Source organism: Lepidochelys kempii, chromosome 1 (assembly GCF_965140265.1).
Source record: "Lepidochelys kempii isolate rLepKem1 chromosome 1, rLepKem1.hap2, whole genome shotgun sequence".
In the NCBI taxonomy this organism is placed as follows: domain Eukaryota; kingdom Metazoa; phylum Chordata; order Testudines; family Cheloniidae; genus Lepidochelys; species Lepidochelys kempii.
The window spans coordinates 3,146,044-3,217,772 of record NC_133256.1 but is presented as its reverse complement, the minus strand read 5'-3'; the positions used below and the strand labels follow the sequence as shown (position 1 = coordinate 3,217,772).

At 46.0% G+C, this 71,729-nt stretch overlaps 3 protein-coding genes and 1 pseudogene across 3 annotated transcripts; 1 reads left to right on the top strand and 3 right to left on the bottom strand.

Moving 5' to 3' along the window:
* Positions 1 to 14,489: 14,489 nt before the first annotated feature.
* Positions 14,490 to 15,425, bottom strand: LOC140916964 (olfactory receptor 51G2-like). Its single transcript, XM_073358892.1, has one exon. It carries the CDS (start codon positions 15,423 to 15,425, stop codon positions 14,490 to 14,492), a length of 936 nt encoding a protein of 311 aa, XP_073214993.1.
* Positions 15,426 to 31,441: 16,016 nt separating this feature from the next.
* Positions 31,442 to 38,566, top strand: LOC140916869 (olfactory receptor 52N2-like). Its single transcript, XM_073358789.1, has 2 exons — positions 31,442 to 31,488; positions 37,584 to 38,566. The coding sequence occupies exon 2, from the start codon at positions 37,628 to 37,630 to the stop codon at positions 38,564 to 38,566; it is 939 nt and encodes a 312-aa protein (XP_073214890.1). The 5' UTR covers positions 31,442 to 31,488; positions 37,584 to 37,627.
* Positions 38,567 to 50,369: 11,803 nt separating this feature from the next.
* LOC140905571 (olfactory receptor 52P1-like) lies at positions 50,370 to 55,771 on the bottom strand (annotated as a pseudogene).
* Positions 55,772 to 59,854: 4,083 nt separating this feature from the next.
* Positions 59,855 to 61,347, bottom strand: LOC140916794 (olfactory receptor 52P1-like). Its single transcript, XM_073358697.1, has 2 exons — positions 61,295 to 61,347; positions 59,855 to 60,839 (listed from the first exon to the last, which is right to left on the bottom strand). Exon 2 carries the CDS (start codon positions 60,791 to 60,793, stop codon positions 59,855 to 59,857), a length of 939 nt encoding a protein of 312 aa, XP_073214798.1. The 5' UTR covers positions 60,794 to 60,839; positions 61,295 to 61,347.
* Positions 61,348 to 71,729: the final 10,382 nt, after the last annotated feature.

The following is a 71,729-nucleotide window of genomic DNA, read 5'->3' as shown; positions in this document are numbered from 1 at the left end:
AGGCTGACTGTGTCACCAGCAAAACAGTGTAAGATTGGCCCACCCAACTGGAGGGTTAACGGGCAGAGCGGTTCCCACAGCTCCCAGACTGCCCCCTGGGGGTGACAACCTGTCACAGCGATCTGTGCTTCTCAGCTTCCTGGTTTCATCAGTAATCTCCTTGGAATGCAGCAAGATTCCTGAAGAAGATGAGTAGCACAAATTGCCTCCTCAGCTACCCTGGAAGCTGCATGGCACATAATAATAAAAAGTTCCCTATGTGAACCCTGCAACTGCTGGGCAGTGGCCACCGCTGGAACAGGGGAGGCTTAGCCTGTCTTGGCCTATTACATTCACAAGCTGTAGTTCCCAACACTTTTGATAATGTTTTTCCAATGTGCAATATTTTGCATTTATAAACATTGAATTTCATCTGCTATTTTGATGCCCAAGCTCCAAGTTTTGTGAAATCCCTTTGTAACTCTTCATATGCTGCTTTGCACTTAAATATATTGAATAATTTTAACTCATCTGCAATTTTTTCCACCTCATTGCTTACCCTATTTTCCAGTTCATTTATGAATATGTGGAACAGCACTGGTCCCACTCCAGACCCCAAGACGATCCCATGATTTACCTTTCTCCATTCTGAAAACTGACCATTTACTCCTACCCTTTGTTTCCTATCTTTTAATTAGTTACTTATCCAGGAGAGACCCTTCCTTCTTTTCCCATGACTGCTTACTTTTCTGAAGAGCCTTTGGTGAGGGATCTTGTTGAAGTTTTTCTGACAGTCCAGATACACTGTATCATCTGTATCACCCTTGCCCACATGTATGTTGACCCACTTAAAAAATTCTTATAGATTGGTGATGCATGATTTCCTGTTGCAAAAGACATGTTGACTGTTCCACAGCAAATAATGTTCATGTGGGTGTCTGATAAATCTGTTCTTTACTATAGTTTAAGTCAATTTGCCTGGTACTAAAATTAGAATATCAGGCCTATAATTGCTAGGATCACCTCTGGAGCCTTTTTTTTTCTTAAAATCAGCATGTTATGAGCTATTTGCCAGTCACCTGATACAAAGCCTGATATAAGAGATGGGTTACCTACCACAGTTTTTTGTTCTGAAATTTGATATTTGAGTTCCTTCAGAACTATTGGGTGAATGTTATATGGGCCTGGTAACATTTAATGTGTAATTTATCAGTTTGTTCTCAAACCTCTGTGATTGGTTGTTCCCCCATCTGGATGACGGTGGAAGCACTGAACCTCCTATCCATTCAGCTCGGCTGGCCTCTCTGCAATGCTCTTCTGGTGACACAACCATCCTCTCCAAGCTCTGTTATCATCCAACATGACAGCAGTTGGCGTCGCACAACCAACTGAGCTACCTGAGTGCTTTACCTAAGCCACTCAAGGACAAACAGGAGAAAACAGCCAATTTCCCATATCACCAGCCTTGCACCCTTGCTGAAGTATGAACCCAGAATTATGCCATCTTGTACTGCAAAGGGATCTGCACAATGTGTGCTCATTAATATACGTCACTTTCCCCTCATGTGGGAAAGATATGGAAGAAACTTTATTTACAGAGCTGAGATTTTCCAAGACACTTCACTCAAAACACACTGGTTATGATAAAACATAATGTTTATTCACTAGAGAAAGAGAGATTTTTAGTGATTATAAGTGATAGCAAGAAGATCCATGTAGATTACTTAGAAAATAAACAAAAATGCAAACTAAGCCTAACATACTAGATAGACTCAATGGCTCGCAAACACAGATCCAGTGACTGTGCTGAAACCGCCAGCATAACTGGGACACTCCAAAACTCCCCTCAGAAATCCACTACCTACCCCTCACTTTCACTCCTGAGCACCCGCACATCTGCCACAGACACCAAGGTGCTGAGGTCTCAGGGCTTCCCAGAAGCCAGCTGTCACTGGAGGCTGTCAAAAGAGGCCTCTTTTAGACAAATGTCAGAGGTGTTGCTCTGTGGAACCCTGACACAGCCCTGACCTTAGGGTCTCAGATTATCTGAGCACCTTGAATGTCTCTATCCTCCCACCACCGTTGTGGGGCAGGGCAGGGCTTTATCCACTTGCGCAGAGGTTCAGAGACAGATTACGGCTTTCCCACAGTCACACACAGCAAGGGAATCAGACCCAGTTGTCTTGAGTCGCAGAGCAGTGCCAGACCACAGGGCCAACCTTCCAGCCATGTGAGCAGTGACAGGCCTGGCTCAGTTCTCTGCTGTACCAGCAGAGCACCCCTGCGCTGCAGACAGTGGGGATTGCCAGGAGCCTGTTATCAGGGCCCTCCTTAGGGATACACAGGATATGCAGCTGCATAGGGCTCCCAAAAATTTGGGGCATCCCTGGGTCTTAGTGTCCACCCTCCCCGCTTCGCCCTCTTCTTCCTATCTCTGTTCTGACCCTTCCTGCAGGTTTCCACAGCTAGCTGCTGCAGCCTGGTGACTCTTACTTTGGAGGGGATCTAGTAACTTAAAAGTGAAAAGTTTCAGAGTAGCAGCCGTGTTAGTCTGTATTCGCAAAAAGAAAAGGAGGACTTGTGGCACCTTAGAGACTAACACATTTATTTGAGCATAAGCTTTCGTGAGCTACAGCTCACTTTGTTGGATGCAAGTGCATCCGGTGAAGTGAGCTGTAGCTCACGAAAGCTTATGCTCAAATAAATTTGTTAGTCTTTAAGGTGCCACAAGTACTCCTTTTCTTTTTAAAAGTGAATGTAACCCTTCTGCCCGTCAGAGTTGGCAGCAACAAGGGCCGGGTTCAATATCTAGGGGTTCCATTCCAATAACACAATGCAAACCGGCTCGAGCCCCCACCCAGTGACCTGGGACAAATATATACCACCCCCGCTGGGCGCCTCCAAGAGGCAATACTTCCCCTCTCGCAAGCACATAGTCTGAGTGTAGCAAAAGTCTTTTAATAACAGAGAGAAACAATGTGGCATTATGTTGGGGAAACACCACCAACAGGATTCATAACACAACCCATGAGCAAAAACAACCCCACCCCAGGCAAATTGGGGCATGCCCTTTTCCCTTTGGTTCTTGAGTCCAGCAACCCCAAATCACCCAAAGTCCCAAAAGTCCAATGCCCCAAAAGTCTCTGTCCCTGGTCAGGGCAGCCCCAGAGTTCGAAAGTTTATCTGCGGAGCTTTACCTCCCAACGTGGGTGGAAATGGGACAGAGGTAAGAGGCACCTTACGTGATCTGAAGCTGACCGCCCCATAGCTCCATAGTGGCGCTCCACTCCGCCAGCCGCCCCACAAACTCCTTCGCTCAGCTGCGCTCCGCTCCGCCAGCCGCCCCACGAACTCCTTCGCTCAGCTGCGCTCCGCCAGCCGCCCCACGAACTCCTTCATTCAGCTCCACGGCCCACAAGCAGCTCCTGCCATCCACACACTGCGCCGCATCGAACTGCTCCACAATATATCTTCAGGCTCCCCCACTACTTAACACAACACTCAGTGATTTCAGCTCTTAGGTGAATTCAGCTTATAATAGGGGAGCCCCAGTGCTGGTGCACTGTCAGCCCAAAGTGAGCTCAGCAGCCTATAACTAGACTTCTAATGAAATCAAAATTAGCTCTGATATTCCACAGTGGAGAGAGGAGGAAGTGCAATTAGCATGTAAGGCCCTCACCAAGGGGCCCATGCCACCAAGTATTAATACTTGTCCCCAGCCTCTCTCCATTCACACAGTTTTGGAACCCATGACCCTTGCCTAGCGAGTGCTACTTAGTTGATGGTGAATCCCTCCATCATAACAAAAGGCCACGTGCAGTTCCAAGCACAGTTCCCATAATCAGGGTAATAACAATTTATTCTTCCTGCCCCAATAACAGAGACACTGGGGATCCCACAGCAGCCAAAGTGACCATTTGGGCAGCTATGGTCTCATTCTAGGTGTGGTGGGTGTGCCTATGCAAATGAGATCGGCCCCTGAAGTTCTTTTCCACAACTTGCCACACCTCACCACCAGATGTCAGGGTGGAGCTCATCCTGACACTGCTTACATTAGTCTTTAAGGTGCCACAAGTACTCCTTTTCTTTTTAAAAGTGAAAAGGTCTTCCAGTGTGCTGGACCTATTAGCACAACATTGAAAGGGTTAAAGAGCCATTCAAGTGGTAATGAAGCCATTTAACAGTCATTTGCCAACCCCTAGGTACATACTGTCAGTTTCTGAATTTACTGAAAAGAACAGTTGTGCATTACTGTAATATTTACCCAGAACATGTTAGTCTACAGGACCTTCATTTAAAATTTGCTTTAAAAATACTTCATTAGAAGATTGCTGAAGATTCTAAAGTCACATCTCTAAAAAAACCTTGCATAGATTTTTAGATCCACAATCTGGGTATTCATCTTTAACCTTAAATGCTTGGATCTTCAGACGTATCGTTTTTTAAATAAATCCTTCAAAAGACCACTCTTATCTAAAATACACATTTAAATTTTAATTACTATAGTACAAAAAACTTGCTTCCAAAGTCTTCCTGTCCTTTCTGTCCATCCCTTCCTCCCTTCACCCCACTGTTGAAAAGAGGCTAGCCCTTAAAGGGACAACACCCCTTTCCTTCCAGATAGCTGGACAAATGAGTTTCCCTTTCTTTACTTCTGACTCTGTGATTAACTAGTGTTAGGATATAGATATTCAGGCCTGTCTTTAAAGGCCTATACTCTAAGAATTTAGGTGTATTCATAGAATCATAGAATATCAGGGTTGGATGGGACCCCAGAAGGTCATCTAGTCCAACCCCCTGCTCGAAGCAGGACCAATCCCCAACTAAATCATCCCAGCCAGGGCTTTGTCAAGCCTGACCTTAAAAACCTCTAAGGAAGGAGATTCCACCACCTCCCTAGGTAACACATTCCAGAGCTTCACTACCCTCTTAGTGAAACAGATTTTCCTAATATCCAATCTAAACCTCCCCCACTGCAACTTGAGACCATTACTCCTCGTTCTGTCAACTGCTACCATTGAGAACAGTCTAGAGCCATCCTCTTTGGAACCCCCTTTCAGGTAGTTGAAAGCAGCTATCAAATCCCCCCTCATTCTTCTCTTGTGCAGGCTAAACAATCCCAGCTCCCTCAGCCTCTCCTCATAACTCATGTGTTCCAGTCCCCTAATCATTTTTGTTGCCCTTCGCTGGACTCTCTCCAATTTATCCACATCCTTCTTGAAGTGTGGGGCCCAAAACTGGACACAGTACTCCAGATGAGGCCTCACCAATGTCGAATAGAGGGGAACGATCACGTCCCTCGATCTGCTCGCTATGCCCCTACTTATCCATCCCAAAATGCCATTGGCCTTCTTGGCAACAAGGGCACACTGCTGACTCATATCCAGCTTCTCGTCCACTGTCACCCCTAGGTCCTTTTCCGCAGAACTGCTGCCTAGCCATTCGGTCCCTAGTCTGTAGCTGTGCATTGGGTTCTTCCATCCTAAGTGCAGGACCCTGCACTTATCCTTATTGAACCTCATCAGATTTCTTTTGGCCCAATCCTCCAATTTGTCTAGGTCCTTCTGTATCCTATCCCTCCCCTCCAGCGTATCTACCACTCCTCCCAGTTTAGTATCATCCGCAAATTTGCTGAGAGTGCAATCCACACCATCCTCCAGATCATTTATGAAGATATTGAACAAAACCGGCCCCAGGACCGACCCTTGGGGTACGCCACTTGATACCGGCTGCCAACTAGACATGGAGCCATTGATCACTACCCGTTGAGCCCGACAATCTAGCCAGCTTTCTACCCACCTTATAGTGCATTCATCCAGCCCATACTTCCTTAACTTGCTGACAAGAATACTGTGGGAGACCGTGTCAAAAGCTTTGCTAAAGTCAAGAAACAATACATCCACTGCTTTCCCTTCATCCACAGAACCAGTAATCTCATCAGAGAAGGCGATTAGATTAGTCAGGCATGACCTTCCCTTGGTGAATCCAAGCTGGCTGTTCCTGATCACTTTCCTCTCATGCAAGTGCTTCAGGATTGATTCTTTGAGGACCTGCTCCATGATTTTTCCAGGGACTGAGGTGAGGCTGATTTGCCTGTAGTTCCCAGGATCCTCCTTCTTCCCTTTTTTAAAGATTGGCACTACATTAGCCTTTTTCCAGTCATTCGGGACTTCCCCCATTCGCCACGAGTTTTCAAAGATAATGGCCAATGGCTCTGCAATCACAGCCGCCAATTCCTTCAGCACTCTCGGATGCAACTCGTCCAGCCCCATGGACTTGTGCACGTCCAGCTTTTCTAAATAGTCCCTAACCACCTCTATCTCCACAGAGGGCTGGCCATCTCTTCCCCATTTTGTGATGCCCAGCGCAGCAGTCTGGGAGCTGACCTTGTTAGTGAAAACAGAGGCAAAAAAAGCATTGAGTACATTAGCTTTTTCCACATCCTCTGTCACTAGGTTGCCTCCCTCATTCATTACTATTCTTTCTACTCATTGGGATGGTTTGTCCCTGTAACCTCAACAGGGATTCCTTGAAATACAGCCAGCTCTCCTGGACTCCTTTACCCTTCAAGTTAGTCCCCCAGGGGATCCTGGCCATCCGTTCCCTGAGGGAGTCGAAGTCTGCTTTCCTGAAGCCCAGGGTCCGTATCCTGCTGCTTACCTTTCTTCCCTGCGTCAGGATCCTGACCTCAACCAACTCATGGTCACTGCCTCCCAGATTCCCATCCACTTTTGCTTCCCCCACTAATTCTACCCGGTTTGTGAGCAGCAGGTCACGAAAAGCGACCCCCCTAGTTGGCTCCTCTAGCACTTGCACCAGGAAATTGTCCCCTACGCTTTCCAAAAACTTCCTGGATTGTCTATGCACCGCTGTATTGCTCTCCCAGCAGATATCAGGAAAATTAAAGTCACCCATGAGAACCAGGGCATGCGATCTAGTAGCTTCCGTGAGCTGCCGGAAGAAAGCCTCATCTACCTCATCCCCGTGGTCCAGTGGTCTATAGCAGACTCCCACCACTACATCACTCTTGTTGCACACACTTCTAAACTTAATCCAGAGACACTCAGGTTTTTCTGCAGTTTCATACCGGAGCTCTGAGCAGTGATACCGCTCCCTTACATACAGTGCTACTCCCCCACCTTTTCTGCCCTGCCTGTCCTTCCTGAACAGTTTATAACCATCCATGACAGTACTCCAGTCATGTGAGTTATCCCACCAAGTCTCTGTTATTCCGATCACGTCATAGTTCCTTGACATCACCAGGACCTCCAGTTCTCCCTGCTTGTTTCCAAGGCTTTGTGCATTCGTATATAAGCACTTGAGATAACCTGCTGATCGCCCCTCATTCTCAGTATGAGGCAGGAGCCCTCCCCTCACAGACATTCCTGCCTGTGCTTCCTCCCGGTATCCCGCTTTCCCACTTACCTCAGGGCTTTGATCTCCTTCCCCCGGTGAACCTAGTTTAAAGCCCTCCTCACTAGGTTAGCCAGCCTGCTGGCAAAGATACTCTTCCCTCTCTTCGTAAGATGGAGCCCGTCTCTGCCCAGCACTCCTCCTTCATGGAACACCATCCCATGGTCAAAGAAACCAAAGCCTTCTCTCCGACACCACCTGCGTAGCCATTCGTTGACTTCCACGATCCGACGCTCCCTACCTAGGCCTTTTCCTTCCACGGGGAGGATGGAGGAGAACACCACTTGCGCCTCCAACTCCTTTATCCTTCTTCCTAGAGCCACATAGTCCGCAGTGATCCGCTCAAGGTCATTCTTGGCAGTATCATTGGTGCCCACGTGGAGAAGCAGGAAGGGGTAGCGATCCGAGGGCTTGATGAGTCTCGGCAGTCTCTCCGTCACATCGCGAATCTTAGCCCCTGGCAAGCAGCAGACTTCTCGGTTTTCCCGGTCAGGGCGGCAGATAGATGACTCAGTCCCCTAGAGGAGAGAGTCCCCGACCACCACCACCTGCCTTCTCCTCTTGGGAGTGGTGGTTGTGGAACTCCCAACCTCAGGACATCGCATTTCATGCCTTCCAACCAGCGGAGTCTCCTTCTGCTTCCTCGCCCCAGACATATCATCTGGTCCACTCTCCGCAACGGTACCTGTGGAGAGAACATGAAAGCGGTTAGTTACCTGTGTCTGTGTTACTGGAACCCGGACATTCCGCTTACCTCTTCTGGAGGTCACATGTTGCCAAGCTTCTTCACTGGCCTCTTGGCTCCTCTGTGCAACCTGCTCTATATCTGTAGAGCTTTGTGCCCCTAGAAGCCTATCCTGAGTTTTGTCCAGATAATCCTCAGTTTCTCGTATGCAACGCAGGGTCGTTATCTGTTGTTCCAGACCTTCAATCTTCTCTTCCAATATGGAGACCAGCTTGCACTTTGTACAGACAAAGTTGCTTCTGTCCTGTGGAAGAAGACAAACATGGCACATCCAGTGCAGGTCACAACAGCTGAACCCCCCCCTTCCATATCACCTTCCTACTACGAGCTTCCTCAGAGCAGTTTGCAAGACGTAAGCCTCACTGGGCTCACTCCAGGCGAACTCCCAGGCAAACTCCTGCTGTGAGCTGATCTTCTGTCCCCGCTGCTCAGCCGCCGCTCAGCTGGTTCGCGAAGCTCTGGCTATTTTTAAACAGCCAGGCTTCCCTGTCGCAAACAAACAGACACTCTACTGCCCGTCCCCTGCAGGCTAGCAGCCAATCAGACACTCACTCAGGCTCTCACACTGCCCCCCCCAGCAAACACACGCTCGGATACTTCCTCAGCAAGCAAACAAACACACACTCGGATACTTACCAGTCCCAGGCAAACTCCTGCTGTGAGCTGCTCTGCTGTCCCCGCTGCTCAGCTGGTTCTCCGCCGCTCGAGATTTTCTTATCACTTGGCTAGTGATAGAGGTATAAAAGAAAGAATCAAAATCACTGTCTGCTGGTGTAAGGGCCTTCTCTTACTGTGACAGTCTGAGGCCCTGTTCTTAGGCTAAGGCCTTTGGCTAAGCAGCAGAGGCAGCCATAAGCTGGGAAGCAAACAGTCACATCCTCACATTCCAAACTAGTCACACTGAAATAAGGTGCTATTCGGCTGTTAGGAATACAATTCTGTCCTGAAAAAAGAAAAAGGAGTACTTGTGGCACCTTAGAGACTAACCAATTTATTTGAGCATGAGCTTTCGTGAGCTACAGCTCACTTCATCGGATGCATACCGTGGAAACTGCAGCAGACTTTATATATATACAGATAATATGAAACAATACCTCCTCCCACCCCACTGTCCTGCTGGTAATAGCTTATCTAAAGTGATCATCACTTTAGATAAGCTATTACCAGCAGGACAGTGGGGTGGGAGGAGGTATTGTTTCATATTCTCTGTATATATATAAAGTCTGCTGCAGTTTCCACGGTATGCATCCGATGAAGTGAGCTGTAGCTCACGAAAGCTCATGCTCAAATAAATTGGTTAGTCTCTAAGGTGCCACAAGTACTCCTTTTCTTTTTGCGAATACAGACTAACACGGCTGTTACTCTGAATCCTGTCCTGATAGTTCCTATCACCTCCAGAGAAAGGGAGGTGCCTAGAAGATGTAAAAGGAAACTTTGATAGCATCCTGTCTGGCAAGAACTCACTTATCAATAGCTGGGATGTGAAATCCTAAATTCTGTGTTGTCTTGTCATTGTAGTTCCCACTTTGCTATTGTTTGTCTGTATAATCTCTGTCTGGTTCTGTGATTGTTCCTGTCTGCTGTATAATTAATTTTGCTGGGTGTAAACTAATTAAGGTGGTGGGATATAATTGGTTACATAATCATGTTAAAATATGTTAGGATTGGTTAGTTACATTTCAGGAAAATGATTGGTTAAGGTATAGCTAAGCAGAACTCAAGTTTTACTATATAATCTGTAGTCAATGAGGAAGTGACTGGGTGTGGGTGGGGGTGTGGTTGGGGGTGGGGGTGGGCGTGGGCATGTGGGTGTGGAAAATGGGAACAGGGAATGGGGGTAAGAAAATTGGAATCATGTTTTGCTAAAGGGGGAAACGGGAACAGGGAATGGGAGTAAGGAAGTTGGAATCATGTTTGGCTCAGGGTAGTTATGGGAACAGGGACACAGGTGTAAGGCTCTGTGGTGTCAGAGCTGGGAAGGAGGATACTAAGGAAGGAAACTGGAATCATGCTTGCTGGAAGTTCACCCCAATAAACATCAAATTGTTTGCACCTTTGGACTTCGGGTATTGTTGCTCTCTGTTCATGCGAGAAGGACCAGGGAAGTAAGTGGGTGAAGGAATAACCCCCCTAACAACTAGTTTTAAGAGAACCCTCCAGCAAAATCAGTAACTTAGTAACATATAAAATCCTTTGTTATGCCTAAGATCTTTGGAAACATATTTTTTTAAAGTTGGTGAAATTTCATAAACATGTCTGTTGTTATGGAGATCACACAAAGTAAATGAGTGTTCCCTTTTTCTAAAAGCAATGAACATTGTTATAAACACACTAAACCTCTGTGACTGATTAATTTAAAAGAATGTCTTTGTTTCAAGGAGTTAAATATGTAGTAATCTGGAATGATTACTTTATGAAGGCTTAAGAGTACATTTAAAATATAAAATCAGCTCAGAAATACTGATTAAGGAAATGTAAAACAGAGAAGAGCTACATCATGTATTCCGTAATATTTAATGTTGTATTCAGCAGGACAGCGGACTTGCCCTTACTACAAAGTTTTGCCAAATAAATCTCTGACATACTTCAGGGTATATCAAAATACCTGTGACTGACACTTTTTATCCCTACATTTAGTGCTTTTAATTCGGTACCTTCTGCATATCCAGTCTTCACCTTCTGGCATGCAGTGGAAAACATGCTCCATTTTCTTTTGAGAAAAACCCACTCTTCTGCAATTTCTTTCTAATGTCATTTGCTTCATTTGGGTTCAGGGATTTGGCTGGAAGAGGGTGATTAGGGAGGGGAAAGGAAGAGAGGAAGGAGACACTGGGGAGGGGTGGGGCCTGGGCAGAGTGGGGGCGGGGCCACAGGCAGACGAGGTGGGCTGGGGAGCGAGCCTCCCCACGCGGCAGCTTCACCCACTGCCCATGACAGCAGGTAAGAGCGGGTCGGCTCCCACATACCCAGCGCGCGCTGCAGTCTTCTCAGGCCGGGCCGTATTCACAGCGCTGAATTCTGCATGAAGGAGAGGGTACGGGGGTCTCTGTGGGGAACTGTGACTCTTTGCTGCCATGTCCCTGCCCACCCCCACCCCCCCCGGTCTGTGAACCCAGGCTGCCATCAGGCATAGGGGAACCAGTTTAATAATACTGCATAGGGCTCCGTAAATCCTAAGGACAACTGTGCCTGTTACAGGAGTTTGATTCACTGGCCTGTTCTCCCTCTGCCTCAGCAGACTTTAGAGCAGCCTGGGGGCTGGGCTGATCTATGCCCGGTGGCAATGGCTTGCAAGAGCATAGCCCACTCCGACCAAGACCTTCTGGGCAGGGGCCGCCCCAGAGTGCCCCTTGGGGTCTGAGGTAGCATAGCAGGCCCCCTGTCCTTCCCTCTAAGGCCCTTGCAATGACTTACTCTCAGACTGGGATACTTAAAACAAGAGCCCCCTTTGTGGGGTCACATTAATTCAGTCGTCTCCAAAACAAAGGCTCTCCTACCCTCCGACCCCATCCTACTCGTTTACTCAGGAACATCCCCACCTCCTTGTTAGGATATAGATATTCAGGCCTGTCTGTAAAGGCCTAGACTATAAGAATTTAGGTTATTCTTATCACTTGACTAGTTCTAGAGGTATAAAAGAAAGAATCAAAATCACTTTCTGCTGGTGTAAGGGCTTTCTCTCCCTGTGACAGTCTGAGGCCCTGTGCTTAGGCTAAGATCTCTGGCTAAGCAGCAGAGGCAGCCATAAGCTAGGAAGCGACCGGTCACCTCCTCACATTCCAAACCAGTCACATTGAAAGAAGGTGCTATTGGGCTGTTAGGATACAATCCTGTCCTGATAGTGCCTATCGCCTCCAGAGAAAGGGAAGTGCCTAGAAGATGTAAAAGGAAACTTAGTTTGATAGCATCCTGTCTGGCAAGAATTCACTTATCAATAGCTGGGATGTGAAATCCTCACTTCTGTATTGTTTTGTCATTATAGTTCCCACTTTTCTATTGTTTGTCTGTATAATCTCTGTCTGGTTCTGTGATTGTTCCTGTCTGCTGTATAATTAATTTTGCTGGGTGTAAACTAATTAAGGTGGTGGGATATAATTAGTTACATAATAATGTTACAATATGTTCGGATTGGTTAGTTAAATTTCAGGAAAATGATTGATTAAGGTATAGCTAAGCAGAACTCAAGTTTTACTATATAGTCTTCAGTCAATCAGGAAGTGAGTGGGGGTGTGCGGGGTGTGGGAAATGGGAACAGGAAATGCGCGTGGGGAAATTGGAATCATGTCTTGCTAAGGGGGGGAAATGGGAACAGGGACACAGGTGTAAGGCTCTGTGGTATCAGAGCTGGGAAGGGGGACACGAAGGAAGGAAACTGGAATCATGCTTGCTGGAAGTTCACCCCAATAAACATTGAATTGTTTGCACCTTTGGACTTCGGGTATTGTTGCTTTCTGTTCATGAGACAATGACCAGGGAAGTAAGTGGGTGAAGGAATAAGCCCCCTAACAGTCTTGCTTACTGGGGTCCCTGTTTCGCATGGAGTGAAGGGAGCCATGCCCTGCCCTTCAAGGCCCTTGTCCCAGGCCCTTAAAAAGCAATGGCCTGGGATTTCCCAAAGCACTAACTATTCCCGGGGACCATCTTCCTGTCTCCTACCAGCTGGCTCTACAAAGCTTCTCTCAGCTCTGAAAGTCACAGGAATCTTAAAGGGCCACACCCTGGATATTAGGAAAAAACGTTTTCACTAGGAGGGCGATGAAACACTAGAATGGGCTCCCTAGGGAGGTGGTGGAATCTCCTTCCTTAGAGGTTTTTAAGGTCAGGCTTGACAAAGCCCTGGCTGGGATGATTTAGTTGGGGATTGGTCCTCCTTTGAACAGGGGGCTGGACTAGATGACCTCCTGAGGTCCCTTCCGACCCTGATATTCTATGATTCTAGGGGTTCACTGACCCCCCCCAATCTCTCCAGCAACAAAAAGTGGACACTCCCCAACACATCACCTCTAATGGCCACTGAACTGGGAGGCATAGTCCTAAAATGCAGAATTCAAGTCCCAGTGTGGGCTGAAAGACGCCGGTATAGCATTTGTCTCGAATTCCCTCCGTTGCCGATCCACACTGCTCATGGGCAGAGCAACCCTTTTCACTGTTGGGGGGCTGATGTCCTTAGCCCCTAATCGCTATGAGGCCCAACCCTGCTCCTCTTTCCCCCAAGGCCACATCCCCTGAACAGGGCAGGAGGAGGGTCTGGGGTTCCCCAGAGTGGCACTTGCTCCCGGGCTTCTTTAACCCTGGCCTTGCTCTGACATCCAGCCTGGTCAGTGGGCCGGGCTTGGGGAAGAGAAGGAGCAGGAGGTGGGAGTTCAGGGGGAGGAAGTGGGCCGGGGTGAAGCCATGGAGGGGGCAGGGCTCCTGCATGTGTCTTGCTTTTTCCTTTTGAAAAGGTGCTCACCCGACACTGAATGGGCTGGCCTGGGACAGGAGATCACTGTGACTCTTTTGGGGAGCTGAGGACCTTTTCTACCCCTTTGGTTTGCTGGTGCAGGAGAAACAGAAGGGAGGGGAATATGGGCTTGAGTGTCTTGCCAGGACTCCTGTGCGTCAGACCCTCACTCACACACACAGCTCTGCTCTGCTTCCATGTGGAGTGGGCTCAGCAGGTGTGCGGCGTGCAGAGCCACCAACGGTGCTGATGGGAGCGGGGGCTGCCTGAATGGCTTCTCTTGCGGCTCCTGCATTAATGATGTCTCTGGCATGACTCAGTCAGAAGCACCTGGCTGAGGGCGTGGGGAAAGGGTCGGTGTCCGTGCCCCTGGAATAGCCCCGTCCACAGCTGGTGCCGCCCCCATGGATCACAGAGCATCCACAGCGCTCAGGAAGGGCCAGGACTGCGACTGCAGAACAGCCCTGCAGCTTTCTTCATGGCCCAAGGATGTTTAACCAGAGACGGGACAGTGACAGGCCAGGTGTAATGGGAAACAAAATCCACATCCCTTCTCTTTATTGAGAGTATTGACAGGATTTCTGAGGTTGGAGCAGCTACCGTTATGGCTCTTTCTGCACCAACATCCTACCGGTCCCCTGGCTCTCCACGAACACAGTCACTCTGCAAATGCTGCTGCCTGCCCTGGTGTCCTTCCCCCAGTGCCCTGTCCTCTCTGACCAGTGGGTGGACACAACCGCTATACCATTGCTTCAGGCCTTAGACCCCATCTGACCCTGTCTGTGCAGAGTGGAGATCAGTAGCTCATGTCATCACAGATATAAGGGTCCAGGATGGAATAAGTTGCCGTGTCCTGTGTTTCTTGTATCCTATGCCACCAGCGCTGGGGACGGGTCATAAACTGACCTTTCACTTCACGGACACCCTGATTATCCTCGAACGAAGGTGTTTGCTTTTCACGCAGTACACAATTGGGTTAATCAGAGGAGGAACCAGGAGGTTGATGTAGCCAAGGACAATCTGAAACAAGGGAGAAGAGCCCTTCCCAAATCTGTGTATCAAAGTCAGGCTGAACTCTGGTGTGTAGAAGAGCAGAACGGCGCAGAAGTGGGAGACGCAGGTGTTCAGGGCCCTGAGGAACTCCTTGTGGGACGCGATGCTCAGCACTGTTTTGAGGATCATCACATAAGACAGAAAGATGAACAGCGAGTCCAACCCCACCGTTAAGACTGTAATAATCAAGCCATAGATATTGTTGACTCTAATATCTGAACAAGCCATCTTCATTACCTCCTGGTGCATACAGTAAGAATGGGAGAGGACATTCACTCGACAATATCGGAACCATTTCAGGAGAACGGGGAGTGGGAGCATCATGGTCATCCCTCTTAGAATACACACCAGTCCCATCTTGGCTATTCTCGGCAGACTTAAGATGGAGGCATATCTGAGCGGGTTACTGATTGCGACGAAACGGTCAAAGGCCATCAACAAGAGCACGGAGGATTCAGTGAATGTAAATGAGTGGATGAAGAACAGCTGGGCAAGACAGGTATTGAGGCTGATCTCCCTTGAGTTAAACAAAAATACACGCAGTATAGTGGGTATGCTGGCTATCAATAAGCCTAGGTCTGTGACAGCCAACATGGAAAGGAACATGTACATTGGCTCATGAAGGCTTAGATCTGTTTTTATGATGAACAGAATGAGTGAATTTCCTATTATCGAAATAGCATACATTAAGCAGAAGACGACAGAGATCCAGAGATGGACATCTCCCTGCCCAGGTATCCCAGTGAGAAGGAACACTTCATAGTTGAATTTGGTGTCATTCACAGCTGACATAATGTACTGGGCAGGTCTGAGGAGTTTTGAGCTTTTCTTCCTGAAAGAAAAAAGAATAGGAGATTAGATGACTAGATGATATTTAACAAGATATCATTCTGCTCTCAGACTCCTAGGAGGTCAAGAAAGATGAGCAAAAGCATACTCTTGAATTTACACCACTGATAGGAGGATAGGCATTGCCAGACTGGATCAGACCTAGCCCAGTATCCAGTGGCCAGGTCCAAATGCTTCAGAGAAAAATGGAAGAAGCCCTACAATAGGCAGATAAGAGATAACCTGCTCCCAGAGAAAGGTTCCCCTGACACTGACTAGTTAGACGTATTTTGCAATGTAAATCAGGAACATTTATAGTGCTTCCAAGATTTTTTTTTAAATCCTCACTACCGTAGTGGACTTTTCTGGTCATCCATATAAACTTCCAGTCCCTCTTTCAATCGTGCTAAGTGCTTGGCCCCATTGCTATCTTGTGGCTGGGAGTTCCACAGCCTACTTGAGCACTGTGTGATTTTACAGTTGTGACCTTCCCACAGACACCCTTTCTCGCCCCCCACTTCTGGGTGTGGCCCATTGTATCATGACAGGTGTATAGACACATGGCAAGCATATGGTGAAAACCATCATTGTATTTATCTGTCCTACATTGAAGCTATTTATAAACTTATTTCATTGCCTCATGATAGATAGATAGATAGATAGATAGATAGATAGATAGATAGATAGATAGATAGAAACAGACTTGTTGAAAGTCTCTGGATGAGGATAAAAGGGGTAAAAAACAAGGGTGATGTCATGGTTGGGGTCGACTGCAGACCAGCTAACCAGGAAGAAGAGGTGGATGAGGCTTTTTTTAAACAACTAACAAAATCATGCAAAGCACGGAACTTGGTGGTGATGGGGGACTTCAACTCCCCAGACCTCTATTGGGACAATAACACAGAAGGGCACAGATTATCCAACAAGTTCCTGGAATCCATTGGAGACATTTTTTTTTTATTATTTCAGAAGGTGGAGACAGCTACTGTGCGGGAGGCTGTTCTAGATTTGATTTGGACAAATAGGGAGGAACTGGTTGAGAATTTGAAAGCAGAAGGCAGCTTGGGTGAAAGTGATCATGAAATGGTAGAGTTCAGGATTCTAAGGAATGGTAGGAGGGAGAACTGCACAATAAAAACAATGGATTTTAAGAAGGCAGACTTTAGCAAACGCAGGGAGTTGGTAGGTAAAATTCCATGGGAAGCAAGTCTAAGGGGAAAAATAATTGAAGACAGTTGGCAGTTTTTCAAAGAGACATTATTAAGGGCACAAGAGCAAACTATCCCACTGCATAGGAAAGATAGGAAGTATGGCGAGAGACCACGCTGGCTTAACCAGAAGATTGTCAATGATCTAAAACTCAAAAAAGTGTCTACAAAAAGTGGAAACTTGGTCAAATTACAAAGGATGAATATAAGCAAGTAGAAACATCACACAAAATGAGATCAAACTAGCTAGGGACATAAAAGGAAACAAGAAAACATTCTGCAAATACATTAGAAGCAAAAGGAAGACCAAGGACGGAGTAGGCCCGTTACTCAATGAGTGAGGAAAGACAATAACTGAACATGTGGAAATGGTAGCAGTGCTCAATGACTTCTTTGTTTCGGTTTTCACCAAGAAGATTGGTGGCGATTAGACATCTAACACAGTGAATGCCAGTGAAAATGAGGTAGGATCAGAGTCTAAAATAGGGTAAGAATGAGTCAAAAATTATTTGGACAAGTTAGATGTCTTCAAATTACCAGGGCCTGATGAAATGCATCCTAGAATACTCAAGAAGCTGACTGAGGAGATATCTGAGCCATTAGCAATTATCTTTTAAAAGTCATGGAAGACAGGAGGCATTCCAGAAGACGGGGAAAGGGCAAACATAGAACCCATCTATAAAAAGGGAAATAAGGACAACCCGGGGAATTACAGACCAGTCAGCTTAACTTAACTTACCCAGAAAGATAATGGAGCAAATAATAGGAGACAATAAGGTGATAAGTAACAGTCAGCATGGATTTGTCAAGAACAAATCATGTCAAATCAACCTGATAGTTTTCTTTGACAGGGTAACAAGCCTTGTGGATAGGGAGGAAGCAGTGGATGTGGTATACCTTGACTTTTGATACTGTCTCGCAGGACCTTCTCATAAACAAACTAGCGAAATACAATCTACATGGAGCTATTATCAGGTTGGTGCATAACTGGTTGGGAAATTGTTCCCAGAGAGTAGTTATCAGTGGTTCACAGTTATGCTGGAAGGGCATAATGAGTGGGGTCCCACAGGGATCAGTTCTGCATCCAGTTCTGTTCAATATCTTCATCAATAAAGTTTGTGGACAATACCAGGCTGGTCTTTTACCGGGAGACAGTATCATACAAACAATATGTGGAGTACTTCTGAAATACTTTCTAAAGGAAAATCCATTAAACAGGTAAGTTTCAGAGTAGCAGCCGTGTTAGTCTGAATTCACAAAAAGAAAAGGAGTACTAGTGTCACCTTAGAGACCAATTTATTTGAGCATAAGCTTTGGTTATCACTGCTCCTTCCTCCAGAAATGCCAAGAACTCTGCTGCTGGCTTTCGACATGCATTCATTTCACGAACGGTTGGTTTGTAATATTTGTATTGCAATGAAATATTCTGTCACAAGATTTACACATCTGTACTTTCATGTGCCCATGTCAAAACCACTGGGACCAAACCTAGGTGGACCTGCTGGCCAAGCACAGATGATCCACAGTATGCAGTCATAACCTATCAGACCTACTACCACAGAGCAACGCAGCTCTGAATTCCCTTGCCTTCAAAATCAAGCCAGAGAACAAAATTGTTGAAAATGGATTTGCTGATTAAATTTTCTGCAGCAAATAAACCTGAGGTGATTTGGGAACAAGTCACTGATATTCCATGGGGTCTCCTCTGGCTCAGCCCCTGGCAGGATCGGGCCCAGAGCACATGGCACCTCTAGAAATCGGACCCATTCAGAAATCCTGACTTGGGGCATTGGGGTTTTAACACGCCGAGCTCGCTTTGAATGTCACAGTTATGTGTAGCTTGAACAGCCCACTGCGGAGCTTGGGCAGATGTGCGGGAGGGGTTCCCAAGCTACCTAGCACTGCCTACCCTCTAGCCCCGTCACTGAGTCACCCCAACAGCCCAGCTGAGTCCTCGGCCTCTGCACAGAACATCTGCCAATGGAAACAGTTTGCAGCCTTTCCCCTTCCCTCTGTATTTTAAAGATAGTGAAACCTGGCAACATACCCAATTCCTGCTAGAAGGGGAGCCGCTGACACCAAAGGTCTTCACCATAAAGGACAAGGCATCATCGGAGAGGTTGCACAGGCTGCAGACAGTATCTGTTCAGACAGGGAGTCAGGTGTCTTAATGAAGCATGTTTGCACATTCCCTTGGGGGCCACTTGGCCATCAGGGAACCTCAGCTGCTTGGCTTAGTGTGCACCAGCTGTAACCCCCATGAAACAAATGGCAAACTGCAGGATGCCAAATCACAGGGGATGCGTGTTGATGTTACCCAACTGGACATCAGCTCAAGCCCTGTTGCAGGCTCTATTCCTTATGGTTCCAATTAGTCACAAGGCTACATTGGGGGCGGCCGAGTGGTAACGATGATGCTGTCATAGCTGTGATCTCACTGAAATAAAATAAAATATAATGAATAATAATCATTATAATGTAGGACCAGATTTCTGCCCAGCAGCACCCTTTCCTGCATTACAAACCCATGGTGCAGGGCAGGCAAGGGAGATTCCACAAGGCTCCCTATATGGGAATTTCTCTCAAATTTTTCCAGGAGGTGAGGTCCCTTCCATTTTCCCTGAATGTAAAGAGGGACTCAGGATCCAGGGATCTCCACAGTTAGGAACAGATCTCAGTGATCCACTGGTAGCTAGGGCTACCCAGCCACAATCCCTGTGCCATCCACTACTGCTCCAGGACCCTATCAATCTGCCTGCTAGCACAGGTTCATCAGAGATGTGCTACCAGGGTCTGTCCTTGAATATTGAGTGTAGATATGGTCGCCACATCTCAAAAAAGATGTATTGGAATTGGAAAACATTCAGAAAAGGGCAACAAAAATGATTAGGGGTATAGAATGGCTTCCGTTTGAGGAGAGATTAATAAGACTGGGACTTTTCATCTAGGAAAAGAGATGACTTTGGGGGTATGACAGAGGTCTTTAAAATCATGAGTGGTATAGAGAAAGTAAATAAGGAAGTATTTACTCCTTCTCATAATACAAGAACAAGGGGCCACCAAATGAAATTAATAGGTAGCAGGTTTAAAACAAACAAAAGAAAGTATTTTTTCACTCAATGCACTGTCAATCTCTGGAACTCCTTAGCAGAGGGTGTTGTGAAGGCCAATACAATAGCGGGGTTCAAAAGGAAGCTAGATAGATTCATGGAAGATAGGTCCATCAATGGCTATTAACCAGGATGGGCAGGGATGGTGTCCCTAGTCTCTGTTTCCCATTAGTTGGGATTCGGTGACAGGGCATGGATCACTTGATGATAACCTGTCTGTTCATTCCCTTTGGAATTGGCCGCTGTCAGAGGACAGGATACAGGGCTTGATGGACCTTTCATCTGACCCAGTACGGCCATTCTTATGTTCTTATGTAAGGGTTTCTACAGGTATGTTAGCAAGAAGACGAAGGTCATGGAAAGTGTGGGCCCCTTACTGAATGAGGGATGCAACCTAGTGACAGAGGATGTGCAAAAAGCTAATGTACTCAATGCTTTTTTTGCCTCTGTCTTCACGAACGAGATCAGCTCCCACACTACTGCACTGGGCAGCACAGTATGAGGAGGAGGTGACCAACACTCTGTGGAGAAAGAAGTGGTTTGGGACTATTTAGAAAAGCTGGACGAGCACAAGTCATTGGGGCCAGATGCGCTGCATCCAACAGTGCTAAAGGAGTTGGCGGATGTGATTGCAGAGCCATTAGCCAATATCTTTGAAAACTCATGGCGATTTGGGGAGGTCCTAGAGGATGTAGTGCCCATCTTTAAAAAAGGGAAGAAGGAGGATCTGAGGAACTACAGGCCAGTCAGCCTCACCTCAGTCCCTGGAAAAATCATGGAGCAGGTCCTCAAGGAATCAATTTTGAAGCACTTTGAGGAGAGGAAAGAGATCAGGAACAGTCAGCGTGGATTAAACAAGGGTAAGTCATGCGTGACTAATTTAATTGCCTTCTGTGACAAGCTAACTGGCTCTGTGAATGAGGGGAAAGCAGTGGACGTATTATTCCTTGACTTTTGAAAAGCTTTTGACACGGTCTCCCACAGTAATCTTACCGGCAAGTTAAAGAAGTATGAGCTGGATGATTGGACTATAAGGTGGATAGAAAGCTAGCTAGGTCATCAGGCTCAATGGGTAGTGATCAATGGCTCCACGTCTAGTTGGCAGCCGGTATCAAGTGGAGTGCCCCAAGGGTCAGTCCTGGGGCCGGTTTTGTTCAATATCTTCATTAATGATCTGGAGGATGGCATGGATTCCACCCTCAGGAAGTTTGCAGATGACACTAAACTGGGAGGAATGGTAGATACCCTGGAGGATAGGGATAGGATAAAGAGGGCCCTAGAAAAATTAGAAGATTGGGCCAAAAGAAATCTGATGCGGTTCAACAAGGACAAGTGCAGAGTCCTGCACTTAGGACGGAAGAATCCCATGCGCCACTACAGACTAGGAACCAAGCTACTAGGCAGCAGTTCTGCAGAAAAGGACCTAGGGGGTACAGTGGATGAGAAGGTGGATATGAGTCAACAGTGTACCCTTCTTGCCAAAAGGCTAATGGCATTTTGGGCTCTGTAAGAAGGAGCATTGCCGGCAGATCGACAGACGTGATCATTCCACTCTATTTGGCATTGGTGAGGCCTCATCTGGAGTACTGTGTCCAGTTTTGGGCCCCACACTACAAGAAGGATGTGGAAAAATTGGAAAACACCCAGCAGAGAGCAACAAAAATGACTAGGGGCCTGGAGCACATGATATATGAGGAGAGGCTGAGGGAACTGGGATTATTTAGACTGCAGAAGAGAAGAATGAGGGGGGATTTGATAGCTGCTTTCAGCTACCTGAAAGGGGGTTCCAAAGAGGATGGATCTAGACTGTTCTCAGTGGTAGCAGGTGACAGAATGAGGTGTAATGATCTCAATTTGCAGTGTGGGAGGTTGAGGTTGGATATTAGGAAACACTATTTCACTAGGAGGGTGGAATGGGTTACCTAGGGAGGTGGTGGAATCTCCATCCTTAGAGGTTTGTAAGGCCCAGATTGACAAAGCCCTGACAGAGATGATTTAGTTGGGGATTGGTCGTGCTCCGAGCAAGGGGTTGGACTAGATGAGCTCCTGAGGTCCCTTCCAACCCTGATATTCTATGATTCTATCCAATTGGGTACCTTTAGGTCCATTATTTCCCACAATGACAGTTGTCCTAAGCCTCCTAGTTGATTCCCATCTTAATCTAGTTACCATTTCCCACTCCTGAGACCCAGTTTCCAGTGGGAGCTATTTGTAAATATTGTAAATAGAACTTGTGATTTTACTCAATATGTGTCAGATATCATTACAGCAGCCTCCTTTATTGGGGAAGGAGTGACAGGAAAAATGTATCAAAACATTTCTATTCATCGTGTTGTTATTCCTAACCTTATCCTTATGATGTGTCAACATTTTCCTGTTATCTTTTGGAATGTGTTTGGTATTGAGGTTTTCAATATCAGCCCTGTTCTTGAAAGATTTGTGTGAGCCGGACCTGCCTCTTGCTCACAACTTAACTTTCCTTTAAGCTGCAAAGTTTTAACGGCTTTAGTCCAGGCCTCAGGTGTCATACCAGGTCTCTGCTACAAAGCTTCAAGTCTCTGACCCTCTTCCTAGTGCCTGGCCTACATACACTGCCTGAGGTCTTTGCTATTCTGTGTTTCACCAAGCAAGACTGGAAAGCCTGGAGGCTGCTTGCCAAACAGCAGTTCATAGAGAGAAAACTTGGACGCTTCAGGCAGGTGAGACGAATACCTAGATGGAACTTGGTCCTGCCATAAGTGCAGGGGACTGGACTTGATGACCTTTCAAGGTCCCTTGCATTCTGTGATGGTGCTATTGCCCCCCACTGGTGAAAAAGAAATTAAGAACAGCCCTGGGAGAGGGTTGTGCCAGGGAGCCGATTGGAGGCAGCCAATCAGGGCCAGGCTGGGCCCTATAAAAGATTGCAGGGCCAGTAGGAGATAAATCTCTCTCCATCTCTGGTAGGAGATGGATCTGACTGCCTGATAGTTAGAAAGGGGTACCTTGAACTCAGTAGTGCTGGGAAGGGCAAGAGGAGCTGGGGAGCTCCAGCCTGGCTAACTTCCAGGCTGAGGTTCTGGTACAGGACCACAAGGAGGTACAGGAGGTGCAGCCGGGGATAGGAAGAGTCAGCCAGTCCAACTCCCTTGCTGATGATGAGTGGCCATTTCAGACTGCAGTTTGCCCCTGAAGGACAGAGCTAGATAAAGACTGGCAGTGGGTCACTTAGGCAAGATGGGTGAAGGGAGTTGGGGTTCTCTGGTGAGAGGAGGACCCCTGAGTGAGATTTGGGAGAAGCAGGCGATCGCAGGAGAGACACCGGCCGGTGGACGGCACTCTGGAGCTGGAACTGAGTTACTTCCAGGTTGTAACCAGCAGGAGGTGTCGTGGTTGTGAGTCTCGATGTACTACACACTCCTGTGATTCTGTGATTCTATGAGAGGGTATTGGAGAGGAGAGGAGAGGAGGACTTCACTAGTGGTGAGCAGTGAAGATCCAGGGGGAGGGGAGATGGAGGCAATCAGCGAGCGGCAGTTGGGGGGACCATGGAAGAGAAGGGGTGAACAGGGGGTAGGGCCATGGTCCAGGCACCAGGGGAGCTTCCAGTGCTCGGGCCAGTCTATCCAAATGCTAGAGCCAAGCATCACCCATGCCTCCTTATCATCCCTGGCTGTCAGAGCACTGATAGCCCCCAAAGGAACTAGAGTCAAAGCCCACCCTGCATATCATAGGTATAAGTCCTGACCAATAGTCAGGACTTCCCTGCCAACCAACCCCAAGTGATGGCCATCACAAGGTGAAAGGCTTGCCAACTCAGAAAGTCTTTTTCAAAGTGAATATGTTTTACAGGTATCTCAACACAATAAATGCACCGCTTTCCGGTTGCTTTCAAAGCTTACATGCAAGTGCTGATCAGTTCCGTGTCATTAAGTGAAATACACTTTATTCTTTAAGTGATAAGGATCTGTATGAAGGAGTTGAAAAACTGGCCAATCATTCCAACAGACATTTCTCATACTTTTCCTGGGCAGTTGCTTTCATTCAGATCTATTTAGAGTAGTGGTTCTCAAAGTATGGGAGGTTTGGGAATGTATAAAGGGAAGCAGAAGCCTTGTTTTGTTTTGTTTTTAAAGAGCTCCAGCTGCCAGCACTGGGTGAATGGGGCTCATACAGAAGGAGCATGTACATTCAGGGGAGGGAATATAGAAAACAGCATAAGCCCCAGCAATTACAGGGTGACATTGGGAGCCACAGCCATGCTGGGCGCTTCAGGGCTCGACATTAGCCCTGCACAGGGCTCTCTTAGCAATTGTGACATGTCAGACATCATAGTGTGGTTTTCCCCCCAAGTACTTAAAAACAAACTTAAACTCACTATCAGCAGCATGCTTCCAGTGAGAAACAGCTTACACAAGAAATTGATTGTTTTGTGACAAAGGGAGAAAAGCACACAACACAAACTGAAGTGAAGACAACATTGGAGGTCCCAGCAAAATTCAGAAGCCAAAAATATGACAAAGTTTATTTCAAACTGGGCTTTATGTGACGTGGGTCCCGTAGTGCACTGAGGCCTCTGTGATGGGTTTCCCTCCCTTTCCTGGGGGACACCTGATCTTCTGGGATCCCACTGAGCCCACGCATTCCACCAGCCTGGGTTCCCTCCAGCCTTCTCTAGCACATACATAGGTCAGGACACACCCCGCTGTAGAATCACACAGAGTCTGCAACCAGCTTTGTGTGGGAAGATTCATCTTAGGAACTGCCTCAAGCTCAAGTGTACACACCCTCTGGAGTGCAAACATTGTCTTGCACTGTGCTGAGATCTATACAATGCAAGCTCATGACATTTGCCCCATCCCTCAGTGTGGAGCAAAATATACACAACTCCCTCCTCCCCCAAGATATGAATTGCATGAACTGGGTTTTAGAAAACAGAATACAAGTTTATTAACGACAAATGGTAGATTTTAAGTGATTATAAGGGATATCAAACAGAACAAAGCAGATTATTGAGCAAATAAAACACAACATGCAAGTTAAGCTAAATAGTAGTAAGTTCTCACTCTAAATGTGGTTTTATGCAGGTTGCCGAGTTTCTTGAAGGTAAACTGCACTGCTTGAAGCTCAAATCTCCAGGTATTCCTTTCACAGCCTAGATTTTTCTCACCTGGGCTCAGCCCCTGTCAACCCCCCAGCTTAGTTACTTTGTTTCTTCAGGTGTTTTCAGCAGTCTACTTTCTTGTGTGTGGAGGCAGTTGAGAAGAACCCAGATTAACTCAAAGACAGAAATAGGATTTACATACTGTGGAAATTCTTTGTTTCCTAGTTAGACCCCCTCACCCCTTCTCAGTAGAAAAGTACCAGAAGATCAAGATGGTATCCAGTACCAGGTGACATGATCACATGACCCTGTTGTGTCAAAGCAGCATCCCAGGAAGCTTCTCAGGAAAGTGGGATCCCACAAAAATGGATACATGGGCAACAAAATGGCAGAGAAAATTCAGTGTTGAGAAATATAAAATAATGCACAGAATCTCAAGTAGACATATAACACTAGGGGATTTAAATTGGCTCTTCCCACTCAGGAAAGAGATCTTGGAGTCATTATGGATAGTTCTTTGAAAACATCCAGTCAATGTTCAGCAGCAGTCAAAAAAGTGAACCAAATATTGGGAACCATTAGAAAAAGGATAGATAATAAGACAGAAAATATCATAATTGCCTCTATGCCCACATCTTGTATACTGCATGCAGATCTCATCGACCTATGTCAAAAAAGATATATTGGAATTGGGAAAGGCAATGAGTTCCACAGGTTGACTGTGTGTTATGTGTACTACTTCCTTTTTTGGAGTTTTGTTTTAAACTGGCTGCCTATTAATTTCATTTGGTTACCCCAGTTCTTGTGTTTTAAGGAGGAGTAAACAAGACTTCTGAATTCACATTCTCCACGCCATTCATGATCTGTGGCATATCCTTCCCACATCCAGGAGAGAGCAAAATCTTTTGACGAGTGTACAGTGTACAAATACCTGTGCAGTGCAAGGCAGTATAATTTTGGGTTTATACTCCGGTGTGGGGTGTGAGCCTGGGGAGATGGGAAAGTGAATGTTTTCTGCTGTTTGTACTTTGGTGCCTTAGGTAAGTTCTCACTTTGGGTGTGTGGCGCCGTCCCCTATCGTGTTGGGTGATAACAGGGCCTCGAGATGTAAATCACCAGCAAAGCAGGATGCATGAGGGCCAGCCCATCTGGGTGGTTATTGGGGTGCAGCAGTTCCCACAGCTCCCAAACAGCACCTCAGGGTAGAAAGTGCCTGTGATGCAAGCAAGATCCAGATGTAGCAGTAGATTCTTTCCTTTACTGCTGTGTTCTCACCCTAGCAGGGCACACCTACATAAAATACCACCACACTGACATGGCCCCACGTCAGGCAAACTCCATAGCTATTCACTCGTAAAATGTGGGATACCGTGTGAGATGAACTCTAGATGATTTTGACCCTGAGACTGGTAAAGGAATCACTCAGTGAGTGGAGAAGTCCTATTGTACTAGTTCTGACGCAGGATGTCACAGCTCATTTCTGCACTTATTTCTGAGAGATCAGCACAGTACTGGAATGTGATCCTTACCTGATGCACAGAGTAGATGAATTATTAGAACAGTCGGAACCTGCAAGATATATATTCACTTTAGACCTCAAAAGGGGATATTAGCAAATACCTTTGATGCTAATATTCTAAGAGAAAAAAGGCTTATTCCATGCCCTTTGGCTTGCATCAATTCAGGATCACATCATGTAGCCTCAAGAAGGATGGCAGTGACTTTTCTGAGGTTAATAGACTGGATATCATAACCGCATGGGAAGTATGTAGGTACGCTGCTACGATCAATTCAAAATGGTTTTTGGTCCTGTATCTTCTGGCAGCATTCCCACATATAGTGCAGATGGTAGTGCATTACACACAGCAGAGAAAGCCATCATCCATTGCTTGTCTGAACAGTCTACAAGACTCAGTTTGCCATGACAATCTGATACTGGATACACATTTCTTCACTCCCTGGGGAGAGTCTCAAGCTGTAGTTCTTCAGTGTCTATTTTATGCTCTTCCCATGGAGCCCAGGGAATTGTGTGTGAATCCTGACCAACAGGAGAGTCTGCAGGGTCTGTGCAGGGGAATCATAAAGGTCACTCTCCAGCACAGCGAGTGTCAGAGATGTGAGATTCATACACTGATTCTCAGGGCTCTGCCTTCCTGACACTGTAAGGAGATTTTCTGTCTGCGCTGAGCGGGATTTTGGTGAGTTGCTGTTTCTGCATTAAAATTAATGCTGAGGACTCAGGAAGGGTTCCAGGGTTCCAGTCAAGAATCACCTGGGCAGAAATTCACCAGCACGGTGACTTGAACTATTAAGTATTATCAGAAATACAAAGAGATTTACCTGGTAAAATTGGAACTACAAATGTACTGGAAATAGTTTAGACAAATATCTGTTTTTCAGACCAGGTCCTTGTCTCTCACTGTGTCCTTCTATCTGTCTCAGTTCCCTGTTTTGAGCTGTGTGGTTTTCCCTCTGATTCACTCAAGTTTTCCAATTCAGCAACTTCACTGTGCTGTTAGGAAGCTCAGCCAAAGCCTCTGCAGCGGGTATCTGTTTTATTAGAGGGTTCACAACAAGAATGGGTTGCACACTGGCCAGATTCTGCCATCACATTCTGCCTTCACTGGGTCACTCCAGATTGACACTGGCCTCCCTTATAGCAAAATAAGGGCCCCTGTGTTTTGAAATCCCCATCTTGCATGCTCGATCTCAGAACACCACATGAGCTGGGGTTTTCTTCAGACTCTTTCAGCACCTTTACAGAATAGCGCTTTCTGTAACAGGACCTGAAGCCATGATTTTTGCATGTCAGAGCCAACTGTTAAACACTAAGGGTGAATCTGGTCCCATTGAGATCAGTGGTAAAACTCTCAACACTGCCAGGAGTTCACCCTAAATCCACATGCAGGGACTTTAAGCAATGGCTTGATTTACACCAGCTGTGAGCCTCCAGCAACTTGAACTGGAGTCTTCCGGAGACCTCTAAGCATGGGTGAGCTCGCTTGCACTAAAGAAGAACTGACAGGAGAGTTGCTGAAATCTCAAACTTACAGAGTTATATGTTCAAGAAATTAGGGGGAAAAATCAGGAAGGGGAGGGGTCTGATCTCTCCATGCCCTTACATCTCTGGTTCTGAAGATGATAAGGAGAACAAAAATGCAGTAAAAATGAAAGCATATTTCTGGCTTAGAGGAAACCAGATAGTGTTGGAAATCTCACCAGGAGAGGTCCACGAATGCACAGTTTGCATATGGGAGCAGGGGCGGGGCACGGCCCATGCAGTATCCAGATCACAGTGGTGTGGAGTCCTAAAACCGAGTGAAAGAGGGAATTCACATCCTGCCTAATGCACAGACCAAAGAGGCGTAATGAGGTCTCCTGGAGCAGGGGCGTGTCTCAGATTATATTGTAACGTGGACCACACTGTAGCAGATTGTCTCTGACACCTTCCCCTATCAGGACCATCCCATCTCCCATGAGTAATCCCATGACAGCCTCATGGCATCAGCAATTTTCAACATATAAAGCAGCCTCAGGAAGGGGTGTCTGGGTTTCTAGCAGGCTGCAGTATGTTAAAGCTTTGTGTTGTTCTGAGGAAGAGTTACTAACACTGGCTCCTTTTAGTCTCCACGTCCTCTCTCCCTCCTGGTGGGTCTGTCCCACTCTCCTTCCCTGCTCAGGCTGAGCTGCCGCTGGGGTTCCCTTCCCCCTCAGAGAGGCAGTTCAGGCTGATCCCCTTTTCCCTGGTGCAGGCAGACCCTGAGTTTCACCTGGTCTGAGGAGGTATTTCTGTGAGCTGTCGCTGTGCAGTCTTGCACCTGAGTGAGGGGTATCGCTGTGTGGCTGGGTTGGAATTTCTGGTCAGGGGGGACCTACATGGACAAGTGGCCAGCACTGGAGGTTATGGGGCAGGGAGTGAGGTGTACACAGATAGGTGCACAGCACTGAGGGTTATGGGACAGGGATCAGGGTGAACGCTGACAGGAGGGCATTGCTGAGGGATGTGAGGGCAAGGAGGGTATGTACAGGGTCAGCAAGGTAGCGATGGGGGGCTGTGGGGCAAGCAGGGGGTACATGGACAGACAGGCAGTGCTGAGGGTTGTGGGGATGGGGTGCAGCATATACATGGACAGGTGGTCCACGCTGCTGAAATGAACATTTTCTTTGTGATTGTTCATCCAAATACAGGTCTGGGATCTTTCCTGGCACCTGGTGTCTTTGGGCATGTCTCAGGGTGTCTTTGGCCTGGCAAGCCACAAAATTGCAGAATGGGTAACACAACCTTTACTCAGTTTTGTTTGCAATTGTTGTTGGTTTTGTTCTTCTGTAATTTCATGCATTTCACCAGTGGAAAGACACATTGATCTTTTTGTGACATGGCGTCTCCTATTCTTCACAGTGATATTATTATGATATGATAATAGCAGAATTATGATAAATTTTATGCAAGTTGGGTCATGCAAGATGTCATTGGACAAAGTATGATTTCCTGACTACAATTATGCTATATGTATGAATGTATAATTTTTGCATCTGAAGTAATGAATATAGACTATATATTTGTATTTCAAATGTAGTTACACCTGGGTAATGTGTCAGTCTAGATAGCTGGTTGGGAAGGGCCTATTCAGGACAATGTGCCATTAGGGAGAACAGTATGCCTTAGGAGAAACTTAGCTCCCACATAGTAAGACTTCCTGAGAACGCTCCAAACAGCCTATGGAGACAGGTAACCATCAAGTGATCCATTCTCTCTCACCCATCCCCATCTTCTGGCAAACAGAGGCTCGGGACAGCATCCCTGCCCATCCTGGCTAATAGCTATTGATGGTTCTATCGTACATGAATTTATCTAGTTCTTTTTTGTACCCAGTTATAGTCTTGGACTTCTCAACATCCTCTAGCAAAAGTTTCACAGGCTGACAGGGTGTTGCATGAAAAAAAAATACTTTCTTTTGTTTGTTTTAAACCTGCTGCCTGTTAATGTCATTTGGTGGCCACTAGTCCTTGTGTTATGAGGAGTAACACTTCCTTAGTTACTTTCTCCACACCAGTCATGATTTCACTGACCTCTATCATATCCCCTCTTAGTCATCTCTTTTCCAGTCTGAAAAGTCCGAGTCTTATTAATCTTTCCTCCTACAGCAGCCATTCCATACCCCTAATCATTTTGTTGCCTGTTTCTGAAACTTTTTTAATTCCAATATATATTCCTTGAGATGGGGCAACCAGATCTGCATGCAGTGTTGAAGATGTGGGCATACCATGGATTCATAGAGAGGCAATATGACATTTTCTGTCTTATCATCTATCCCTTTCTTAATGAGTCCCAACATTCTGTTTGTCTTTTTGTCTGTCACTGCGCATTGAGTGGATGTTTTCAGAGAACTATCCACAATGGCTCCAAGATCTCTTTCTTGAGTGGTAACAGCTAATTTAGACCCCATCATTTTATATGTATAGTTGGGGTTATGCTTTCCAATGTTTATTACTTTGCATTCATCAACCTCTCCTTGAGATACCCAGGTTAACATTGGCTCTTTTCGCTGCAGGGAAAGCTCATATTTAGAAAATTATCTCTTTATGCCCCCAAGTCTTGTTCACAGCCATTGCACTTCCCGTGATATTCCCGCATTGTGTAAGCATCACCTACATTCTTGGTTCCTAGATTAGAACATAACTGTTTGCTTTGACTCAATTGACCAACAAATTCAGATTGCTCTGAATGCGTGACCTGTCCCCTTCATTATTTATGATCACCAATTTTTGTATCATCTGCAAACTTCAGGCATGAGAAAGGTAGTCAGATGAATTGCTGACATGTATCTCTTCTTACACCCAGAGAGAGGGCCGTGGACTAGCTGGACCACAGGTCTCATCCACGATACAAGTCCTATATTGAAAAGGAGCCAAACAGACATAATCATGCTGGGCTATGATTTCGTGCTCAACAGAATGGGCATAAAGGCCAAAAGGGTCTTGGTATTTACGGCTACAGGCCTGCATGTCTGTTACTTCCCTTGTTTCTTTTGATGAGAGACTTTCTTGCAGGCACCGAGCTTTGAATGAGACATAAATTACAGGTATTATCTGAGACACCGTTCTGAGGGTGTCACCCTAATACCTAACTTGTAGAGATTTTCTTATGCCCTGAAACATGTGGGCATGTAGGTTTTTCAAATATTTATTTAGCTGTACCTATTGTAACTGAATAGTCTCACTATCCATGCAAATTTACAAGCTCTACCTGATCCTTCTTAGCTCACGGTCTCAACTATCTTTTGTGGCAATAAGCTCCTACTTAGGCACTTAGGCATATTTTTCCATCTGTTTTGAATTTGCCACGTTTCAGTTGAATCAAATGTCCTCTTCAGATTGTGTTAAGAGACAAGGAGATTAGAGTCTCAATCTGTTATCTATCAGTCAGTATTTTATAGACTTTTCCCATATCCCCTTTTATTTATCTCCTTTGAAAGTTAACAATCCCAGTCTTTTCAACCTCTCTCTGTATGAGAGTTTCCCCAGCCTCTTGATCATTTTCATTGCTCTTCCCTGAACCCCTCTAGTTCTGCAATATCCTGTGTGAGAAGGGCCCCCCAGTACTACACAGAGGAGTCCAGAGAAAGGTGAAACATTGGCTGACGGATCTCATGGCATAGCATTTACTTTGGATTCCCCATCCCACTCCTCCTGGATCCCAATGTTTTGCTTAGTTTCTGGCCATACTTGCACTGTGAGCAGGGTTCCACAGAGCTGTGTACCATGATGCCCAGCTCCCTGTCCTGAGTTCATACAGTTAAATTACAACCTTGTAAGGTCTTTGAGGAGTTCAATCTTTTCCCTCCAAAGGGCATAAATGTTGCATTTAGTGACGTGGGAGATCATCTGCCATCCTGCTGCCCATTCACCTGGTTTGCTTAGCTCCCTCTGAGAAGTTCTCTGGACTTCACGGTGACCTAAATAATCTGGTGCCATCTGTCAATGTTGCCACCTCACTGTTCAGCCTTTTCCAAATTGTAAATAACTATAAAATGTTTATTGTAATTTGGAAGAAGTGGGGTTTTATTCATCTTGTTAAGTTGCATGTGAGTCTTACTGTCCTATACTATTACCGTGTGTACCGTAGCTTCCCTGTGTACTGCACCAATACTTTGGTGGTGGGAACTGGGTGTGTGATTTTGCTGAGGACCCCAGGGCAGGTGAGGCTGCCCAGTTATTTGCACCTATGTAACCTGAGACCCAGGAGGGGTTATGAAACCAGGTGACACCTTTTGCCCAGGAAGCGAGACAAACAGAAGGAGGAGGAGCATCAAGGGGGGTGTCAGAGGTCAGGTGGCTGGAAGCTGGCAGTCTGCATCAGGGACTGAAAAAGGGGGAATCCAGGGCATCTGGCTCAGAATTCCCAAGATGGACTTGGCTGAAATTCACTGATGTCTGTAATAGGAAGCTCTGTTCTATGCTGTGTTCTTGTTGATTAGTAAACCTTCTGCTTTACCAGCTGGCTGAGAGTCATGTCTGACTGTGGAGTTGGGGTGCAGGACCCTCGGGCTTCCCCAGGAGCCCTGCCTGTGCAGATTTGCTGTGGGAAGTGCACAGTGTGGAAGAGCTGAATGCTCTGAGGTCAGACCCAGGAAGCTTGAAGCTGTGTAAGATTCTTGTCTTGGAGACAGTATGCTCAGAGAGAGGAGGCATGCTCGCCCAGAGTCCTGACTAGTTTCGTAGGGAGTAGTTCCAGAGTATCACCCGATGACTCCGTGACAGTAATATATATGGCCTGGTCTACACTCTGACTTTAGGTTGAATTTAGCAGTGTTAAATCGATTTAACCCTGTACCCATCAACACGACAAATCCCTTTTTGTCGACTTAAAGGGCTCTTCAAATCAATTTACTTACTCCACCCCCGACGAGGGGATTAGCGCTGAAATCGGCCTTGCCGGGTCGAATTTGGGGTACTGTGGACACAATTCGACGGTATTGGCCTCCGGGAGTTATCCCAGAGTGCTCAGTTGTGACCGCTCTGGACAGCACTCTCAACTCAGATGAACTGGCCAGGTAGACAGGAAAAGGCCCGCGAATTTTTGAATCTCATTTCCTGTTTGGCCAGCGTGGTGAGCTCACCTGCACAGGTCACCATGCAGAGCTCACCATACAGGAGACCATGCAGTCCCAGAGTCGCCAAAGAGCTCCATCATGGACCAAACAGGAGGTAAGGGATCTGATCGCTGTATGGGAAGATGAATCCATGCTAGCAGAACTCCGTTTGAAAAAACGAAATGCCAAAATATTTGAAAAAATCTCCAATGGCATGAAGAACAGAGGCTATAACAGGGACCCGTAGTTGTGCCGCTTGAAAATTAAGGAGCTCAGGCAAGCCTACCAAAAAACCAGAGAAGCAAACGGCCGCTCCAGTTCAGAGCCCCAGACATGCCTCTTCTATGATGAACTGCATGTCATTCTAGGGGGTGCAGCCACCACTACCCCAACCCTGTGCTTTGACTCCATCCAAGGAGTGGGAGGCAACACGGAAGCGGGTTTTGGGGGTGAGGAAGAGGATGATGATGAGGAGGTTGTAGATAGCTCACAGCAAGGAAGCAGAGAAACCGGTTTCCCCAACAGCCAGGATCTGTTTATCACCCTGGACCAGGACTCTGTACCCCCTAAACCCACCCAAGGTGAGCTCCTGGACCCTGAAGGTGGAGAAGGGACCTCTGGTGAGTGTACCTTTGTAAATATTATACATGGTTTAAAAGAAAGTGTGTTTAATTATTAATTTGCCCTGGCACTCGTGGCCAGTACAGCTACTGGAAAAGTCTGTTAACATGTCTGGGATGGAGCGGAAATCCTCCAGGGACATCTCCATAAAGCTCTCCTGGATGTACTCCCAAAGCCTTTGCAAAAGGTTTCTGGGGAGGGCAGCCTTATTCCATCCTCCATGGTAGGACACTTTACCATGCCAGGCCAGTAGCATGTAGTCAGGAATCATTGCGGAATAAAACATTGCAGCATATGGTCCTGGTGTTTGATGGTATTCAAACAACATCCATTCTTTATCTCTCTGTGTTACCCTCAGGAGAGTGATATCATTCACGGTCACCTGGTTGCAATAGGGTGGTTTTAGTAAGTGGACAGCCAGAGGTGCCCGTTCCTGCTGGGCTGTTTGCCTGTGGCTGAACAGAAATCTTCCCTGCTGTTAGCCATGCAGTGTGTGTGTGTGTGTGTGAAGCCATCATCCCAGAGAATTGGGTGTGTGTGTGGGGAGGGTTAGTTGGGTTTCTGCTGCACATGAACCCAGAAACCGCAGCCCCTCCTTTTAAATGGCCAACCCATTTTTAATGGCCAACCCAATGGCTACTTCATATGGGAAATGAGGGTGCTGCTGTTTGAAACCATTCCCACATGTTATGAAGGTTAAAGAAACCAAAAGACTGTGGCTTACCATGGCTGCCTGCAAGCCAAATTCTGCTGCCCGGCCCTGTTTGAGTGATCTCTCACACCAAACCGTCATACCCTCAATAAAAGAGGCAAAGTGCGACCTTGTAATGAAAGCACATGTGCTATGTAATGTTAAAAGCAAGGTTTACCGTGAAAGAGTGTACACATTGTTCTATGAAATGTGTCTTTTTTAACTACCACTCTCCCTTTTTTTTCCTCCACCAGCTGCATGTATTTCTCCTTCCCAGAGGCTAGCGAAGATTAGAAGGCAAAAAAAAATGCACTCGTGATGAAATGTTCTCTAACCTCATGCTGTCCTCCCACACTGACAGAGCACAGCAAAATACGTGGAGGCAGACAATGTCAGAGTGCAGGAAAACACAATATGACCGTGAGGAGAGGTTGCGGGCTGAAGATGGTAGGTGGTGTCAGCTTGCTGAAAGAAGGCAGGAGTCAATGCTCAGGCTGCTGGAGGATCAAACTCATATGCTCCAGCGTATAGCTGAGCTGCAGGAAAGGCAGCAGGAGCACAGACGGCTGCTACAGCCCCTGTGTAACCAACCGCCCTCCTCCCCAAGTTCCATAGCCTCCTCACCCAGATGCCCAAGAACGCAGTGGGGGGCCTCCGGCCATGCAGCCACTCCACCCCAGAGGATTGCCCAAGCAACAGAAGGCTGGCATTCAATAAGTTTTAAAACGTTGTGTGGCCTTGTCCTTCCCTCCTCCGCCCCCCCCTCCTGGGCTACGTTGGCAGTTATCCCCCTATTTGTGTGTTGAATAAATAAAGAATGCATGAATGTGGCAACAATGACTTTATTGCCTCTGCAAGTGGTGATTGAAGGGGGGAGGGGAGGGTGCTTAGCTTACAGGAAAGTAGAGTGTACCCGGGAGGTGGGGGGTTTCCATCAAGAAGAAACAAACAGAACTTTCACACCGTAGCCTGGCCATTCCTGAAACTGTTTTTCAAAGCTTCTCTGATGCACATTGTGCCCTCCTCTACTCTTTGAACTGCCCTGGTGTCTGGCTGCAGGTGATTTGCCTCAATCTCCCACCCTGCCATAAACGTCTCCCCCTTACTCTCACAGATATTGTGGAGCGCACAGCCAGCAGTAATAACAGTGAGAATATTGGTTTCACTGAGGTCTAACCGAGTCAGTAAACTGCGCCAGCGTGCCTTTAAACGTCCAAATGCACATTCTACCACCATTCTGCACTTGCTCAGCCTGTAGTTGAACTGCTCCTAACTATTGTTGAGGGTGCCTGTGTACGGCTTCATGAGCCAGGGCATTAAGGGGTAGGCTGGGTCCCCAAGGATAACTATAGGCATTCCAACCTGTGCAACGGTTATTTTCTGATATGGAAAGTAAGTCCTTTGCTGCAGCTGTTGAAGCAGACCAGCGTTCCTGAAGATGCGAGCGTCATGTACCTTTCCCAGACATCCCACACTGATGTTGGTGAAACGTCCCTTGTGATCCACCAGTGCTTGCAGCACCATTGAAAAATACCCCTTGCGGTTTATGTACTTGCTGCGTTGGTGCTCCGGTGCCAAGATAGGGATATGGGTTCCGTCTATGGCCCCACCACACTTAGGGAATCCCCATTGCAGCAAAGCCATCCACTATGACCTGCACATTTCCAAGAGTCACTACCCTTGATATCAGCAGCTCAGTGATAGCGTTGGCTACTTACATCACATCAGCCCCCACAGTAGATTTGTCTACTCCAAATTGATTCCTGACTGACCGGTAGCTGTCTGGCATTGCAAGCTTCCACAGAGCTATTGCCACTCACTTCTTAACTGTGAGGGCTGCTTTCATCTTGGTATTCTTGCGCTTCAGGGCAGGGGAAAGCAAGTCACAAAGTTACATTAAAGTGCCCTTACGCATGCAAAAGTTTCGCAGCCACTGGGAATTGTCCCAGACCTGCAACACTATGTGGTCTCACCAGTCTGTGCTTGTTTCCTGGGCCCAGAGTCAGCGTTCAGTGCCATGAACCTGCCCAATTGACACCATGATGTGCACGTTGCAGGGCCCGTTCTTTGTGAGAAGTCTATGTCCATGTCCTCATCACTCTCGTCACCGCGCTACAGTTGCCTCCTCCTCACCTGGTTTCGCTTTTCTTGCAGGTTATGGGTCTGCATATCCTGTTGGATAATGCGCACGGTATTTATAGTGCTCATAATTGCTGCGGTGATCTGAGCACCCCATGTTCCCAGTGCAATGGCGTCTGCACTGAAAAAGGCGCGGAATGATTGTCTGCCATTGCTCTGATGGAGGGAGGGGCAACTGATGACATGGCTTACAGAGTTGGCTTACAGGGAATTAAAATCAACAAAGGGGGTGGCTTTGCATCAAGGAGAAACAGAATGGCCCCCTCAAGGATAGAACTCAAAACCCTGGGTTTAGCAGGCCGTTGATTTCATGGAGGGAGGGAGGAAGGGAGGAGAAAATGAATACAAAACAGATCTGGTCTATTTCTTGTTTCGAGCCACTTCCTCTATCTTTATACATCTTGCTGGCAACAGACGGTGCAGTATGACTGCTGGCCATGGTCGTCTCCTGGCTGCTCATTAGAAGACGGTACAGTAGGACTGCCGGCAGGACTGAATCGCCATGAGACGAAATTTAAAAGGGAAATGACCTGGCTGAGTCACTCCCACGTTTTTCCAGGCGCCTCTGACTGACCTCACCGAGGTCGGATAAAAGAGCACGCTGGAGTACAGTGACGATGGCTACCATACATACGGTCATACCAGGCAGTGAGCTGCTGCAGTGTAGCAATGCAGTACCACGTCTGCCAGCACCCAGGAGACATATGGTGACGGTGAGCTGAGTGGGCTCCATGCTTGCCGTGGTATGGCGTCTGCCTGAGTAATCCAGGAAAGAAGGCACAAAACGATTGTCTGCCATTGCTTTCACGGAGGGAGGGAGGGAAGGGGGGCCTGACGATATGTACCCAGAACCACCCGTGACAATGTTTTAGTCCCATCAGGCACTGGGATTTCTACCCAGAATTAAAATGGGCAGCGAAGTCTGCGGGAACTGTGGGATAGCTACCGACAGTGCAACACTCCGGAAGTCGACAGTTGCCTCGGTACTGTGGTCTCACTCCACCGACTAAATGCTGACTAAATGCACTTAGAGCATTTGCATGGGGACACACACAATCGACTGTATAAAAACGCTTTCTACAAAACCGACTTCTATAAATTTGACCGAATTTCATAGTGTAGACATAGCCGTGATAAAGTGTTTAAATCTCATTGCTCTTCTTTTCTCCCTTCACAGATACTTTGAGCATTTTGCAGCCTGATTGACACATCGAACTCTTCATGGCAGCTTTCAACCTCACCCCTTCTGGCCCTTCAACATTCATCCTAATGGGCATCCCTGGCCTGGAAGCTGGCCACATCTGGGTTTCCATCCCTTTCTTTATGTGCTACATCATCAGCCTGTTGGGAAATTTCATGCTTCTGTTTGTTGTAGGCAAAGAGCAGACCCTGCACAAGCCGATGTACCTGCTGCTTTGCATGCTGGCGCTCACAGACATCACCACTTCTACATCCGTCATACCAAGGGCACTGTGTATATTTTGGTTCAATTTGAAAGGCATTACTATGGGTGGCTGCCTCATCCAGATGTTCTTCCTTCATGCAGTTTCTGTTATGCAGTCAGCTGTTCTCATGACAATGGCCTTTGATCGCTATGTTGCCATATGTAACCCTCTGAGATATTCCACCATCCTCACCAATGCACGAATAGCTAAGCTGGGGCTAGTGGGTTTGATAAGAGCTGTTCTCTTCATTTTGCCTCTGCCCCTGCTCCTGAGCAGGCTCCCATTCTGTGCCAACCGTATTATCCCTCATATGTACTGTGACCACATGGCTGTGGCAAAGATGTCATGTGGAAACATTACAGTCAACAGGATGTATGGCTTGGTGATAGCATTTGTAGTCATTGGGTTAGACCTGTTGTTCGTTACCCTGTCCTATGGTCTGATCATCAGGGCCATCATCAGAATATCCTCCAAGAAAGCCTGCCAGAAAGCCCTCAACACCTGCACATCCCACATCTGTGTAATGCTCATGTCTTGTATTCTCTTGCTGTTTTCCTCTCTGACACACCGGTTTGGTCAAGGCATAGCTACCCACATTCACATCATCTTGGCAACCCTGTACTTCCTTGTCCCTCCCATGTTCAACCCTATCATTTATGGGGTCAAAACCAAAGAGCTTCGTGAGAAAGTGGGCAAATATACCTGCAGAAGGTGATTGCTGGGGGTAATTATTTTAAACCTGACTGGGAAAAGATATTGCCTTGTTAATCAAGGATGTTCTGTCCCAATTTGGGTGAGCTCAACACTATGGAAGTTCACAGTCAGAGTTCCTCACACCTAATGTCTTATAACTCCATCACCAAGCACTGCTCTCTCCGTTGCTGAGTTCCCTCAATCTGACCATCACCTGGTCTCTGTCAGGCATCACTCATCAGTCCCCTCCCCAGCTGAACCCTGTCACTCATCCTTTCTGTTACTTTCACACCAAGAGAATATACTGCAATTTTCTGATGTAAGGTGACTTTGCATTAGACCCTGTGTGAACAGGGTTCTTGATCAGTTCAACAAACTAAAGTTATGCATTCTGATAGCCAAAGACAGATTAAGAAACTACAATGTTGAACTTGTTTATCCTTTGTACAATGATCTAGTCAGAAAGTTTACCTGACTTTTCTACGTCCAATCCTTCAGTATGCCTGGAGGAAATATCAAATGTTTCACTTGAAAGGTGCTAACACAGGAAAGTTGCTGCAGAAATTGAGGACATTGTACTAGAGCCTGATAGTGAGAGTTGTGAAACTGTAGGGTTTTGAGAACTGGACTGTGTTACTGAGCAACTATGAATTAATACAATAGAACACCACATAGTTAAGGGTTAATTGAAAAGCAGGCTTTTAGATGCAAGGTCAAAATCTAGATGACAGGTTCCCCAATCAGAATGGGAGAAGGAGACAGACATGTAAATAAGTGACAATGAAAGAAGATAAGTGAATGAAAACCATGAGTCCAGATGCTTGTGATATTAGAGGTTTATTGATAGTTAGGAAAAGTGATGGTCCAGTAGGGGTCATTATGACCTATGTGTTTTGCAGAAATTATAAAAGATTAGGTAACACAGTATACTTTGGAGCAGTTTTCTGAATCTACCTTTAGAGACCTTTTTCTGGCATCCTTTCTCCCCAGCAGGTGAGCACCAGGCCAATCACTCAATAGTGATCCAGCTGCTAGGTAAATATCTGGAATGGGTTATCTAGGGAAGTGGTGGAATCTCCATCCTTTGAGTTTTTAAGGGCCGGCTTGAGAAAGTCCTGGCTGGGATGATTTAGTTGGGGTTGGTCCTGCTTTGAGCAGGAGGTTGGACTAGATGACCTCCTGAGTTCTCTTCCAACCCTAATCTTCTAGGATTTCATGATTCAATAATGTTCTAAACCTATTGCTTATGTCTCTGTGTTCTTAAATCTAATAACCTGCAGTGTTAGACAAGAGCATGCTTACTTGGATTTGATCCTTGATCATACGGAATTGTTGTGTTCTCATTGCTTCATTCCTGACACGGTGAGGAGTGAAATAGTTAAGTTGCCCCTGCTGGGGATTCTGAAAACTCCAGCAAACAGATTGCTGTGTTAAACTATGACATTCTCTTGGAGTCCAATAATTTAGCACTTTACACAGTTGGTTTTAGAGTCACTTTCAACTGGAACTTTCAAAATACACAATAACAATTCCCTCTGTCAAAGACATCAAAAGTAGGCATAGAGATTTCATCTTGGAGAAGTGAAGTAGTTTGTGAAGCAGATGAAATAGAGATTCCCACAAAATGTCCTGGTGATGGAATCTCATTCAGTGCTAAGTCCTTCATGACCTGGTTCGGCTAATATCTCATTGTTGGCATAGTTTTCTGGATACCTTGGACAGTTAAAACATTAGTGGAGCATTTTGCCTATGGTTCACTAACCTCATACTGAGAACAGTCAAGTAGAGCAGTTTTTGATAGGTCTCGAACACATGGATGCCGCTGGGGACAGAAACTTTAGTGAACTTCGCTTGTTTGCTCTTTCATTGCTGGCCATCAGAAGAAGCATTCTACTTCTGATGAAGACTGGGAAGAAGAAATATTGCCTTTTAGAAACTAACAGTAACAAATTAATTCAACTCAAAATATGGACTTTGACTACCATCATTGAATGCAATTACAAATTAATAACATAATAATCTTACTGTTATTTTTACACTACATATATTTTGGGCTTCTTTGGGGCTATTTTAAAAACTGTTATCCACCGCATTTTTGTTTCAAATACCTGCCAACCCTCAATCAGGATACAAGTACCAGTACCAGCAGCTCAGAGCTCTGTGGCCTCCACCTGAAACCCAGCATCTGAGAGGTCCAGAGCTCCTGAGGCATCCCCAGCATCACAGAGTTACAGGGGTCTCCACCACCTGTGCCACCTCAGAGCTGATGGTCCCCCTGCCACCCGCAGTGGCAGAGAGCTGCTAGGTCCTTGGCCAACTATGGCAGCTGGGAGCTCGGGGCCACACTAGCTCACAGCTATGGCTCTCCAGCCCCTGAGCTGAAGTGAAAAATGTCATGGAGGTCTCTGAAAGTCACGGAATCTGTGACATAATCTTGTCCTTAGCCAACCCTATGAACAACTTGCTGCGGTGAATGGGGAAGTGGTGGAACCACAGCGACTGAGGCAGTGGCCGCACTTTGGGCAGGAGGCACAACAGTCGCTGACTCGCTCCAGACCGTAGAGTTGTTCATCCCTGGGCTCAGAGTGTCAGCCGGCTGTTGTTAAGTGCTGAAGGCTGGAACATTGTTGCTTTGGTAATGCTGTTCAGACTACTCAGTGCATCTGTCCTTGGAGCTCCAATGTTATCAAAATGCACTGATATGGCAACCGGCTAATTCAACAGACCTCAGTGTTATGCATAAAGACCACAGGCACAGTTCAGTGACAAAGGCACAAAGCTATTTTTATTACAATCTAGGCATAGTACTATGAGACAAAACAGCAAAAGAGTTTATTAAATTCTTCTCCTAGGTGTCAATACCCCAAGAAATCCTTACTGATCAAGGACTACTAAGGATACAGACACTAAGAACCTCGATCTTCCATTTTCAAACTCAGCGTTGGTAGAATGATTTCACAGAACTTTGATAGTGACATTAAAGATGTTTGTAGCCTCAGATCCCAAACACTAGGACCAACTATTCCCCCACCTTATTTTTTCTGTCAGGAAGGTGCCTCAAGGCTCCAAGGCCAAGCACCCTGGTTATGAGCCAAATCAGCTCATGAGATACCTCTGCAGAGTGGCAAAACCTCGAGAAATCCTTATTGATCAAGGACCTAACTTCAATTTACAACTAATGAAATTACTGTGCATTCTACTAAGGGTAAAAACACTAAGAACTGATGGGTTGGTAGAGAGACTTCGCAGAACTTTGATGGCGACATTTAAGAAGTTTGTTTCCTCTAATTCCAAACACTGGGACCAACTTTTCCCCAGTCTCTTTTTTGCTATGAGGAAGGTGCTTCAAGCTTCTGAGTTTTCTCCCTTTGAACTGTTTTATTGGAAGCATCCTCAAGGCTTTCCAGTCTTGCTTGGAGAAACATGGAAGACGAAAAACCACAGGCAATGAAGATAGTCCAATACATTGTTCAATTAAGAAATTGACTCAATAGTTTATGGACATTTGCTAGAAGTATTTTGCTAAATGCACAACAGGTACAAGAGAAGGCCTATAAAAAGGGGTCCAGCTGTGAGTGTTCAGACTGGGTGATTGAGTGTTATTGTTACCACCAAATTTACTGTTCAAATTACTGGTTCAATGTCAGGGACCATTTGAGGTAGTGAGGCATGTGGTCCTCATCAACTATGTGGTCCAGCTCCCACAGAAGAAAAAGAAGACTCAAATGAGAACATATGAACAGCCATACTGGGTCAGACCAATGGTTCAGCTAGTCCAGTATCCTGTCTTCTGGCAGTGGCCAATGCCAGGTGCTTCAGAGGGAAAGAACAGAAGAGGGCAGGTATTGAGGAATCCATCTCCTGTCATCCAGTCCCATCATAGGGCAGTCAGAAGCTAGGGACACTCAGAACATGGGGTTGCATCCCTGAACATCTTGGCTAACAGCCATTGATCAACCTATCCTCCATGAATGTATCTAGTGGAGAAGTCCCAATGTACTAGTTCTTATGCATGACTTCACAACCCATTTCTGCGTCAATTTCTGAAAGATCAACACAGGATTGAAATTTCATCCTTACCTGATGCAGATAGTAGATGAACTATTACAACATTTGGAAGCTGCCAGATATATATCCACTCCCAGGGGAGGCTCTCAAAATGAAGATCTCCAGGGTCCATTTTCTGCTCATCCTGCTGCTCACAGGGACGAGGGAACTGTCTGGGAGTCCTGACCAACCTGAGAGTCTGCAGGGACTGTTCAGGGGAATCATAAAGGTCACTGTCCAGCACTTCGAGTGTCAGACATGTGACATTCATACTCCGGTTCCCAGGGCTCTGCCTTCATATCACATGAAGGAGATTTCTTCTCTCTGCTGAGCAGGATTTCAGTGAGTTGCCTATTTCTGCAATAAAGTTAGTGCTAAGGGCTCAGAGAGCATTCCAGGGTTCAAATCCAGAACCATCTGGGCAGCAATTTACCATCATGTCAACTTAGAACAACACATGTATTGTAAATAGTTTAGAAAAATATTTGTTTTTCAGATCGGTTCCTTGTCTCTTACTGTGTCCTTCTATCTGCCTCAGTAGCTTCCTGTTTTGGGCTGTGTGGTTTTCCCTTTGGGTGACTCAAGTTTTCCAATTCAGCAACTTCATTGCACCCACAGGAAGTTCAGCCAAACCCTCTGTAGTGGGTATCTGTGTTACCAGAGGGTTCACAACAAGGAAGGGCTGCACACTGGCCAGATTCTGCTCTCACATTCTGCCTTCACTGGGTCACTCCAGATTGACACTGGCCTCCCTTACAGCAAAATCAGGCTGATGTGTTTTGGAATCCCTGTCTTTCAGGATTGGTCTCAGAACACCACATGAACTGGGGAGTTCCTTCAGACTCTTTCAGCAAACTCACAGAATAGTTCTCTCTAGCACAACCCAAAGCTGTAATTTTTACACCTGGAAGCTGAAAGTTAAACACTGAGGTTTGAAATCTTTGTCCCATTGAAATCAATGGTCAAACTCTCAATCTGGGCGGGAGTTCACCATAAACCACATGCAGGGACTTGGCCTGATTTACACCAGCTATGAGCCTCCAGTGACATCAACTTGAGTCGTCTCATGGTGTCTAAAATGGGTGAGCTCATTTGGACCAAAGAAAATCTGATAGAAGAGTTGCTGAAATTTCAAACTCGTAGGCTTAGAGGTTCAAAACAATTAGGGTAACAATTTTTTTTTGTGGGGAGGGGAGTCTCCTCTCTCTATGGCCCTGCATCTCTGAGTCTGGAGAGTATGAAAACCCACCAAAAGGCATTAAAAAGAAAAGCAAGTTTCTGGCTTTGAGGAAATCAGGCGATGTTGGAAATCTCACTGGGGGTCTTCCAGGAATGCACAGTGTGTGTCTGGAGGGGAACTTGCAGTTTCCAGATCACAGTGGCTCAGAGTACTAAAATGTGTGAAATGAGGAATCAACATCTTGCCTACTTGCCTGAACAGACCAAAGAGGCATAATGAGGCCTTCTGGGACAGTGGGTGTCTCAAACTGTAACACAACATGGACCACACTGTAGCAGATTGTCTCTGATACCATCCCCCATCCAGACAATCCTTCCTCATGTGAGCAACCCCACTACAGCCTCATGGTAAACTCAGCAATTGACAACACTGAAAAGCAGCCTCAGGAAGGGGAGTCTGCTTTTATAACGGGCTGAAATATATTTCAAATATAGATATAAATATAAAGCTTTGTGTATTTGGGGGAAGAGTTACTCACGCTGGCTCTTTCTAGTCTCCACGTCCTCTCTCTGTCCCACTGGGTCTGTCCCGCTCTCCTTCCCTGCACAGGCTGAGCTGCTGCTGAGGTTCCCTTCACTCCCAGAAAGGCAGTCCAGGCTGATCTTCCCCTTTTCCCCAGTGCAGGCAGACACTGAGTTTAACCTCATCTGTGGAGCTATTTCTGTGAGCTGTCGCTGTGGGGTTGTATTCCTGGGTGAGGGGTGTCACTGTGTGGCAGGGCTGGAAGTTGTGGGAGTCGGGGAGCTACATGGACAAGGGGCCAGCACTGGGGCTGGAGGGTAGGGAATGGGATGTACACAGACAAGGTGGGCAGCACTGAAGGTTATGTGGTTGGGGAGTGGGGTGTACACAGACAGGCGGGCAGTACTGGGAGTTGTGGAGGTAGGGGGGATGGTGTACAGAGAAAAGGAGACAGCACTGTAGATTGTGGTTGCAGGCAGAGGGTGTACAGGGACAGGCAAGAAGTTCTGTGGTTGGTGGGAGACAGGATTGGCATGTTTCACGGACAGATGAGCATCACTGCTGACATTTTTTTTTTTTAAGATTGTTGGTCCAGAGTCAATGCTGGGACATTTCTGACATAGAGTGCATTTGGGCAGGTGTCAGGTCTCTTTGCCATGGCAAGCCACAGAACTGAAGTCTTGGAGTCACAACCTTTACTCAGGTTTGTTTCCCGCTGTTGTTGTTGCTTTGTAACTTCAGGCCTTTCACCGGTGGAAAGAACCATTGATCTTTGCGAGTCACTGCACCTTATATTCTTCCTAGTGAAATAATTATGATACAGTAATAGCACAGCTATGATACATTTTATGCATGTTGGGTCATGTCAGATGACATTGGAAAAATTATGATTTTCTGAATATGATTATCCTATTTCTATTCATGTATCATTTTGTATCCAAAATTATGAATATTAACTACATATCTCAGAGTAGTAACCATGTTAGTCTGTATCGGCAAAAACAAAGAGGAGTCCTTGTGGAACCTTAGAGATAAACAAATTTATCTGGGCATAAGCTTTCCAGCCCACAAAAGCTTATACCCAAATAAACATGTGAGTCTCTAAGGTGCCACAAGGACTCCTTGTTGTTTTTATTACATATCTGTATTCATAGAATCATAGAATCATAGAATATCAGGGTTGGAAGGGACCCCAGAAGGTCATCTAGTCCAACCCCCTGCTCGAAGCAGGACCAATTCCCAGTTAAATCATCCCAACCAGGGCTTTGTCAAGCCTGACCTTAAAAACCTCTAAGGAAGGAGATTCTACCACCTCCCTAGGTAACGCATTCCAGTGTTTCACCACCCTCTTAGTGAAAAAGTTTTTCCTAATATCCAATCTAAACCTCCCCCACTGCATATTCCATATACATTCCATATACATCTGGGTAACTCTCACTAGGCAAGATGCTTTCAGACTAGACAGCTGTTTTGGGAGGGCCTATTCCATGAGGGAAAATAGCAGGCTTTAGGAGAAGCATATCTTCCAACTGGTGAGCCTTCCTGAGAATCCTCCAGACAGCCTGTAATAGCAAATAGGGTGGACGACGAGCTTGGCTTAATAGAGAAATCTTCTGTGAGCTTAAACACAAAAAGGAAGCTTACGAGAAGTGAAAACTTGGACAGATGACTAGGAAGGAGTATAAACATATTTCACGAGCATGCAGGGGTGTAATCAGGAATGCCCAAGCACAACTGGAGTTGCAGGTAGCAAGGGATGTGAAGGGTAACAAGGAGGGTTTCTACAGATATGTTAGCAACAATAAGAAGGTCAGGGGAAGAAGAAGGTGGGACCCTTAAGGAATGTGGGAGGCAACCTAGTGACAGAGGGTGTGGAAAAAGCTGAAGTACTCAATGATTTTTTGCATCAGATTTCACAGACAAGGTCCTCTTCTAGACTACTTCCTGGGCAGAACAGCATGGGGAGGAGGTGAGCAGCCCTAAGTGGTGAAAGAACAGGTTAGGGACTATTTAGAAAAGCTGGACATGCACAAGTCCATGGGTCCAGGTCTAATGCACCAAGGGTGATGAGGGAATTGGCTGATGTGATTGCAGAGCCATTAGCCGTTTTCTTTGAAAATTTGAGGCAATTGGGGGAGGTCCCAGATGTTTGCAAAAAGGCTAATGTAGTGCCCATCTTTAAAAAAGGGAAGAAGGAGAAACCAGGGAACTACAGACAGGTCAGCCTCACCTCAGTTCCTGGAAAAATCATGGAACAGGTCCTCAAGGAATCCATTTTGAAGCACTTGAAGGAGAGAAAGGTTATCAAGAACAGTCAGCATGGATTTACCAAGGGGAAATAATGCCTGATGAATCTGATTGCCTTCTATGATGAGATAACTGGCTCTGTGGATATGAGAAAAGTATTAGACATGATATACCTTGACCTTAGCAAAGCTTTAAATAAGGTCTCCCACAGTATTTTTGCCAGCATGTTAAGGACATACGGATTCTAAGAATGGATTATAAAGTGGATAGAATGCTGGCTAGATTGTCTGGATCAAAAGGTAGTGATCAACAGCTTGATGTCTAGTTGGCAGCTTGTATGAAGCAGAGTGCCCCAGGGGTTGGTCCTGGGGCTGGTTTTGTTCAGCATCTTCATTAATTATCTGGATGATGGGATGTATTGCACCCTCAGCAAGTTCATGGATGACACAAAGCTGTGGGAGAGGTAGATACACTGGAGGGAAGGGAGAGGGTCCAGAGTGACCTAGACAAGTTGGAGGATTGGGCCAAAAGAAGTCTGATGAGGTTCAACAAGTACAAGTGCAGAGTCCTGCACTTAGGACGGAAGAATCCCATGCACTGCTACAGACGAGGGACTGAATGGCTAAGCAGCAGTTCTGCAGAAAAGGACCTGAGGATTACAGTGGACGAGAAGCTGGATATGAGTTGGCAGTGTGCCCTTGTTGCCAAGAAGGCTAAGGGAATATTGAGCTGCATTAGTAGGAGCATTGCCAGCAGATCGAGGGAAATGATTATTCACCTCCATTCAGCACTGGTGAGGCCACATCTGGAATGTTCCATCCAGTTTTGGGTCCTCCAGCACCGAAGGGATGTGGAGAAATTGAAGAGAGTCCAGCGGACGTCCTATGATTAAGGGGCTGTGGCACACGACTTATGAGGAGAGGTTGAGGTAACTGGGATCAGGGATTTTCTTTGTTTTGGTTTGTGGATTCCTCTGTGCTAACCCCAGGTATTTTTGTTTTGTTTTTGTTTGTTTGTAAACTTAAGATGGACCCCAGGAAAGCAATTTTTGGTGTTTAATTCCTAACAGCCTGAGTTTTCAGATGTGTTTTCTTTCTTGTTCCAATAACATTTACCCTTTTTAAGAACCTGATTGGATTTCTGTGTCTTCAGAGGTTTGTGCACATGGTTTTTAGATAGCTGGTGGCAACAGCTGATTTTGCTGTTTTTTTTTCTATTCCTTTCTCAGCTCTTCCCCGGGGGGGATGAAAGGCTTGAGGGTACCCCACAGGAAGGAATTTCCCAAGTGTGTCTTCCTGGGTTCTCACAGGGGTTCTGCACTTGGGCGGTGGCAGCATCTGTTCAGGGAGATTTTGGCAAACCAGTAAAGTACCTAAACCACTATCACTTGTTGCTAACAGGAGCCAAGTTAGCAGGCCGTACTGAATCACTATTGTGTGTTGCTAACAGTAGTCAATTAGCAGGCCGTTCTGAGCCATCTTTACTTATTGCTAAAAGTAGCCAAGTCAGCAGGTCGTAAATTGATCATGCAGTGGCCTCAGCATAACAAAGGCGGGGATGAGGGGGGTGGAGGGGCTGGGTGCCACAGACAGGGCAGCTTGACCCCACGCCCTTCCTGCTGAGAATGTTGAAATTGCTGATGCGTGTATTTTAGAAAAACAAGAAGTCTGTATATATGTGCCCTGGGAATGTTTGCCAGGACCCCAAGGCATGGACACTCTGAAAAAAGAAACAACAACATAACTGGTAAATTGATGACCATAAGGAAATCCTTGTTTGACCTTTTTAAACCTGCTTCCTTAGCAAGTTTTCTTTAAGGGATATGTCATTGTATTACTAATATATAAATAAAGGGGAAAAAAATGAGGTAATTGGACTTCTCAGAAGGGACTCTTCAGGGATGCTCCCTCTGGACGCATCTTGGTCCCCCCCGGCAGACGGAAACCTGGCCAGGAGAAGCCTGTTATGGTACCACTCGAAAGCCATGCTCAGCTTCTCTAATGATTGAGGGTTGGGGGTGTTTTACTAACCTGTTGCGGATGTGTGTTAGTGCTTGAGACTAAGTCAAGTTTAGCTTTAAGTGAAAGCACTCTTGTGTCATCCTGTTTGTGCCAGCCAACAATCGGTCGGACAGCCGTGTCTCCCCCGATTTATTTCCTGACACCACCTCACCTGCCCACCAAATGACAACTTGGGAGGGATGAGACCACCTTGGGTACATGCTGGGACCCCTTATTGGAAAGTTTCAAGCTCTCCAGTGATGTGCCCCTCTGTTTTAAAAAAAAAACAAAACAAGTATGCCAGTTTTTAGGGCTAGCTGGTTACTATAGCTGCTTCATCCCAGGGTTCACCTCCATTGCGGCCCCTCTCACCAATCTCCTCAAAAATGAGAGTCCAAAAAGAATCCAGTGGATCAAAGCCTGTGAGGAGGTTTTCCAAACCCTAAAGGCCAAGCTCTGTCAGGAGCTTGTGTTGAATAGCCCCGACTTCACAAACGAGTTCTTGCTTCAAACAGATGCCTTCAGCATGGGCCTAGAAGCTGTTCTAACCCAGGAGGTAACGAACACCCCTTCCTGTACATCAATAGGAAGCTGTTCCCAAGGGAGAAGGCCTATTCTGTGATTGAGAAGGAAGTGTTGGCAGTGAAGTGGGCTGTGGATTCACTCCGCTATTACCTCCAGGGCACCCACTTTAACCTAGTCACGGGCCACATCCCCATCTGATGGCTGCATAGTATGAAGGATGCAAATCCCAGAATCAGGAGGTGGTACCTTTCCCTCCATCCCTTCTCCTTCTGAGTCTAATACCAGGCCAGGAGAACCCATGTAAATGCAGACTTCTTCTCCCGGGAGGGGGAAGCACAGTTTGTGGGGACAGAACCTAAAAGGGGTCATGGGAGTGAGGGAGCAGGGAAAGGATGGCCAGGCACCTCAAGGATTAAAGAAAGCCTCTGGGCCCACCTAGCCCTGCCCCACTTTACCTGAAACCAGTGCCAGGCCTGGAGGCGGGAGAAAGGGAAAGAGCCTGGCTCAGTCAGGATCTAACTAGTGAGGAGGCAGGAGCTTGTCTTGGTGATCTGAGGACACGAACCAGAGCCTGCCAGCCCAGCAGCCATGGGAGCAAGTAAGCCCCCATTCCTACCACTCTAGGTAACAAGGGGGAACCTATCGAGAGACCCCAACTAAGGGGAACCTGGATTCTTGGGGCCATGTCCCAAATTTAAGGATATGAATAGGGAGTATCTCACAGTTCCTGGGCCAGGAACAAAGGGAAAAGTGGGGGCAGCCTTCCCCCCTTTCCACTCAACCTTCTCAGTGATCTAGCCACTAGCTACCCAACCCCTGGGGACCCAACTACAACCCTTATAAAAGCAAACATAATTCTGGGATGGAATTCTACTCCGCGCTGATTAGGCCTGAACTGGAGTATTGTTTCCAGCTCTGGGCACAACATTGCAGGAAAGATGTGGACAAATTGGAGAAAGTCCAGAGAAGAACAACAAAAATTATTAAAGGTTTAGAAAATATAACCTATGAGGGAAGATTGGAAGAATTGGGTTTGTTTAGTCTGGAAAAGAGAAGACTGAGAGAGGACCTGATAACAGTTTTCAAGTACCTAAAAGCTTGTTAAAAGGAGCAGAGAGAAAAAAATATTCTTCTTAACATCTGATGGTAGGGCAAGAGAGGTTTAGGTTGGACATTGGGAAAAAAAAAAACTTTCTAACTTTCAGGGTGGTTAACCACTGGAATCAATTGCCTAGGATGGTTGTGGAATCTCCATCATTGGAGATTTTTAAGAGCAGGTTAGATAAACACCTGTCATGGATGGTCTATATGGTGCTTTGTTCATCATTGTAGTTGCTTTCTTTGTCTTTGGCAACCAGAAAGCATAGCTGTAGTTCATCAATCTGATCAAGAACCATGTTCACACAGGGTCAAAAGGAAAGCCATCTTGCATCTCAAGTTGCAGTGGGGGAGGTTTAGGTTGGATATTAAGAAAAAAACTTTTTCACTAGGAGGGTGGTGAAACACTGGAATGGGTTACCTAGGGAGGTGGTGGACTCTCCTTCCTTAGATATTTTTAAGGTCAGGCTTGACAAAGCCCTGGCGGGGATGATTTAGTTGGGGATTGGTCCTGCTTTGAGCAAGGGGTTGGACTAGATGACCTCCTGAGGTCCCTTCCAACCCTGATACTCTATGATTCTATGATCAGAAAGCGCCACTATATTCTCTTGGTGTGGAAGTCAAGGAAAGGCTGAGTTACAGGGTAGGTGGGGGCTGAAGGGTAGTGCTGAAATACATCAGGTGATGGTCTCAGAGAGGGAACTCAGCAATGGAGAGAGCAGTGCTTGGTGATGGAGTGATAAGATGTTAGGTGTGAGGAGCGTCTCAGACTCTCTCCACAAAGATGAGCTCTGAAACTGGGACAGAGCGCCCTTGACTGATGAGGCAGTATTCTTTCCTCCTCTTGTCAGGAAGGTTTAAAGTCAATGGCCCTAGACTAGCACATTCTACTGGTGTATTTGCTCACTTTGTCACAATGCTCTTTTGTTTTGATGCCATAAATGATAGGGTTGAACATGAGGAGGAGGAGGAAATAGAGGTTGGCCAAGATGATGTGAACTTGAGGAGCAGTGCCCTGACCAAATCGCTATGTCAGAGTGCAGAAGAGGAAGAGAGGATATGCCATCAGTATCACACATATATGGGCTGTGCGAGTGTTAAGGAGTTTCTGGTGGGCTTCCTTGGAGGAGATTCTGAGGACAGCTCTGATGATCAGACTGTAGGACAGGGCAATGAGAGTAAGGTCTAACACTATGACAACAAATGCTATCACCAAGCCGTACATCCTGTTGACTGTGATGTCCCCACACAACATCTTCGCCACAGCCATGTGGTCGCACTACGCATGAGGAATAATGTGGTTGGCACAGAATTGCTGTCTGCTCAGGAGCAGGGGCATGGGCAGAATGAAGAGAACACCTCTTATCAAACACGCTATCCCTAGCTTAGCTATTCATGGATTGGTGAGGATGGTGGCATATCTCAGAGGATTACATATGACAAAGTGATCAAAGGCCATTGTCACAAGGATAGCTGAGTGCATCATACAACCCATGTGAATGAAGAACATCTGAGTGAGGCAACCACCCACAGTAATCCCTTTGAAATTGAACCAAATATACACAGTGCATTCAGCATAATGGAGGTAGATGTGTTGATCTTTGTGAGTGCCAGAATGCAGAGCAGCAGGTACATTGGCTTGTGCAGGGTCTGCTCTTTGCCGACAACAATCACAAGCGTGAAATTTCCCAACAGGTCAATAATGTAGAACACAAAGAAAGGGATGGAAATCCAGATGTGTGGAGCTTCCATACTGGGGATCCCCATTCAAATAAGTGTTGAAGGGTCAGAGGTGGTGATGTTGAAAGCTGTCATGACGTGGTTGATGTGTTAAATTAGCTTCAGAAATGCTCAAGGTGCCTGTAAAGGGAGAGAAGCACAGTGAGAAAGGTTATACACTTTATTAAAATGGTTTGGCAAATATTTTATAGTCATTTACAATCCAGAAAGGGGGATGAGCAGTGAGGTGGCAACATTTATAGATGGCACCACATTATTTTGGTCATAGTCAACTCCAGAGAAGTTCTCAGAGGGAGCTAACCAAGCCAGGTGAATGGGCAGCATGATGTCAGATGAAGTTCAATGTGGTGTATTCCCATTGGAGGCAAAAACTTGAACTGTTCAAACACCAAAAATGTTCTAATCTAATGGTATGAACTCAGGCCAGGGTCCTGGGCAGCATGGTACACAGCTCTGTGAAACCCTGTTCAAAGTGCAAACATGGAGAGAAAAAAAGAAAAACATTTGGATCCAGGAGGAGTGGGATGGGGAATCATACAGAAAATACAATACCATCAGAACCGGCAGTTGATGTTTCACCCTCCTGTGGACCCTTTTCACACAGGATATAACAGAGCTAGAGAGTTTCATGGAAGGGCAATGAGAATGATCAAGGGCCTGGAGAAACTCTCAAATGGAGAGAGGTTGAAAAGACTGGGATTGTTACCTTATGTCATAAATATAAAGGGAAGGGTAAACACCTTTAAATCCCTCCTGGCCAGAGGAAAAACACCCTTTCATTTGTAAAGGGTTAAGAAGCTAAGAGAACCTTGCTGGCACCTGACCAAAATGACCAATGAGGAGACAAGATACTTTCAAAGCTGGAGCTGGGGCAGGGGGGACACAAAGGGTTCTCTCTGTCTGTGTGTTGCTTTTGCCGGGACCAGAGCAGGAATGCGGGTCAGAACTCCTGTAAAAAGTCAGTAAGCAATCTAGTTAGATAGGTATTAAATTCTGCTTTGTTTAAATGGCTGATAAAATAAGTTGTGCTGAATGGAATGTATATTCCTGTTTTTGTGTCTTTTTGTAACTTAAAGTTTTGCCTAGAGGGATTCTCTGTGTTTTGAATCTGATTACCCTATAAGATATTTACCATCCTGATTTTACAGAGGTGATTCTTTTACTTTTTCCTCAATTAAAATTCTTCTTTTAAGAACCTGATTGCTTTTTCATCGTTCTTAAGATCCAAGGGTTTGGGTCTGTGTTCACCTATGCAAATTGGTGAGGATTTTTATCAAGCCTTCCCCAGGAAAGGGGGTGTAGGGCTGGGGGGGGGGATGGACAGACGTTTCCAAGTGGGCTCTTTCCCTGTTATTTTTGTTAGACGCTTGGTGGTGCCAGCAATAAAGACCAGGGACAAAAGGTAAAATAGTTTGTACCTTGGGGAAGTTTCAACCTAAGCTGGTAAAAATAAGCTTAGGGGGTTTTCATGCAGGTCCCCACATCTGTACCCTAGAGTTCAGAGTGGGGAAGGAATGTTGACACCTTACAAGGAGATGAATTAGACGGGTCATGAGAAAAGTCTATAAATTACCTACTGGTAGAGAATTGATCGAGAATGTGTTCTCCCTGTCTCATAACACAAGAAGATCAAGGGGACATTGAATTAAACTGAAACGTGGCAAATTCAAAACATATAAAAAAGAATTCTTTCTGCACTCAATGCCTAATTAGACTGAGGAACTCCGTACTACATGAGGTAGTTGAGGCCACAACCTAATCAAGATGTTAAGTGAAAAGTATAAGCAGAGTCCCTTCTCATGTCTGAATACTGAGGAAGTTTGCAGATCTAATGAAAATTACGGGACTGTAGATAATGAACAGGACAAGTCACTGATTCAGAGAAATCTCAATTGGTTGTTAAACTTGGTTTAATCAATCAATGTGTGTTCCTATATAGCCATGTAGACATCTACATATAGGAACAAAGAATGCAGGCAATGTTTACACGATGGGGGACTCTCATGGGAAGTGCAATGACTCTGAACAAGATTCGGGGGCTTGAAGTTATAATTAGCTAAATATGAACTCCCACTTTGAATTGGTGTCCAAAAGAGTCACTGTGATCCTTGGATGATATCCAGGGGAATCTCAAAGAGAGATAGAAAAGTTACTTTACCTCCGTATTTGGTATTGGTGAGACTGCAACTGGAATCCTGTGCCCAGTTCTGGTGTCCATGATTAAAAATGGATGTTGGTACATTGAAGAGGTTCAGAGAAGAGTCACAAGAATTAGTAAAAGATTAGAAAACCTGCCTTATCGTGACAATCTCAAAGATCTCAATCTATTTAGTTTAAAAAAGGTGGTTATGGGGTGACTTGAAAATAGTCTATAAGTACCTACATGATGAACAGATACTTAATAATAGACTTTTCGGCCTATCATACAGAGGTGTAATGTGATCCTTTGGCTGAACTTGAAGATAAAATGTGAGGAGGACAATGCACACCTGTGGTAACCAACCTGAGATCCCCCCAGCCAGACACTTCACTTAAAGGCCTACTGGGTTTAGATTAAAACATAAAATAAATGTAATTAACTAAAAAGATAGATTTTAAGGGATTATAAGGGATTGCAAACAGATCCAAGCAGATTTCCAAGCAAATAAACAAAAGTGGAAACTAATACAAACACACTAGTTAGAATGACTATGAATTAGCAGTTTCTTACCCTGCTTGATAATTCAAGCAGGCCAGTAGATTCAAATGCCACAAGCTGCATGTGCTTTGCAGTGTGGGTTTCTCAGGTTTCCATACACAAACTAGAAATCCCTTTAGTCTAGGTCCAGCATTTTCCCCAGTTCAGTCTTTTTCCTCAGATGTTTTGAGGCATCCTCTTGTGTGGGGAATGAAAAACCACAGATGATGTCACTCCCTGCCTTATATAGCTGTAGCATATGGCAGGAACCCTTTGTTTCAAAACTTGGTTCTCAGACCACTTTGTTGGAAAAATACAGAGTCCCCAAGATGGAGTCCAGATATATGTGGCCTTGTAACATGCAGTTGTAGAGTCATAATGTAAACCACAAACCTCCTGGGTGTGGTGTTCTCTCCCATCTAGTGGCACCAAGCCCACCTAGAGAGAGAGAGAGAGAGAGAGAGAGAGAGAGAGAGAGAGAGAGAAATGAATCTGCTCTACTGCCTGAGCTAAAAGTGCTTCAAAATGAATTCCTTGAGGACCTACTCCATCATTTTTCCAGTGATTGTGGTGAGGCTGGACGGTCTGTAGTTCCTCAGAACTGCTATTGTGCTATCGTGGGTTGTGCTATTGTGTGTCCGAAGTAGTAGTGTGGGGCTTCTCCTCTCACTGTGTGATTCCGTCACCAATACAAGGAACACCACACTGAACAAGGGTACAGCCATGGTGTTTCCCTACTCTGACGCCCTGGGGTCATTTCAGTGTGATGGTATTTTAAGTAGATGTGCCCTGCTGGGGTGAGAACACAGTGGTAAAGGAATCAAACAACTGCTCCATGCGTATATTATATTTGGGCTACAGTCCGTCCCCCATGCTTGTGTCACAGGTGCCTGGGGGCCTAATTCTTTCTTGGGAGAATATGAATGTTAGAGGTTGTCACCCCTGGGGTGCAGTCTGGGTGCAGTGGGAACTGCTGTACCCCTCTAACCTCCCAGCTGGGTTGGCCCTTTTTCACACTTCTTTGCTGGTGATTCAGCCTCTCCAGGCCCTGGTATCACCCAACTTGACAGCAGATGATTCCAGACACTCAAAAGGCATTTTCTGAGGGCTTACCTAAGCCACCCAAGTAAAAACAGTAGACATCGGGGGTTAGAGGGCTTTCCCTTCACCCTCTCACCTGGATCTTGTCATGAAGACAGAAAGCAGGAGACCAGAAGTATGAAATACAGGCAATGCACTCTTTGTTGGAGTTAGTTCCCAGCAAGCACGTGTACCATAAATCTGACACCTTGTTTCCCAGAGTCCCAACCTTCCCTGTCCTTAGCATTACACTAATAAATGTATCTGGCGAGGCATAAACCACACAGACAATGTTTTTGTTCTTTGTTCACACTCATTGGCGTAATAATAACTAGATATAAGAGTATCAAATTTGAAACGGGCAAACAAGACCCAAAATTCTATCTGAGGCAAAACTAAAGGCCTGAATCCTACGTGATCACTAGCACTCCTAACACTCCTACTCCTACCCCCTTTTTTCCTTTTTTTTTCTTGGACCCTCCAGCCCAGGTGTCCCGGGAAAAAGATGGAATGTGTCGATACTCCATTGTGCCCCTGCCCCTGTGTGGTATGATGCTCTGCAGCTTCCCTTGTACAGGCATACCACAAGGATTCCAATTCGTGTTCAGACTTCCCATAGCAATGGGCTTGAGAAGGTTGGGGCTGGGTTGCAGTTACACTGTGGTGGAGGGCCTACATTGCTTTATGTGTTCTCATTATTGGTTGTGCATTATGGGTCTGTGCCCCCCTTAACCACTTTGCATGATTAGTATACATCGCAATAGGCCTACACCCAAAATGCTACACAGTAGCAATGAGGGTCCCTACCGTTGTAATACTGTCCAGCATTTGGGCCCCCACCAGAAGCACGGCTTCTCCTCCTTGAAGAGCGTTCTGATTCTTTAAACACATTCTGGAGAATATATTGTAAATGTGTCCACAGAGAAAGGGGGTATTGTACAAAACAGCTCCATGACTTGGTATGTACAGGTTGTACCTCTTTAATCCGGACTTCCCTAGTCTGGCAACATCCATTTTCTGGTATCCTTTGCGACCCTGTGGGTGTTCCGGGGCTGGAGGACTTATGGGGAAAAGCCGGCAGACCTGTCCTTAGCAATTCCTCCCCGCCCTCCCAGAGCTTCTGGAGTGCCGCATGCAGCATTCAAGCTCAGGGAGGGAGCGGGAGGTGCGGGGACTGGGGGTGCTCGGAGGAGGAAGCCCAGGGACCAGGAGCACAGCCCGGCGGGCAGGAGAACCCCTTCCCCCAAATACCATTGCCAGCCACGGGGCTCTGCAGCTGCCCTGCTTCTTCTCCTGAACGCTACCCTGTCCCCGCTCTGTCAATGCCGGCCACTCTGCTGCCACTGCCGTGGAGACCCGCAGCTGGCAGCAGCAGAGGGGCCGGCTTTGACCAGACCTCTCCTTGTCCTGCAAATTCCCTGGTTCGGGACTGGTCAAGTCCCAAAAGTGCTGGACGAGCGAGGTAGAAACTGTATGCGCTGGTGTGATTGTTCACAGGAATGAGTTCCACAGATCCATTTATGCACCATAGTGCCAATGACAGCGTGTAGATGTGTGTGGTTTGTCCAGACGCTGGTGCAACTCTATCCCCAAATGTAATATTACAGAACTGTGTACATTCCCAAAACAAAACTACATACCCATACACTTTACAACTATTTGACCCCTTCTTGCAACAAACCATTGAGTCTGCTCCTCCATGGCCATTGGGGAGGGACACATTCAAATATTTACCTTGGACAAGCAATTATTTAACTTAATTTGTGACCAATTTATTCCATTCTTTCCTCCCCATCTATTAAACCATTAAGATTGTTGTTTCTCCCCATTTATGTATGTACTGTAGAATCATAGAATATCAGGGTTGGAAGGGACCTCAAGAGGTCATCTAGTCCAACCCCCTGCTCAGAGCAGGACCAGTCCCCAACTAAATCATCCCAGCCAGGGCTTTGTCAAGCCTGACCTTAAAAACTTCCAAGAAAGGAGATTCCACCACCTCTCTAGGTAACACATTCCAGTGCTTCACCATCCTCCTAGTGAAAACATTTTTTCTTAATATCCAACCTAAACTTCCCCCACTGCAACTTGAGACCATTACTCCTCGTTCTGTCATCTGCTGCCATTGATTCCTTGAGGACGTGCTCCATGATTTTGAAATTCTGTGCTATTACGTCCGCTAACTCCTTTAGCACCCTTGGATGCAGCGCATCCGGCCCGTGGACTTGTGCTCGTCCAGCTTTTCTGAATAGTCCCGAACCACTTCTTTCTCCACAGAGGGCTGGTCACCTCCTCCCCATGCTGTGCTGCCCAGTGCAGTAGTCTAGGAGCTGACCTTGTTCGTGAAGACAGAGGCAAAAAAAGCACTGAGTACATTAGCTTTTTCCACATCCTCTGTCACTAGGTTGCCTCCCTCATTCAGTAAGGGGCCCACACTTTCCTTGACTTTCTTCTTGTTGCTAACATACCTGAAGAAACCCTTCTTGTTACTCTTAACATCTCTTGCTATCTGCAACTCCAGGTGGGATTTGGCCTTCCTGATTACACTCCTGCATCCCCGAGCAATATTTTTATACTCCTCCCTGGTCATTTGTCCAATCTTCCACTTCTTGTAAGCTTCTTTTTTGTGGTTAAGATCAGCAAGGATTTCACTGTTAAGCCAAGCTGGTCGTCTGCCATATTTACTATTCTTTCTATACATCGGGATGGTTTGTCCCTGTAACCTCAATAAGGATTCTTTAAAATACAGCCAGCTCTCCTGGACTCCTTTCCCCCTCATGTTATTCTCCCAGGGGATCCTGCCCATCAGTTCCCTGAGGGAGTCAAAGTCTGCTTTTCTAAAGTCCAGCGTCCGTATTCTGCTGCTCTCCTTTCTTCCCTGTGTCAGGATCCTGAACTCGACCATCTCATGGTCACTGCCTCCCAGGTTCCCATCCACTTCAGCTTCCCCTACTAATTCTTCCCGGTTTGTGAGCAGCAGGTCAAGAACAGCTCTGCCCCTAGTTGGTTCCTCCAGCACCTGCACCAGGAAATTGTCCCCTACCCTTTCCAAAAACTTCCTGGATTGTCTGTGCACCGCTGTATTGCTCTCCCAGCAGATATCAGGGTGATTGCAGTCACCCACGAGAACCAGGGCCTGTATTCTAGTAACTTCCGTGAGTTGCAGGAAGAAAGCCTCGTCCACCTCATCCCCCTCGTCCACCTCATTCCAATACAGTGGCTGGTTGCTCACCTGCTGTGGAGAAAGGGTGTCAGGAAAAATGACTCTCAAGATGTCTTTAGAGGACTGCTCCAAAGTACACTGTATTTGCAAATTTTTATAACTTCTACAAAACATATAGGTCATAGTGACCCCTACTCAATCATCACTTTTCCAAACTTTCAATAAAAATATCAGAGGCATCTAGATCCAAGGTTTTAATCCACTTATCTTCTTTCATTATCACTCATTTACTAGTCTGCCCACTCCTCCCATTCTGATGAGCAGAAACTGACAGCTAGATTTTGACCTTGAATTTAAAAACCTACTTTCCAATTAACCCTTAGCTATGTGGTGTTTATTTTAGTAAATCATAATGGCTGAGTGCACATCATACGGTTACTACTGGCTTGATCACATTCTTGGGTACACACCCCTCAGGGTAACAACGTTCAGTTCTCCAAAACACAGTTTCACAACGCTCAACAATAAGCTCTGTAGGATATCCTCATTTCCTGCAGCAGCTTTCTTCTATTAGTACTTTCCAATAGAAACATTTGGTTTGTCCTCCAGGCTTCCTAAAGTATTGGGCATGGAAAACTCAGGAACATTTTAGTCACTGGATCATTGCACGTGTGATAAATAAGTTCAACACTGTAGTTTATTTCTTTTCTTTGGCTATCTGAAAGTGCAGCTTTAGTTGGTCGAACTGATCAAGAATCATGTTCACACAGGGTGTAATAGAAGAACACCTTAAATCAGAAAGCTGCAGTATATTCTCTTAGTATGGAAGTCATGGAAACGCCAAGAGACAGTCATGGAAGGTTGTAAGCAGTGCTTGGTGATGGAGTGATAAGACATTACATGTGAGGAATTTGTCAGACTATGAAATTGCACAATTTTGAGCTCAGCCAAATTGGGAGAGAGCAACCTTGATTAACAAGGAGATATCTCTTCCCAATCTTTTCATACAGGTTTAAAGTCAGTGCCCCCAGCAATCATCTTCTGCAGGTGTATTTGCTCACTTTGTCACGAAGCTCTTTGGTTTTGACCCCATAAATGATTGGGTTGAGCATGGGGGGGACAAGGAAGTGGAGGTTGGCTAAGATGATGTGAACGTGGGGAGCAATGCCCTGACCGAAGCGGTGTGTTACAGTGGAGAAGAGGAAGAAAGTACAAGACATCAGCATGACACAGATGTGGGCTGTGCAGGTGTTGAGTGCTTTCCGATGAGCTTTCTTGGAGGAGATTCTGAGGATGGCTCTGGTGATCAGACTATATGAGAAGACAACGAGCCACAGGTCTAACCCTAAGACTATAAATGTGACCACCAAGCCATACGTCCTGTTGACTGTGATATCCCCACAGGACATCTTTGCCACAGCCATGTGCTCGCAGTAGGTATGGGGGATAATGTGGTTGGCACAGAACGGCTGCCTGCTCAGGAGCAGGGGCAGGGGCAGGACGAAGAGAACAGTTCTTATCAAACCCAAAAGCCCGAGCTTAGCTATCCGTGCGTTGGTGAGGATGGTGGTGTATCTCAGAGGTTTACATATGGCAATGTAGCGATCGAAGGCCATTGTCACGAGGATGGCTGACTGCATAACAGAAACTGCATGAAGGAAGAACATCTGGGTGAGGCAGCCACCCACAGTAATGCCTCTCAAATTGGACCAAAATATACACAGGGCTTTCGGCACGACTGAGGTAGACGTGGCAATGTCTGTAAGCGCCAACATGCAGAGCAGCAGGTACATCGGCTTGTGCAGGGTCTGCTCTTTGCCTACAACAAACAGAACCATGCAATTTCCCAACAGGCAGACAATGTAGAACACAGAGAAAGGAATGGATATCCACATGTGAGCAGCTTCCAGGCCAGAGATGCCGGCAAGGATGAATGTTGAAGGGGCAGAGGGGGAGAGGTTGAAAGCTGCCATAAGGTGGTTGATGCGTCGATCAGGCTCCGAAATGCTCAGTGTTCCTGTGAATCAAAAGAAACACAGTGAGGGTCTTTAAACACGTTATAACAAATAGTTATTATGAATCTAGAAAGGGGGCTGAGCAGTGAGGTGGCAACATTTACAGATGGCACCAGATTATTTAGGTCATAGTCAAGTCCGAAGAACTCCACAGAAGGAGCTAATCAAGTCAGATGAATGGATGTCACAATGACAGATGAATTTCCATGTCAATAACTGCAACTTATATGCTCATTGGAGGGAAAATATTGAACTCCTCAAACACCTTAGAAGGTTCTAATTTAAATGTATGCACTCAGGACAGGGATCTGGGCATGAAGGTACAGAGCTCTGTGAAACTCTGTGAAACTCTGCTCACAGTGAAAGCATGGACAGAAACTAAGCAAAACATTCGGATCCAGAAGAAATGGGATATGGAATCATACAGAAAATTCATTGCCATGAGGTCTGTCAGTCAATGTTTCTCCCTCCTATGGACTCCTCTGTGTAGTACTGGGCACCCTTCTCACACAGAATATTGCAAAACTAGAGGTGTTCAGGCAAAGGCAACTAGAATGATCAAGGGCCCGGTGAAACTCATATGAATAGAGGTTGAAAAGACTGGGGTTGTTACCTTACAAAGGAATCGAAGAAGAGGGGACATAGGAAAAGTTTATAAAATACTGACTTGTAGAGGGGAAATGGAGAATGTGTTCTCCCTGTCTCATATCAAAAGATCAAAAATACATTCAATTAAACTGAAATGTGGCAAATTCAAAAGAGGTAAAAAAGAATGCTTTCTCCACTCAGTGCCTCAGACTGAGGAACTCCTTGCCACAAAGGATAGTTCAGGCCATGAGCTAATCAAGAATCAGGAGGGTTTGGACATACACATGGATAGTGAAGCTATCCAGTTTCAATAACTACAGCTTAATGAATATTTTGGGAAGCCTAGGCCCACATATTTCAGGGGACAAGCCTATCTGTAGCTGTTAGGCATCAGGGTGATACAGTCAGGAATTCCAAATCACCACCCACCACATGAGCCTGCAGCTGGGTTTCTTACACCTTCTTGTACAGCCCCTGGAGCCGTCACTGTCAGAGAGAGAGGACACTGGAACATAGGTGTGATTCATGATTCAATTCCTATGTTGGAAAGGAGCCAAGTTTCCCTGATGGAAACAGACATTTTCATGAAATAGCACCCAACAGAAAGGGCATGAAACTACAAGGATTTGGGTATTTAGGTATACAGGCCTGCACATCTGGGAGATCATAGAAAATGTGTACAGGTCACTGATTCAGAGCAATCTGGATTGGTTGGTAAACTAGGTTGAAGCAAACAATGTGCGTTCTAATATAGCCATGTAGGTATCTATATCTAAGGACAAAGAATGTAGGCGATGCTTACATGATGCTGGACTCTCGTGTGAAGTTCAGTGACTCTGAACATGATTTGGGGATGTGAAGACATAATTATCTAAACTTAGCTCCCAGCGTGAGCCTGTGGCCAAAAGAGCCACTGTGATCCTTGGATGAAACCAAGGGAATCTCAGGGAGACTAGAGACGTTATTTTAACTCTGTATTGGGCACTAGTGCACCTGCTGTTGGAATCCTGTGTCCAGTTTGGTGTCCGTGATTAAAGATGGATGTCGATACATTGAAGAGGGTCCAGAGAAGAGTCACAAGAATTATTAAAGGATTCGAAAACCTGCCTTATACTGACAAACTCAAAGAGCTCAATCTATTTTGTTTAAGAAAGATGGTTAAGGGATGACTTGATAACAGTCTGTAAGTACCTACACAGGGAACAAATATTTAATAATAGGCTTTTCAGCCTCTGTACAGAGGAGTAATATGATCCAATGGCTGGAAGCTGAAGTTAAATAAATTCAGACAGGGAATAAGGCGTACATTTTTAAATGGTGAGAGTAACCATTTGAACAATTTACCAAGAATATGTGGATTCCCCATCACTGATAATTTAAAATCAATTTTGGATGTGACCCCTGGATCTCGGGTACAATTGATCCCTCTGACTCACCAACCTGGGATCCCTCTCCCAATGTCCTGTTGGGACAAACTGCAAACTGCTCCTACTCCTACTCCTCCACCAGCATTTGTACAGGGAGCTACCCTTCCAGCTGCAGATACATGCAGGCTCTCTGACCAGCCACTGCATGAACCAATAACAGAGAGGCTACAGCCAAAATAACCACCAGCTCCCTAGCCTAGAACCCCAGAGCTGTACCATCCAGCCCTGGTCCAAACCCCGACCAATGTGAATTTGTTACCCAGTTCGTTCCTCCCTCAATGTGGGGAGGACAATAAAACATATAACAAGTTTCAATAACTACAAAAGGTAAATTTTAACTTATTATAAGGGATAGCAAACAGATCAAAGTAGAGTACTTAGCAAATAATCAAACATGCAAACTAAGTTTAACACACAAGTTAAACTGACTATGAATTAGCAGTTTCTCACCATGATTGATGATACAAGCTGTCTGGAAGAATCTCAAGGAACAACCTGCATTTGCTTTCCGGCTTGGGTTTCTCAGGTTTCCACACACTCTTTTTTTTTTTTTTGCAGGTGTTTCCAAGAGTCCCCTTACGTGAGGAGTGAAGAACCACCCATGATGTCTCTCCCTGCCTTATATAGCTTTAGCTTATGGTGGGCGCCCTTTGTTTCAAAACTTAGAAAAGTACAGGCATCCCAAAATGGAGTTCAGATTCATGTGGCCTGGTCCCAGGCCTCTCACGAGAAAAATAAGCCACGCTGCCTTTCAAAAGGAGTCCAAGCCACCCAAAACAACCAATCCCGTTTTGCCTGGCATGCCTTTGCATCCATAGCACCACCGGTCGACCACCACTACAGTCATAATACCACCAACCCCCAAAAGACCCAATCCCGGTGATGTACCGCACCACCAGAAATGCCCCGCGTCTCTGACCAACAACAGCGGCACAGTGGCAGTCCACTTCCCCACCAGGCTTGTGGAGCCCCCGCTCCAACTTTGCCATCCCCTGCCCCCTCCCCCACACAACCCCCCCCCCCCCCCCCAGGCTGCATCCCCCTTGCCCCTCGCATCCCCCGCAACAGATATCCCCTCGCTGCTGCAGGGGCAACAACATCACCAGATGTGCACCACCGGAAAGACCACTAACCACAGATGAACTTTTAATAATAATAAAATAATAATGATAATGATTATATATATATATATATATATATATATATATATATATATATATATATATATATATTAAACCACGGGCACTGCACTACCAGCAGCCAGCCAAGTGCAGGGAAATCGCAGTCTGCTGCTTTGCAGCTGGCCAGCCTCCTGTTATCTGTACCCACCCCTGTACCAAACCAACCAACCCCCCTGTAGCTAGTAGTCCAGGCAGGAGGCAGCCCATGGAGGGAGGGTAGGCACTGCAGGTGTCATAAATATAAAGGGAAGGTAAACCCCTTTGAAATCCCTCTTGGCCAGGGGAAAGCTCCTCTCACCTGTAAAGGGTTAAGAAGCTAAAGGTAACCTCGCTGGCACCTGACCAAAATGACCAATGAGGAGACAAGATACTTTCAAAAGCTGGGAGGAGGGAGAGAAACAAAGGGGTCTGTGTGTCTGTCTATAGTCTGTCTATATGCTGGTCTTTGTCGGGGATAGACCAGGAATGGAGTCTTAGAACTTTTAGTAAGTAATCTAGCTAGGTATGTGTTAGATTATGATTTCTTTAAATGGCTGAGAAAAGAATTGTGCTGAATAGAATAACTATTTCTGTCTGTGTATCTTTTTTGTAACTTAACATTTTGCCTAGAGGGGTTCTCTATGTTTTTGAATCTAATTACCCTTTAAGATATCTACCATCCTGATTTTACAGGGGGGATTTCTTCATTTCTATTTACTTCTATTTTTATTAAAAGTCTTCTTGTAAGAAACTGAATGCTTTTTCATTGTTCTCAGATCCAAGGGTTTGGGTCTGTGGTCACCTATGCAAATTGGTGAGGCTTTTTATCCAACATTTCCCAGGAAAGGGGGGGTGCAAGTGTTGGGAGGATTGTTCATTGTTCTTAAGATCCAAGGGTCTGGGTCTGTAGTCACCTAGGCAAATTGGTGAGGCTTTTTACCAAACCTTGTCCAGGAAGTGGGGTGCAAGGTTTTGGGAAGTATTTTGGGGGGAAGGATGCGTCCAAACAGCTCTTCCCCAGTAACCAGTATTAGTTTGGTGGTGGTAGCGGCCTGTCCAAGGACAACGGGTGGAATATTTTGTACCTTGGGGAAGTTTTGACCTAAGCTGGTAAAGATAAGCTTAGGAGGTTTTTCATGCAGGTCCCCACATCTGTACCCTAGAGTTCAGAGTGGGGGAGGAACCTTGACAGCAGGGAATGAACGCAAGAAGCCATGCCAAAAGCAAGCACGTGCATCAATCTCATGGTGGTGACAATGACTCTCAGGGGAGAAAGGTTTCAGAGTAACAGCCGTGTTAGTCTGTATTCGCAAAAAGAATAGGAGTACTTGTGGCACCTTAGAGACTAACCAATTTATTTGAGCATGAGCTTTCGTGAGCTACAGCTCACTTCATCGGATGCATACCGTGGAAACTGCAGCAGGCTTTATATACACACAGAGAATATGAAACAATACCTCCTCCCACCCCACTGTCCTGCTGGTAATACCTTATCTAAAGTGATCATCAGGTTGGGCCATTTCCAGCACAAATCCAGGTTTTCTCACCCTCCACCCCCCCACACAAATTCACTCTCCTGCTGGTGATAGCCCATCCAAAGTGACAACTCTTTACACAATGTGCATGATAATCAAGTTGGGCCATTTCCTGCAGAAATTTGTGCAGAAAACCTGGATTTGTGCTGGAAATGGCCCAACCTGATGATCACTTTAGATAAGTTATTACCAGCAGGACATTGGGGTGGGAGGAGGTATTGTTTCATATTCTCTGTGTGTATATAAAGTCTGCTGCAGTTTCCACGGTATGCATCCGATGAAGTGAGCTGTAGCTCACGAAAGCTCATGCTCAAATAAATTGGTTAGTCTCTAAGGTGCCACGAGTACTCCTTTTCTTTTTTCAGGGGAGAAAGGAACACAATTAATTTCCCAAACCCAAGGTCACTGAGCTCCCCCTGGCAGGCCCTCGCCCCTGGGCTCTTGTTTCCCTCATTGAACTGCAGTGCCCTATAAACTGGGTTGACCTGGAAAGTGGGCCGCTCCCCATTGGCCCTGGGGACTGTCAGTCTCCAGATTCTTTCTTTTGGTTTTGGAGTGATTTTGCATCCGGGAGCCAATAAGACTCTCTGGTGGGGGGGGGGGGGCGGGGGGTGGAAGGAGCAGCCACTCCCAGAAGCCCAAAAGCAAGAAACAAGCCACTTAAAAAAATATGCACCCGGTCTGCTAAAAACAAGTAGAAATACTATCCTCTAGTTATACGCTGTTCTCAGGAAGGCTCATAACTTTCTCTTAAGGCCTATTGTATTCCCTAATGGCTCAGTGACCTGAATAGGCCCATCCCTAACAGTTATCTAGGCTGAAAGCATCTTGCCTAGCGGGCGTTACCCAGGTGTAACTACATTTGAAATACAGATCTGTAGTCAATATTCATAACTTCAGATACAAGAACGATACATGCACACACATAGAATTATCTTATTCAGAACTTCATATCTTTTCCAATGACATCTTACAGGACTCGCCTTGCATGAAATGCATCATAAGTATGCTAATCATATCAAATTAATATCATGAGGAAGAATACGGGGTGCAGTGTAACACAAAGATCAATGGTTCTTTCCATCGATGAAAAGTCTGAAGTTACATAATAAGAAAAAGAAGAGTTGGAAACACAACTGAGTAAAGGTTGTGACCCTCAGGCTGCAGTTCTGTGCCTTGCCAGGGCAAAACCCCCTGACACCTTGTGCAAAAGCACTCAGGGCCAAAAAAGGTCCCAGCACTGGCCTTGGACCAACAATCACAAAGAAAAAATTAATGTCGCAGTGCTTCCCACCTGTCCGTGTACATGACGCTCTGTGACACCATGGCACCCAATACCACTCACCTGTCCCTGTACACCCTCTGCCTGACCCATAACCTCCAGCGCTGTCCACCTCTCCATGTAGATCTCCCTCCCTGCCACCACAACCCTCAGTGCTGCCTGCCTGTCCGGGTACACCCCATGCCTGCCCCCACAAACCCTAGCACTGCCCGCCTGCACATATACATCCTGCGCCCTGCCCCACGACCCCCCAATTCAGGCCACTTGTCCATGTAGGTCCCCCAACCCCATAACTTCCAGCCCTGCCACACCGTGATACCCCTCACCCAGGACCAAAACCAGGGGCCAGACCCCACAGCGACAGCTCCCAGAAATATCTCCTCAGACGAGGTTAAAGTTAAAGGGGGAGATCAGCCTGAACTGCCTTTCTGGGGCATAGTGAACCCCAGCAGCAGCTCAGCCTGTCCATGGAAGGAGAGAGGGACAGACCAGGAGGGAGGGAGAGAAGACATGGAGACTAGAAGGAGCCAGTGTGAGTAACTCTGCCTCAAAACAACACAAAGCTTTAACGTATGGCAGCCCGCTAGAAACCCAGACACCCCTTCCTGAGGCTGCCGTTGGGGGATGGTGTGAGAGACACTCTGCTTCAATGCAGTCCACGTTACATTACAGTCTGAGACACCCCCTGCCCCAGGAGGCCTTGTTACGCCTGTTTGGTCTGCGCATTAGGCAGGATGTGCATTCCCCATTTCACCTGATTTTAGGACTCCACACCGCTGTGATCTGGATACTGCATGTCCCCCTGCTCTCCCCCATTGTGTGTTCCCAGATCACCCCGGTGAGATTTCCAACACTGCCTGGTTTCCACTAAGTTAGAAGCATGCTTTTCCTTTTGCTGCCTTTTGCTGCTTCTCGTCCTTTCCAGAACCAGCATGTAGACCTCTCTCTCATCCTGCAAAAATGTTTTATCCTCATTATTTCGAACCTCTAAGCCTGTGAGTTTGATATTTCCTGTCAGTTCTTCTTTGGTCCAAATGAGCTCCCCCATCCATAGCGGCCACAGGACAGCTCCAGTGGAAGTCATTGCAACCTTGTGGCTGGTGAAATTCAGGCGATTCATTTAAGTCTCTGTATGTGGATTTAGGGTATAACACTGGCCCTTTTGGGAGTTTTGTTATTCATCTCAGTGGGACCAGGATTTCACTCTCAGTGTTTAACATTCAACTCCTGGCTGTGAAAATCATGGCTTTTGGTTCAGCGATAGCGCTGAAAAAGGTCTGAAGGAAATCCCCAGTTTATGTGGTGTTCTGAGAGTGGATATGAAAGATGGGGATTCCAAAAAACAATATTGTTGTGAACCTTCTGGTAACTAAACTACTCCCTATACATTTGTAGTTCCAGTTTTATTAGGTAAATCCTTTCGTGTTTCTGACAATACTGAACACTTCAAGTCACAGTACTGGTGAATTCCTGCCCAGATGATTTTTGGATTGAATCCTTGAACCCTTCCTGAGCCCTTAGCACTAATTTTAATGCAGAAAAAGTCAACTCACCAAAATCTCACTCAGCAGAGACTGGAAATCTCTTTACGGCAGCAGGAAGGCGGAGCCCTGAGAATCATCATATGAATCTCACAGGTCTGACACTCGGCATGCCAAACAGCAACCTTTATGATTCCCTGTACAGTCCCTGAAGACTCTCAGGTTGGCCAGGACTCCCGGACAATTCCCTCAGCTCCATCAGCAGTGGAGTGAAGAAATGATTTGCCGATCCCAGGGGTTCAGATTGTCAGGGCAAATTGAGCTTTGCAGACTGTTCAGCCTAGCAATTGACGATGGCTTTCTTTTCAGTGTGTAACGTACTGTCATCTGCACTTTATGTGGCAATGCTCCCACGAGACCAAACCCCATTTTCTATTGATCGCAGCAGCATACCGCTGCACACCACACATGAATTTCTAATGTCCATTTCATTAGCGTCCAAAAAGTCTCTGTTACCCTGGGAAGACCAAATGACATGATCATGAATCGCTGCAAGCCAAAGGACATGGAAAAGTCTTCCTTCTTCCAGGATTCTGGCATCAACAGTATGTGCCAATGTCTTTTGTGAGGTGGATACATGTCTGGCAGCACCCAACCATTTTAATAATTCATCAAATCTCTAAATCAGATAAGAATCAAATGTCACTACTGTGTTGATCTTTCAGAAATCAATGCAGAAACAGGTTGTGCTATCCTGGGTCAGAATTAACACAGTGGGAATTCTCCACTCACTGTTTGATTCCTTCCTTCCTTCCTTCCATCCCAGGGCCAAAATGACCTGGAGTTCATCTCACGTGGAATCCCACATTTTGCAAGTGAACAGCCATGCAGATTCCCTGAAATATTGCCATGAAGCCATTTCAGTGTGGTGGTATTTTAGGTAGGTGTGCCATGCTGGGGGCATGTTGTGGTGGTAAAGGAATCAAACAACTGCTATACCTGGATCTTTTCTTTGGGACACAGTTCCTCCCCCATACATGTGTCACAGGGACAAATTTGGGCTCTAGAAGGTATGTGTTTGATGTTTTGTCACTCCAAGTTTTCAAACTGGGAGCCATGGAAACTCCTGAATCCTTAGAATAATAGAATATCAGGGTTTGAAGGGACCTCAGGAGGTCATCTAGTCCAACCCCCTGCTCAAAGCAGGACCAATCCCAGCTAAATCATCCCAGCCAGGGCTTTGTCAAGACTGACCTTAAAAACTTCTAAGGAAGTAGATTCCACCACCTCCGTAGGTAATGCATTGCAGTGTTTCACCACCCTCTGAGTGAAAAAGTTTTTCCTAATATCAAACCTAAATCTCCCCCACTGCAACTTGATACCATTACTCCTCGTTCTGTCATCTGCTACCATTGAGAACAGTCTAGAGCCATCCTCTTTGGAACTCCCTTTCAGGTAGTTGAAAGCAGCTATCAAATCCCCCCTCATTCTTCTCTTCCGCAGACTAAACAATCCCAGTTCCCTAAGCCTCTCCTCAGAAGTCGTGTGTTCTAGTCCCCTAGACAAGACTTGGCAACAAGGGCACACTGTTGACTCATATCCAGCTTCTCGTCCACTGTAACCCCTAGGTCATTTTCTGCAGAACTGCTGCCTAGCCATTCGGTCCCTAGTCTGTAGCGGTGCATGGGGTTCTTCCATCCTAAGTGCAGGACTCTGCACTTGTCCTTGTTGAACCTCATCAGATTTATTTTGGCCCAGTCATCTAATTTGTCTAGGGCCCTCTGTATCCTATCCCTACCCTCCAGCATATCTACCTCTCCTCCCAGTTTAGTGTCAACTATCCAGCTGGGCTATCCCTTTTTCACCCCGCTTTCCTGGTGTTTCAATGTCTCCAGGCCTTGCGATCACCCAAAAAAACAGCAACAAACCCAAATTGAGCTACATACAGTCTTACATAAGCCACCCAAGTACAAAAAGCAGAGACCAGCCAATTTCCCAGCTCCTCTTGAATTGCACAGGGTTCTGTACAATGTAAGGCGATTAGTGGAGTTTGCTGTCCCCTCAATGTGGCAAGTATATGGAACAAGCATGTGTTAACAAAGCTGAGATTTTCCCCAGACACTGCATTCAAAGGAACACTGGTTTAGTGAAAGGGAAAAAAACAACCAAGTTTAACTACAGAAAGACAGCGTTTAAGTGATTATAAGTGATAGTAAACCGATTAAAGCAGATTACCTAGCAAATGATTAAAAACCCAATACTAAGCCTAAAATATTAGATTGGATATGGATTAGCAGTTTTTCACCCTGGCTGGTGATCCAAGCAGTCCACCAGTTTCCATGGAGAGGCAAGAAATCCTAGACTGGGACCAGCACTTCCCCCAGGTTGGTCTTTGTTCCTCAGGTATTCCAAGTTCTCTTTTGTGGGAGGTGAAGCCACTAAATGATGTCACACACCACCATATATAGTTTTAACGGATGATGGAATCTTCTGTTCCAAAAGCAGTTCCCAGTCATGTTAATGGAAAAAATACAGGTACCTAAAATGGAATTCAGTGTCATGTGGTCTGGTCACATGCCGGCACAAGTGCTGCTGAGTCATAGGAGCCATTATCCTTTGGCTGTATGGAGCTTTCTCACCAGATTGGGGATGAGCTTCTCCTAAGGCCTATTGCTTCCCCTAATGGTCCATTTCTTTGAATAGGTCCTTCACCAGCTTTCTAGATTGGAAGCATTTTGCCTGGTGTGCATCACCCACGTGTAACTAAACTTGAAATGCAGATACATAGTCAATATTCATAGCTTCATTTACAAAAATAATACATGCACACAAATAGGATAATCCATTTCAGCACATCCTAACTTTTCCAATGACACGTGACAAGACATATCATGTACAAAATGCATCACATATGTCATAATTATATCATAATCGTACAACCATGGGCAATATGGGGTGCAGTGTCACAACGAGGTTATGAGGAGTATCCCCTCCTAGGCTCTTAAGAGTCAAATGATAGCAATAAAGCACATTAGAAAACATAATCCCAACTCTACATACTGAATTATGGAGTCTAAATTAGTTGTTACCACTCAAGAAAGAGACTTTGGAATCATCATAGAGAGTTCTCAGAAAACATCTGCTAAGCATGCAGCAGCAGTCAAAAAATCTAAGTGAATGTTATTCACCATTAGGAAAGGGGGAGATAAATAGAGAGAAAATATAATGCCACTCTATAAATCCCACACTATGGATACTGTGTGCCGTTCTGGTCATCTCCTCTCAAAAAGTCTATATTAGAAATGGAAAAGTTACAGAGAAGGGCAACAAAGATGATTAGGGATATGGAACAGCTTCTGTTTGAGGAGAAATTAAAAAAACTTGGGACTTTTCAGCTTTCAAAGAGACAACTAGTTCTCGT

What these genes read in the sequence shown, in the direction of transcription:
- LOC140916869 (XM_073358789.1), top strand. Translation starts at nt 37,628, where the DNA reads ATGGCAGCTTTCAACCTCACCCCTTCTGGCCCTTCAACATTCATCCTA.
- LOC140916964 (XM_073358892.1), bottom strand. Translation starts at nt 15,425, where the DNA reads ATGTCAGCTGTGAATGACACCAAATTCAACTATGAAGTGTTCCTTCTC.
- LOC140916794 (XM_073358697.1), bottom strand. Translation starts at nt 60,793, where the DNA reads ATGGCAGCTTTCAACCTCTCCCCCTCTGCCCCTTCAACATTCATCCTT.